The sequence below is a fragment of the Sorex araneus genome, chromosome 2 (assembly GCF_027595985.1).
Source record: "Sorex araneus isolate mSorAra2 chromosome 2, mSorAra2.pri, whole genome shotgun sequence".
Taxonomy (NCBI): domain Eukaryota; kingdom Metazoa; phylum Chordata; class Mammalia; order Eulipotyphla; family Soricidae; genus Sorex; species Sorex araneus.
In genome coordinates this window covers 241,903,142-241,975,083 of record NC_073303.1, presented here as the reverse complement: position 1 = coordinate 241,975,083, position 71,942 = coordinate 241,903,142, and the positions used below count along the sequence as shown (strand labels likewise).

Sequence of the window (71,942 nt, the reverse complement as noted above, 5' to 3'; positions counted from 1 at the left end):
ACTACGTGACTACGTGACTATGTGACTGGCCCTGAGGACTCAAACCCTACAAAAAGCCTGCCCTAACTAGTGCAGACTGCTGCATTCACCTGAGGTGCAGCCCCAGCATGTTGGTCTGAATAAACTTTTTCTCTTGCAAGAGTCTTCTCGACTATCCCGTCTCTCTCTCTTGCGGCTCCGGTCCCAACAGAGTTTTAGGAATTAAGATCAATATTAGGACATTTGAAGATTAAGTTTAGCCAACAAGAGATCTGTCCAAGGTTCCATAAGATCCATCTGCCACATTTGTATTTGGGAGCGGGGGTCTGGAGCGATAGCACAGTGGTTGGGCATTCGCCTTTCACGCGGCAGACCCGAGTTGGATTCCTGCGCCCCTCTCGGAGAGCCCGGCAAGCTACCGAGAGTATCGAGCCTGCGCGGCAGAGCCTGGCAAGCTACCCGTGTGTATTGGATATGCCAAAAACAGTAACAATAAGTTCCTCAATGAGAGACGTTACTGGTGCCCGCTTGAACAAATCGATGAATAACAGGATGACAGTGACAGTGACCACTTCCTCATTGAGGAACTTTCTACAAAACTTTCCGTGCATGTGGCCAGCCCAGGACTTTGAAGTTGGCATCGGGCACAGTGAATTTTGAGGTACCCATTACAAACGTGGCTCCCCCAAACCCAGTGGTTGAGGCTCAAAAAATAAAGAATCTCAGACAACCCTGCCTTTCCTTAGCATTTCTGGTTCACCGATGCAGGCTAACAAAACAAAAGGTGACTGACAGTTACCGGAATTTTACATCCAAACTTATACACACAGTGCCTCCATCTTTGTTTACTTTGATCTTGAAATCTTTTTAAAATAATTTTTTAATTTTAATGAATCACCATGAGATACAGTTACAGATTTACAAACTTTCATAATTGGGTTTATTTTTCTTTTTGGGTCACACCTGGCGATGCTCAGGGGTTACTCCTGTCTCTGCACTCAGGAATCACCCCTGCCAGTGCTCAGGGGACCACATGGGATGCTGGGAGTTGAACCCGGGTCGGCCGCGTGCAAAGCAAATGCCCTACCCACTGTGCTATCGCTCCAGTCCCCATGATTGCGTTTGATCTTGAAATCTTTTTTTTTTTTGAAGTAAATAGATTTTATTTAGAAAGTCTTAGGGAAGGAGGAAGGGATAAGTGGAAAATAAAAACCAGTAGGAGTAACGCACTCAAGAAAGAACTCGGGCTCCTCCGAAGATGAAGAGAGCTCTACACACATCCTAGCACTGGACACGGAAACATGAAAAGTACACATCTCAAGGGGGGGAGATGCGGGCGACACATGCGCTCAGCCAAATGGCACAAGCAGCACATGGGCTCAGGCAGCATATGCGCCTGATCTTGAAATCTTTTGAGGCAAATAGAAAGTGGTTTGTAGGAAGCTCATAGTTCTGGGCATGTTGTATGGTAATAACCTCAATGTAATACTCAGGACGATTAAGATGTTTTACTGGAGGGGCTGGAGCAATAGCACAGCGGGTAGGGCGTTTGCCTTGCACTCGGCTGACCCGGGTTCGATTCCCAGCATCCCATATGGTCCCCTGAGCACCGCCAGGGGTGATTCCTGAGTGCAGAGCCAGGAGTAACCCCTGTGCATTGCTGGGTGTGACCCAAAAAGCAAAAATAAATTAATTAATTAATTAATTAATTAAATTAAAAAAAAATGATGTTTGGAGCGAGCGCCGGGGAGCCATGGCCTTGAGGCTGCTGAGGGTCGCGGCGGCGGCCGCCCCGCGCGCAAACGGAATTCACTCCAGTGCCCAGTGCGGGAGGCGCTACGGGCTGCTGGCCTTCGTGCTGGGGGAAGTGGATCAACATGGAAAGTATCATGCTAAGTGAAATGAGTCAGAAAGAGAGAGACAGACATAGAAAGATTGCACTCATCTGTGGAATATAGAATAATAGACTATAAGACTAACACCCAAGAATAGTAGAAATAAGTACCAGGAGATTGTTTCCATGGCTTGGAGGCTGGTCTCTCATTCTGGGTAACTCAGGGAAGGGACCACCAAGTAAAATGTGGTTGGAGGTCATGTGGGGGAAGGGTGAGGCGGGCGGAATACAGACTAGAGACTGAACACAATGGCCACTCAACACCTTTATTGCAAACCACAAAACCTAATCAGAGAGAGAGAACAAGGGGGAATACCCTGCCATAGTGGCAGGGTGGGGTGGGGGGAGACGGGACTGGGGAGGGGGGGAGGGATGTTGGGTTTACTGGTGGTGGAGAATGGGCACTGGTGAAGGGATGGGTTATCGAACTTTTTATGGGGGAAGCATGAGCACAAAGATGTATGGATCTGTAACTGTACCCTCACGATGACTCTCTAATTAAAAATAAACTAATAAAAAAAAGTCTAAAAAAAATTTTAAAAAATTTTAAAAAAAGATGTTTTACTGGAGATACAGAGAAGTTATGTATTTCTCGATATATATTGTGTGATTTTGTTCAGTTTAAATTGTTTGTCTCTTGGGCTGGAGTGATAGCACAGCAGGTAGGGTGTTTGCCTTGCACGCGGCCGACCCAGGTTCAATTCCCAGCATCCCATGTGGTTCCCTGAGCACTGGCAGGGGTGATTCCTGAGTGCAGAGTGAGGAGTGACCCCTGTTCATCGCCAGGTGTGACCCAAAAAGCAAAAAAAAAATTGTCTCTTGGTTAGGTAGTGTCTAGAAGGTCTTATAAACCTGTCCCTTTTTCCCTGGCAATGAGGCAAGCCAGTAGAGAAGTCCAGTCTTTGGTCCCAAAGCAGCCCCCAGAAGCCTGATGGCTGGATTTCCCTCTGTCAATGCACTAAGTACCAGGACTCAAACTCACTGCATGTTCTCAAGGATGTAGCTAATAATACTTTGGAGTTTTCTTTTGTTTTGAGTCCTCACCTGGCAGTGCTCAGGAATTACTCCTGGCAGGGCTCAGTAGATCATATGGGATGCTCGGGATTATGCTCAGATTAGTCGCATGTAAGGCAACCACCCTATGTGCTGTACTATCACTCCAACCCCTATTATGTAGGATTTTAACTGGAAACTTCATTAACCCTCCGTAAGACAATAATTTGGTTTTTTTTCCAAAGAGAAACCTGTCTCTGAGGGGCAATATGGTTTCCCTTCCACCTTTATGATTACAATCACAGATTGTCTTCAGTAAAAGTGGAAATGTCTTCGCATTGGTATGGTAAGAACTGGGGTCAAAATTTATAAATCATTAATTTTTTATTGAATTACTGTGTATTAGAGCATTACAAAATTGTTCATGATTGTGTTTCAGTCATACAATGTTCCAACACCCATCCCTCCTGCCAGTGTAATTTCCCAACACCAGTGTCCTCAGTTTCCCTCCCACTTCTTTAAGTCACCCCCGACTCCAGTCTGTCTCTATGCCACGCAACTCTCTTCTCTCTCTCTCTCTCTCTCTCTCTCTCTCTCTCTCTCTCTCTCTCTCTCTCTCTCTCTCTCTCTCTCATATTAGGCATTATGGTTCGCAATACAAATGTTGAAAAATTATCATGTGTATCCCTTTACTTGCTTTCAACACTCAGCTCTTGTCCAGAGTGATCATTTCCAACTACTGTTGTCATAATAGATCCTCCTCTTATCTTAACTACAATCCATTTCCCACACCACTGACCAATCATTGACCAGTGCTCTTGGCTTGAAATTTGTCGATTTAGATTCAATTAAATTAGAGAAAAAACACTTTACCCAGGAGGCATCTGGTCCTATTTTCCCAACTGCAGGCCTCAGGGCAGTTTAGCTTTTTTGATTTTTTTTCTGCCTGACCCGACGGGTCCTTCTAGATCTCAGAGACTGAAGCACTGTTTTCCTCTGATTAGAGGCTATCTCCTTAAGACATCGCCCTACTATCAATATGTGTGTGACTCCATGAAAAAAAACTACCAGTAGATGTTAGTGACAAAGGAATAAGAGAGAATGAAGAGAATGTACACAGAAGTTTCAGGTCGGTGATGTTCCTTTATGATTATAATGATGGATAAATAACATGAATTTCTCCAAACTTCTAGAAAGTATAGCATCAAGAGTGAATCCTGGGTCCAGACTGATATGGGTAGGGTGTTTGCCTTGTATCTGACCAACCTGGGTTAGATCCCCAGTATCCCATATGGTCCACCTGTGCACTTCCAGGAGTAATTCCTAAGTGGAGAGCCAGGAGTAACCCCTGAGCATCACCAAGTGTGACCTCAAAAGCCAATAATGATGATGATGATGATGATGATGATGATGATGATGATGATAATGATGTTCATCATATCAACTTTAGAAATGTCTTTGACGATTGTTAAATGAAGCAAGTCAGGAGAAGGATAAACACAGGATAATATCACTTTTTTTTTGCCTTTTGGGTCACACGCGGCGATGCGCAGGGGTTACTCTTGGCTCTGCACTCAGGAATTACTCCTGACGGTGCTCAGGGGGCCATATGAGATGCTGGGAATCAAACTTGGGTCTGCCGAGTGCAAGGCAAATGCCCTACCCGCTGTGCTATCGCTCCAGCCCCAGGATGATATCACTTGTATGTGATATTTAGAATAACTGGATGAGGAAATGCAATATTTTAAAGAGGAGGGTGCTCTAATCAACCTTAGCCCCAGGGTAGAGGGAGGAGAAGGAAAGAAAAGTGGAGGGGAGGGAGAGAAAAGACAGATGAGAAGCAATGGGGGCCAGGTCCAGGGATTCAGGTACAAAGTGTTATTAAGCAAAGATAGAGCCAAATATCCAAACCACAGTGTCAACAACAATGAAATCAAGAGACCCAAACTTTAACAGCCAAACTTAGAAAACTGCTTGTCCAGAGGGCAGGGCTGCAGAACATTGATGGGGGGACCTTGGCACTAGTGGTGGCTAAAGCTCAACTATGAATAACTTTGGGAATCATGGTGCTTTAATTATTTTAATGTGTTGGGCTGGAGAGATAGCACAGTGGGTAGGGCGTTTGCCTTGCACGTGGCCGACCCGGGTTCGATTCCCAGCATCCCATATGGTCCCCTGAGCACGGCCAGGGGTAATTCCTGAGTGCAGAGCCAGGAGTAACCCCTGTGCATCGCCAGGTGTGACACAAAAAAAGCAAAAAAAAAATTATTTTAATGTGTTGATTGGAAAATAAATTTTAAAAATAAAAGAAAAAACTGTCTTTGATGATTATATTTCATGGAGAAGAAAGTCAAAGCGGAGGAGTACATCAAACTTAAACGCTTCTGCACTGCCAAAGAAACAGTGGCCAAAATTAAAACACTCCCTCACTGAACAGGAGAAAATATCTGCACAGGAGAAAAATAGCATTCATGTGACAAAAACACAAATATCCAAGATGTGCAAACATTTGCAAAACTTAGCAACAAAATAATAAACTCAGAACTTACTCCTAACTCTGTACTAAGGGATCACTCCTGATGGGCTTCGGGGACCATAAGTGGTGCAGGGGATCAAACCCAGGCCAGCTGTGGCAGTGTGCAAAGCAAGCTCCCTTCCCACTGTCTAAGTAATCCAGCTCCTGTCCTCATAACTTTAATTGATGCCTTCAGGACCACTGAGCCTGCCTGGAGTGATCCCTGAGCAGAGTCAAGTGTGCCCTCCCCCAAAAAATATCAAAAACAAAAACAAAACAACAACAAAAAAGTATCTTCCCCTTTTCACCTTTCCTTTTTCCTAGATCTCCTGTTTCTTTTGATGTTGTCTCACAGATCTCTCAGGCTACCTACAGTCAGATGTATCCAATCAGCTTTGCTTAGCCTAGGGCAGACAAACCTCACTCAACTTTGGCACCTCATCCTACCAGGAGAGACCTCTGAGCATAGTCAAGTGTGGCCCACAAAACAAAATGGAACAGAACAAAAGAAAACAAAAGAAAAAAATAATTAAAAAAAACAACAACACAACATATACACAATGGAATACTATGCAGCTCTTAAGAAAGATGAAGTCACTAAATTTGCTTATAAGTGAATAGTCATGGAGAGTGTCATGCTAAGTGAAATGAGTCAGAAAGAGAGGGACAGACATAGAATGACTGCACTCATTTGTGGAATATAAAATAACATAATATGAGACTGATACCCAAGGACAGCAAAGACAAGGGCCAGGAATATTGCTCCATAGTTGGAAACCTGCCTCATGAGCTGGGGGAGGAAGGCAGCTGGAATAGAGAAGAGATCACTAAGTCAACGAGGGTTGGAGGGATAATTCAGAATGGGAGATGTGTGCTGAAAATAGGTAAAGGACCAAACGTGATAGCCTCTCAGTATCTATATTGCAAATCATAATGTCCAAAAGTAGAGAAAGAGAGTCATCATCATCATCATCATCATCATCATCATCATCATCATCATCCTGTTGATCGTTAAATTTCTCGAGCAGTCTCAGTAACGTCTCCATTTGTTCTTGCCCTGAGATTTTAGAAGCCTCTCTTTACTCGTCCTTCACAACGATGCCAGTTTGGAGGCTCTTTCAGGGTCAGGGGAATGAGATCCAGCATTGTTACTGGTTTTGGCATATGAATACACCATGGGGAGTTTGCGAGGCTCTCCCATGTAGGCAAGAAACTCTCGGTAGTTTGCCAGGTTCTCCCAGAGGGAGAACTAGGCTAAAAAAATGTCGCTTCTGGGAGCTTGGTTTTAAGTCTCTGGATGTTGGCCGTTGGTGGAATTACAGGATGCCGGGGGTAGTCCCTCAGTGTGACCGCCTAGCTACTGGAAATTGGGAAATCTGGGCGGAAGAGGCCCAGTCCCGATCCGAGCAGGCTTGGAGGTCTCAGCCCTGGGTCCCACACACCTGGGTTCCTCTGCTGGTACCTTCATGCATGAGGCTCGTCCAAATGTGTGGAGAGGAGCCTTGAGCATGACTAGGCTCCGGAGGTCTTCAGCCAAGGGAGCTCTGCTCAGGGCGGGGAGGGAAGCTGGAGTCCACCCCCTCCGAGGGGCCCCGGGGAAGACAGCCAGGTGCGCAGGCAATAGACTCTCTGCCAGAGAGAGAAAGAGTATGAGGGAAATTGTCTCCATAGAGCAGGGGTAGGGGTGGGATGATGTTGGGTGTGGTACTGGGGACACTGGTGGTGGAAAATGTGCACTGGTGGAGGGATGGGTGTTCGATCATGTATGACTGAAACTCAAATATGAAATCTTTGTAATTGGAGCTCACAGTGATTTCAATAAAAAATAATAAGAAGAAAGAAAGAAAGAAAAACCAACATACCTTACCCTTTTCACCTCTCCTCTTTCCTTGCTTAAAGACTGATAAGAGCCGGTCCCTTCCTACAAGCTTTCATAAGATGACTGAGGAGCAGCTAATCATAAGATGACTGAGGAGCAGCTAATCAGAGGTTCTGCTCTACTCAGTGTAGCCCCTTGCCACCAGTCAAGAACTTCAGGAGTGTAAGTACAGGGTTGGGGTTCTGGGTTTTTTTTTCTTGAACCCAAAGTTCCTTGAGCAAGGTTCAGCCCATTTTATTTTAGTTTCATTTTTAGTTAGGGAGTCACACCGAATGATGCTCAGGGCTCACTCCTGGCTCTGCACTCAAGAATTCCTCCTGGAATTTCTTGGGATGTTGAGAATCAAACCCAGGTCAGTCACAGGCCAGGCAAGTGTCTTACTCACTGCACTATCTCTCTGGCCCCTGAAAGGCTAGTTTTTAAATCTAGAATGAACTGGAATGAAGAAATCATTCAGACGGACACACCAACTAACATCCCTTCTCAGTTGAAAGGTCACTTTCTGAATGCACTTACTTCATGCCCTCAACCCCTCCGAGTCTTTGTTCAAACCTCAGCTATTTATTTATTTATAGGTTTTGGGGAGATCACAACCAGCGGTGTTCAGGGCTTACTACTGGTTCTGTGCTTACTCTTGGCAGTGCTCAGGGGACCTCATGGAGTGCCAGGGATCTGGGTATTCACAATAGGGCAGTGGCGCTCTATCTCTTCTGCTGCCTGCATTCAGTAGTCTCACACCGCTTCCCCCACCCTGGGGAGGCCAATGGCGATAGGAAGGAACGAGGGCCAGGCTGGTCAGTGACAATTGCCATTTATTCCAATCTCCACTCCCCTTCTGCTTCTCTCTCTCCAGCTCCCTCAGATCTTAGTCTTAGTTTGTATAGCAATCACGTAGGGTGGTGGTACAAAGGTGGGTCGGAACATTAACAAATCAACAAAGAGTGGTAAAACCACTCTTTCAGGAGATTAACTCAAGAACAAAATCTCGTCTAAGTAGATTACTCCAGATTACTAGGAGATCTGCTCAAGAGTGGGATTCAAACAAGGGTGTGTCACTTTCTTCTTTCCTCAGCTAGTAATTCACTTAAATAGTTATAGCAAATCTACTTCTAATATTTCTAGCAATGTCATTCTGTATGAGCACAGTAAGAGATATAAACTTAAAGTTTGGTTCTTCCTGAGGACAGCTCACCATATGTTCCAGACCACAGTCCTCAGGCCAGATTAGTCTTCCTAAACTCAACAGGGTCCTAATATCGTCGTTACTTTTGGATCATGACAGCATTTGTTCATGATCATGCCCTCAACTTATAGTTGAGTATTGTGGTGCTTTGCCCTGGCCCATTTCAATGCCAGGGTAACTCACAGCTTTCCCTGGGTCCTTTCTGTCCCTCGTCAGAATCCTGCTTTGGGGGTGCTAGGAACTAAGGGCATCTGAGTTGAGAAAGCAGATGTCCAGGAGTAAATATTATTCGAAGTCAATCAAATCCCAAGTTACAAGAGCATAACATAAACTGTCTACCTGTGTTCATGCAGAAAGGACATTGTTTTAAAATAAACTATGCAAAGACAGAGAAAAGCAATATTAAACTTACAATACAAGTTCAATGTCCTAGAAGGATCTGATCTTACAAGTTAACAGAATCTGATTAGGGGAAAGGGTTATTAACTAGTTGGGGAGGAAAGCAAAGAGAAGAGTTTACAGATGAACAGAGGAATGGGAGTGTCTCCAAGGCACTTAAACCTAAGCTCCCTGTGGCAAAGGAGGAAGGACAAACCAATGTTATCCTAAAATATTTAGGATATCCTAAAATATCCTAAAATATCCAACAGGATCAAACACAGGTCAGCTGCCAAATGCCCTACCCACAGTTCAATTGCTCCCATAAGGTCCCAAAAATCTCACCTTTGAAACATGACACTTCCAATTTCCTATTTAAAATAAACATTTTGTCACTAGGTCACAAACCTTTTGACAGTGCACTTAATTTCTAAAATGCTACCTAACATAGCCTTTTCACTTAAAATGTGAACTTAAAGGTTTGATTAATCTCTTTTGCACACATGTGTGGTCAAATTTTTCAGAGGGACCACACTTAATAACGATCAGATCTTACCACTGGCTCTGCACTCAGGAATTACTCCTGGCAATTCTTGTGGGACCATATGGGATGCCAGGAATAGAATCTGGGTCAACTGCATGCAAAGCAAGCACCCTACCCACTGTACTATATCTCTCCAGCCCCTACATGATAAATTAATTACACTGACAGCTCATCAATAATATTTAGCCTATGTATTATCAATAACTTCTGACAGTTGCACATTAAAAATCATTCACAAATATTTTGTCAAATGGTTAAGTATCACCAGATCCAAAAGAGGGCGGGAGCGGTAGTACAGCTGGGAGAGCACTTGCCTTGCTTGTGGCCAACCTAAGTTCAAACACCAGTACCCTCTATGGTCTCCAAAGCCTGCCAGGAGAGATCTATGAGTGCAGAGCCAGTGGTAAGCCCTGAGCACAACCAGGTGTGACCCCAAAATAAAACAAGACAAAACACCAACCAAGCAAAAATCTGTTTAAAAATGGATAAACAGGAAAGTGTCTGCTATACCCCTAAGAAGTCACAGTATTATACATGAAATTTGCCATAAAATAAAATACAGATAGGGCTGAAAGAAAATTTTATAAGAGAAGTATGAAGCCAGCGATTATCTCAAGCTTTATTCTACATGCTTTTCACTGCTTCAATCACTATAAAATAGAATCTTTTTTTTTTTTGCTTTTTGGGTCACACCTGGCGATGCTCAGGGGTTACTCCTGACTCTGCACTCAGGAATCACCCCTGGCAGTGCTCAGAGGACCATATGGGATGCTGGGAATCGAACCCGGGTCGGCTGCATGCAAGGCAAACGCCCTACCCGCTGGGTTATCGCTCCAGCCCCAAAATAGAATCATTTGTCCATTGCACTAAGTTCCCAAAGATAGAAGGTAGAGATTCAATTGTTTTCATTTTCAAAGGATGTTTCTTTTGATCCTTAGTATGGACTGGCCTTGGGAGAATGAGCGAGAGTACAGCGGGTAGGGTGTTTACACCTTGCAGGAGGCCAATGCAGGTTTGATCCACAGCATCCCATTTGGTCCCCTGAGCACAGCCATGAGTAATTCCTGAGTGCAGAGCCAGAAGAAACTCCTAAGCATCATCAGGTGTGACCCCAAAATAGCAAAATATATAAATTAAAAATTAAATTTATGTATATATATATGATCTAGTGATCCCATTAAAATTTGGGTTGATAGTTTTCATCCTTAAGAATTATCATTTATGTGTGCTGAAAGGTCCCACAGGCCTCCCAGGGACAAGGTGCAGACTGACTGAGGCCTGAGCAATGACTGGGTCAGTGACTCAGAGAACAGGGACAAGTGTGCCAGCGGCAGGAATAGACTCTGCAAAAGCTCAGAGTCGAGAGAGGCTCAGCTGGATTTTTAAAAATTGTGTGTGTGTGTTTGTGTGTGAAACAAGATAGTTTTCTTTTTTCTTTTTCATTTTGGGCTACACCACATGATACTCAGGGCTGACTGCTGGCTCTGCGTCCTGGAATTACTCCTGGCTGTGCTTAGGGGAATGCTATGGGATGCCAGGAATCGAACCCTGGTCTGCTGTGTGCAAGACTGTGTGCCCTCCCCACTGTACCATCACTCGAGCCCCGACAAGATAGTTTTTGTGTAAACTTACTTAGGAAGGTTTAGAGAGAAGCACGTGCTGGGGAGAAGGCACAGGCGTCTCCAGAGGGAAAGAGGCGAAGTGGGGCCACAGCGATGTCCAGCGGGGTTGCGCTGGCCTTGCACACGTCGACTGGGGTTTGATCCCGAACACCCCATCATGTCCCCTGAGCCCTGCCAGGAGTGATCCTTGAGCACCACCCGGTGTGCAAAAACAAAACCAAGTGCAAACAGGAGGAAGAGCCAGGGCAACCCGCTGGCCTCCGACTCCTTCCTGGGCACCCGCAGTTCTCCTATGTGGACGCAGATGGCGCCAGTGAGCAGCATGCAGTTGACCTTCCTGTCCCTGCTGAGCGCCGGCGCCTGTCAGGCCATCACTTTCCTGTGCCAGAACTCAGCCGCTGGCTGGACGCAGCCGGGGGATAGGGTCACTCGCTGCTCTTGCAGGGGGCCGCGGGCCAGGAGCTGGGCCTCGACCAGATGGCGGTGGCTGCGCTCTGGACCCCCCAGGACAGCTGCCGGGTCAGCGGCACAGCGCCCCTGACCCACCCTGCCCGCACCCCCACAGTTCCCTGCTGGAATTCAGCGCCGCCAGGGACGTGTCCAGCCACTGCTTGACGAGGCGGCCTCCGACTTTGGACAGCCCGACCAGAAGTTGACTTCCAGCAGGGATCTGTCTGCTTCAGTAGCTGAGAGTCTTGGTGGTCGAGGGAGAGGGGGGACAGATGGGACACTATTGGTGCTAAGCCCTAGAGCCGCCTTATTTATCTTCTCCTGCAACTGCCTCACAGTCAGACAAGAGGAATCTCCTTCATTCTTCAGCCCCCTGGGGGACCCCAAACCTCTCCCCTCCTTTTTTGCGTGGGGGGGTGCAGTGGAAGTTTAGCTGGAAGTTTAGCACCTCTGCACACATACGAAGGACTTCCAGCTCGGAGTTGATACAGGTCCCCCAAACCTGCCTCCCGCCCTGTCCCCCCAAAACTCTGGTGCTCTGGACCTCCTGTTGACCAGTGAATTCCCTCCTGTTTGACAGAGACTGCTCGTTGGCTTCCCCTGACATTCGGGGGAGCAGGGCGGGTGGGGGATCCCCGAATGTAGGAACCAAAGTCTGACTTCAAAAGAAAGTTGGGTCCTTTGGCAGAGCTGTGTGCCCCCCCCCAACCAAACTCCAGACATTGCCTCACCCCTGCCTTCAACCTCCCTCCCCATCAGGCCAGATCAGGAGGTCTGGACAGGGTAGGATGGAGTGGGGGCTGGGGGTGACCCCGGATCCCAGTGATGCTGCCTGTAGTCTCGAGGAATCTGTGTGCCAAGAGGAGGTCGCCTCTGGTGGATTCGACTCGCTTACACCCGCCCAGGGTTGGAGGGAATGAGAGAGTCCAGCATCTTCCAGCCCTGCCTGTGCTCTGCTGGGTCTCGGGTCAGAGAATAAACTGGTGAACTGTGTCCGGGTGTGCATGCTACCTGGGGCTCGCCCCACTCACTCTCTACGTGTAGGAACACCCAGTGAGCAGTGCTCCAGAGCCAGCTGCCTGAGAGAGAAAAAGGTGACCCAGGAGAGGCTGTGCCTTCCCGCAGTGCGATGTCTCCAACCAACTCAGTTCTAAAGGTCTCCAGACCCCACATCCCCACACCACAGCACCCCACACTGCTGAGGAGGCCATCTTCCGTCCTGAGAGAGTTTTGGGGGTCCCATATACATGAGAAGTCCTATGTCTTCTCTTCTCCATGGAGGAGGGTGGCAGAGGCCAGATTTAAATCCGGGATCTCCAGATGTCTGGGGTGAAGGTAACAGCCATCAGAGGAACTGGGGATGGGTTAAGAAGAATTTTAATTAACACAGGAATAATGAGCCTAAGACCAGGCAATCTCCTTCCCTGGAAATTCGAAATACACCACTTCTGCTGAGGAATTTTTTTTTGGGGGGGTTGGTGTGGGCCCGCAGGGTTCTGGGGACCATTGAGTACCTGGGATTGAACCTGGTTGGCTATGAGAAGGGTGAGATTATTTTGTTGTTGTTCTCTTCACTCTGAACAAGAAAAGTTCTTTTTTTTTTTTTTGCTTTTTTTTTGGGTCACACCTGGCGATGCACAGGGGTCACTCCTGGCTCATGCACTCAGGAATCACCCCTGGCGGTGCTCAGGGGACCATATGGGATGCTGGGATTCGAACCCGGGTCGGCCGCGTGCAAGGCAAACACCCTACCCGCTGTGCTAATGCTCCAGCCCCTGAACAAGAAAAGTTCTGAACCCACTTTCCTCTGTCTGTGATCCAGCTCTTTGGAAAGGTTTCCAGTCATAGTCAACCCCACCCGACGTTGTGAGGGTGCCCCAACCCTCTTCTACAAAGAAGATACAGGGATACAGCAAGATACAGCTCAGGGCCTACCAACTTGGGGTGAGAAATCCGCCATCAAGGGACTGAGGCTATTTTGATTTTATTTCGTTTGTTCATGGTTTGTGGGCCACGAACCCATCTACGCTCCGAGGTTCTCCTGGCTCTGCACTCAGGAATCACTCCGGCATGATGGTGGGGCTGTATGGAGAGCCAAAGAAAGAACCAGGGGCCTGTGACAGCAAGCCAAGAGTACTAACTGCTCTGGTACTAACCAAGCACCTTGCTTGATCCTTAATGACCCTATACCTAACATTGAAGCAAAGAAAAGGGCTGGAAATCTTAAGCGTGGGAAAAGTCAGACCGCGGTAGTTTTGCTGAAATGCCACGAGATGGCGCTGTAGGCATTCCGCTCCCTCCCCAGGCCCATTCTCTTAAGAATTTTCCACCCTTGGGTTTGCTTCAGTGTTAAGTATGGGGTAATTAAGGATCAAGCAAGCCACTTCCACAGGTGCAGCGGGGAAAGCCTGTGATGCTTGTCTTTCACTTGAGTAACCTGGGTTCGATTCCAGCCTTCAGATCTTTGTGAAGTACATAGCTGAATCTCCTCAGGGGGTCGAGTGGGTTGCCCCAGCTTTGTCTCTGGACCTCAAGGGGTGCAGAGGATTAAACCTGGCCTGGAACGAGCAAGGCTAGGTTATTTTCTTACAGTTGTTCTCTATACTCTGAACAAGAGAAGTTCTGACCGCACCTTGCGATGCCTGTGATCGAACCCTTTGAATGCTTCCTGGGCAACCCACACTCCATAACCCCACATTTTGAGGGTACATCAACCCTCTTCTAGAATGACCTGGGGAACGGAAGAGTATACAGTTCTGACACCCTCAAGTTGGGGTGAAGGAATTCGCCATCAAGGAACTGAAGCTCTGTGTTTTACTTTTCTTCTTCTTTGTTCCTTTATGGTTGTGGCCACACACGGATATGCTCAGGGCCTTCTCCTGGCTCTGCACTCAGTAATCACTACGAACATGAGTGAAGAACCATATGGGGAGCTACGAATACACCCAGGTCCTAATGATGCAAGGCAAGAGCCCTATCCTCTCTACTCCCGTTGCAGCGGCCCAAGCTGCATGCTGGATCCTTAATGACCCCCTACTTAACATTTAAACAAAGAGAAGGGCTGAAAAATCTTAAACGTGGGAAAATTAGGACCACTGTAGTTCTGCCAAAACGCCACAAGATGGCGGTGTGGGCATTTCCGTCCCTCCCCAGGGTAGAATTTTCTACCCGTGGGTTTGCTTCAATGTTAAGCATGGGGTAATTAAGGATTAAGCACGGAGCTTCGACAGTTGCAGTGGTAGGAGAGCCTTGCGGGTGCTAGTCTTTCACACGGGTGACCAGTGTTCGATTCTCGACTTCAGATCTTGTGGGGCATATAGCTGAATCACCTCGAGTGTCTAGTGGGTTGCTCCAGCTCTGTCTCTGGACCACGAGGGGTGCAGAGGATTGAACCTGACGTGGAACAGCAAGGCAAAGTCATTTCTTTTATGTTTTGTTCTCTTCCCTCTGAGCTAGAAAACTTCTGAAGCCACTTTGCTATGCCTGTGAACGAGCCATTTAGAAATATTTCCTGTTATGAGCAACCCACACCCCATCACCCCACGTTCTGCAAGTGCCCAACCCTCTTCTACAAGGAATAGGCAGCATGGATACAGAAAGATACAGCTCAGAAAACCCCACATTGGGGTGAGAGAATCCTCCAATAAGGGACTCACGCTGTTTTGTTTTTATTTCGTTTGTTCATGGTTTTAGGGCCACAAACCCAGCAACACTCAGAGGTTTCTCCTGGCTCTGCACTCAAGAATCACTCCGGCATGATGGTGGGGCTGTATGGAGAGCCAAAGAAAGAACCAGGGGCCTGTGACAGCAAGCCAAGAGCACTAACTGCTCTGCTCCCGCTGCAGCGACCCAAGCGGCTTGCTTGATGATCCTCAATGACCCTATACCTAACACTGAAGCAAAGAAAAGGGCTGGAAATCTTAAGCGTGGGAAAAGTCAGACCGCGGTAGTTTTGCTGAAATGCCACGAGATGGTGCTGTGGGCATTCCGCTCCCTCCCCAGGCCCATTTCTCTTAAGAATTTTCCACCCTTGGGTTTGCTTCAGTGTTAAGTATGGGGTAATTAAGGATCAAGCAAGCCGCTTCCACAGGTGCATCGGTAGGAGAGCCTGTGGGTGCTTGTCTTTCATTTGAGTGACCTGGGTTCGATTCCAGCCTTCAGATCTTTGTGGGGTATATAGCTGAATCTCTTCAGGGTGTCGAGTGGGTTGCCCCAGCTTTGTCTCTGGACCTCGAGGGGTGCAGAGGATTGAACCTGGCCTGGAATGAGCAAGGCAAGGTTATTTTCTTACATTATTTGTTCTCTTCGCTCTGAGCAAGAAAAGTTCTGAACCCACCTTGTGATATCTGTGATATAGCCCTTTGAAAGTTTCCTCTTATGGGCAATCCAAAGAATCCAAACCCAAATTTGGTTCGTTATGGGCAACCCAAATTTTCTAAGAATGGAAAATTGTTAGAGAAACGGGCCTGGGAAGGGACGGAAACTCCCCACGGCGCCATCTCGTGGCGATTCAGTGGAACTGCCGCGGCGCAACTTTCCCACGCTTTTCTTTTCCAGCCCTTTTCTTTGCTTCAATGTTGAGTATGGGATCATTAAGGATCAAGCACAGAGCGTAGGGCCATGGATCAAAAAGTGAGCCGGGACGGCTCTTGCCTTGTATGGGGCGATCCTGGTTCTATCCCTACACCCCATACATTCTCCCGAGCATCGTCAGGAGTGATTCCTGAATGCAGGGGCAGGGGTAACCCTCGAATATCGCCGGGTGCGGTCCCCGAAACAAAAAAACAAAAGCCTTTCACGGCGGATTCTTTCAGGCCAAACTTGGAGATGCTGAGCTGAGTCTTGCTTCCACCACCTTCCTCCATGGAATACCGCGAAGGTGTGGGGACGATTGGGAGAGGAACTGTTTGCGAAAGGGGGCTTAGAGGAAGAGATTCTACTGAGGGCAAAGCACATGCTATGCTGCTGGGTTCAATCCTGACACCCGGGTCGCCCCATGCGAGGCAAGCACTCTCGATGCTCAGCTACCATTGCGTGGCCTAAGGCGGCCTGCTTGATCCTAGTGACCTGCGCGTTAACATGGAAGCAAACCCAAGGACCGGCATTCTTTAGGCAGGTGTATTGTGTATTGTATTGTGCCAATACACCGCTAGAGGGCGCTGTGGGGCGTCTCCATCCCTCCCCTGGGACGTTTCTCTAAAAAATGTTCATCTTTGGTCCTGACCTGCCTTGAGAACCCGCTCTAGCTTCCCAGGACCCTCAGAATTTCTGCAGGAAAAAAAAAAATATTTCTCTACAGAGAAGACCCATCTTTGACCCACTCTATAGCCCACAGAGCTGACTGGCCAAGCTAGTGGCTCTGGCTTCTTTATTTTGGAGTGTAGGTTGTGGATGGCTGTAACATTTTTTAGGGCAGCTCAGGTGACCCTATATTGTGCCTGAGATAGAGCCCACGGAGAGCACAGAAGATGATTGTGCCTTCCCGCAGTACAATCTCTTCAAACCAACCTGTTCTTACAGGTCTCCAGCCCGTCATCCCACCCCACCCCCCCGCACCCCACATTTATGACAGTGTATCTTCCTCCCTCCCTAAGAGAACTTTGGGGTTCCTATACAAATGAAAAGTCCCAAGTCCTCTGTTCTCTGTAAGGAGGATGGTAAAGGCCAGATTCAACTCCAACAACTCCAGAAGTTTGGGGTGAAGGTACCTGCCGTCAGAGGAACTTGGGGTGGGTTGGGAAGAACTTATTTAAAATGGTAATAATGCACCTCAGCAGCCAATATCCTTCTCTGGAAATTCTAAATACATCAATTCTGCTGAGGTGTTTTTGTTTGTTTGTTTGTTTGTTTTTTCTCTTTGGATCACACCCAGCGATGTACAGGGGTTACTCCTGGCTCTGCACTCAGGAATTACTTCTGGTGGTACTCAGAGGACCATATGGGATGCTGGGAACCCAGGTTGGCCGAGTGCAAGGCAAATGCCCTAACCACTGTGCTCCAGCCCTACTGCTGAGGATTTTAAATTTTATATGGGGGTTTTGTGTGGGCCCGCGGGGTTCAGAGGACCAGTATAAATGCCTGGGATTGAACCTCATCTGCCACATGGAAGGCAAGTTTTCATTTTTTTTTTAAAGAAATATTTTATTGAACCACCGTGAAAACAAAAAAAATACAAAGCTTTCAGGTTTAAGTCACAGTCAAATACTGATTAAACCACCATCCCTTCACCAGTGCACCCGTTCCACCACCAAGAACCCCGATACACCCCCCTCCCACCCCTCCCCCATCTAAGTAGCTGATGATATTCCCATTATTCTCTCTATATATTGAGTACATTTCATATTTCCATACAGAACTCACTATTGTTGATTGGAAATTTTCCCCCAACAATCAGGCCTGCTGAATAAGCATCATCTAATAATTTCTCTTCCTTGGTAAAGGTGAAGACTTTGAGTCCGCGCGGATTGCGGCCGCGCGGTTTTGGGTTTCTAATATTTAGGCTCAGTTCGCAGTCAAAATGCATGGCTGCAAGAATCTGCTCTGGTGCCAAAATGGGTTAGGAGACCTCAGGATCACAGTCAGTAGGCGGGAGGCTCTGCTTCTCGTGCCGCGGCTCTTGGTTCATCTCTGGGCGGAAGGCGCGCCGGGAACACCTCCCCTCCCAGGATCACCTACAGGCTACGTCACTAAAGAAAGAGCAAGTTTTCATTTTTAAAAAATGTAATTAAGGCTTTCCGGCCCTGCGCGAGATCGACCCCGGAGGCAACTGAACCACTTTGGACACGAGCGGCGCCACCAAAATGCCTCCAAACTGTGTGCTCGGAGCTTCTGGCCCAGGCGCTGCCAGCGAGTGATGCAATTACCAAAAGAATTTTCCCCGGACTTCATATAGAAATCTAACCTAATATCTTTTGATTGTCAGCAACGTGTAAATGTTCCTTTTTGTCAGGGCTTACCGTGGGGGGATACTCCAAACAATAGTACTGAGTTTTTTGTTGAAGGGGAAAAGATTGTAACGATAGAATTTTAGGCAGAATTTTCCCTGGACTTTATATAGAAACCCAAAACCGTGCGGCCTCGGCAGCCTAATGTCATCTAATCATCAGCAATATGAAATGGTTCCTTTGTAATGGGTTGGACTTTGGGGGGACCATAATAGGGTTAAAGTTTGTGGCGACATGTAATTTCTGGCTGTACTTTCCCTGGACTTTATACAGAAATTCAAAGCCGCGAGGCCGCTGCCATGGCCGCGCAACCTATTGTCATTTAATCATCACCAATATGAAATGGTTCCTTCTTAACGGGTCGGACTTTGGTGGGAAATCCTAACAAGAATAGTAAGTCTTTTGCTGAAATATTGAAGGCTACCAAAGTGGTAGCCATCTCTATAGACTAAACTAAGCCATATCCCCACGCCGGCTGAGAAGAAATATCCTTCTTTCTCGGGAAGAAACTCGGCGTGGCGTTAACCATAGTATGATGTCCATTAAGCTGACACGGACCTGGTGGCGTGGGAATGGGATACAAGGGAATAAATTATTAAGTACTTGGAACAGCGGGACACTGGTGGAATCTCGAGCCGGGGCCGATACCAGCGTATTACCTTTGATTCCAGAAACTGCTTGCAGACATTCTACCAGGCTATCAACTAAGCCAGAGCCCCACGCCGGCTGATGACGGGAAATAACCATCTTTTTTGGTTTGTTTTCCCTTTGTCAGGCAGCGTGGTGATTACTAAACAGGCATGATCTCGGTGGCGCGGGACAAGGGGAGAAAAAAATAGAAAAGTTATGTAACAAACAGCGGGACTTAATTTCTCTACATTCTCAGCAATGGAGAGCCATCAAATGCTTCCTTGACAGTGGGACTGTCTTTTCTTTTTTGGGGGAAACCCTAGCAACAATAGTGAGTTATGTGTTGAAACATGGACTGTAACCAAGATAAAGCGTAAACGAAGTGAAACTTATCATTTACAAGGGCGGGGACTGGGGGGGCGGGAGAGGGCGGGAGGTTTAATGGGGTGGTTGGTGATGGAATATGGGCATGGGTGAAGGGAAGGATGTTTGAGTATTGTATAACTGACATAATCCTGAGAACTATGTAACCCTCCACATGGTGATTCAATAAAATTTAAATTTAAAAAAAATGTAATTAAGGGGCTGGAGCAATAGCACGGCGAGTAGGGCATTTGCCTTGCGCGCGGCTGACCCGGGTTCAATTCCCAGCATCCCATATGTTCCCCAAGCACCGCCAGGAGGAATTCCTGAGTGCATAACCAGGAGTAACCCTGGAAATTGCCATGTGTGACCCAAAAAGCTAAAAATAATTTAAATAAAAATGTTATATTCTCTCTCTCTCTCTGATCAAGGCAAGTTATAAACTCGCTCTGCTAATCTCTGGCTGAACTGCTTCATAAAAGTTTACTGTAATCGTTCACCCCACAACCTGACACCCAATATTTCTGAGGGAGTTCTTCTTCTGTTCTGTGAGAATGAGGGGTGTGGAAGCAAGATTCATCTCGGTACCCCACTAAGGGTACATCCAAAGGAATCTGCAGGCATCGGATTGAGGTTACTCTGGTTTCTTTTCTTTTTTATGCGTTGGGAGTCACAATTGAAGATGCTAAGGGGTGACTACCGGCACTGTACTCAGGAATCAATCTTGGCATAATTGGGGTACCATACGGGGTACCAGCGAAGGTACTCAAGTCTGCAGAATGCAAGGCAAGAGCCCTGAGGGCTCTGTTACTGCTGCACACCAACGGCTTCATGCTTAATCTTTAATTACGTCATACCTAACATTGAAGCAAACCCAAGGGTGGAAATTTCTTAGAGAAACGGGCCTAGGGAGGGACAGAAACGCCCACAGCGCCATCTCGTGGCGGTTAGGCAGAACTGCCGTTGCCCGAGTTTCCCACCCTTAAGATTTCCAGCCCTCAGGTTTGCGTCAATTCTGGGGGTCATTAAAGATCAAGCACGCAGCCTGGGACGATAGTGGGATAACAGTGGGTAAGGCGCTTGGAACTCTTGAACCCCATATAGTTCCCTGCGCACTGACAGGAATATTTAACAATTGGCGGGACCAACCCCTGAGCATTGATCTATGTGGGCCCTCTGACCAGATGCTTGCCGCCACACTGACTGACCCCACAAGTGTCTCTGGCTTCTTATTTGTGTGTTGAGGATTTGCTATTCCTAATGGGGTTTGGGTAACATAAAGAAACATGATCGGGCTGGAGCAATAGGACAGTGGGTACGGTGTTTGCCTTGCACACAGCCAACCCGGGTTCGATTCCCGAATCCCATATGGCCCCCCGAGCACCGCCAGGGGTAATTCCTGAGTGCATAGGCAGGACTAACCCCTGTGCATCGCTGGGTGTGACCCCTCCCCCCAATAAAGAAACGTGATTCTCGTCCCCTCCCCACCTACCATACTGACTCACTGGGCAAGTGACACTGGGTTCTTTATTGGGGGGGGGGGGGTCGGTGGCCACAGCAGAACTTCTGTGGGCGCTCAGGGACCCTACATAGTGCAGGGAATTGATCTTTGTTGACCACAAAGCATTGCCTCCCCTGTATTCCATCTCGAAGAACCCCATCTGAAAGGTTTCCTGTCTTGGTCACCCCCATATCTCATCACCCTACATTTCAATAAATGCCCTTTCCCTGTTCTGTGTGTAGGTGGTAAGGTCGAAGCAAGATTCATCTCGGTACCCCGGGCCTGAGGTGAAGGAATCAGCTGACAAAGAAACTGAGGTTATGGTTTTTGTTTGCTAGTTTCTGGTTGGGGACCACATCCGGCAATGTTCCAGGGTGACTCCTAGCTATTCTTTCATTAATTACTCCTGTAGGTGCTTGGGGAACTATATGGAGTGCCTGGGTTCACACCTGGTTTAACTGCTGCAAGGGGAGCACTTTTCTACCCACTTTTCTCCTGCTCTATTGCCTGAGGCTTGATTCTTGATCATTGAAGCAAAACCCAGCGCTGAAAATCTTCCCTGTAAACCCAGAACACGCCACTTCCTCTCTGTCGCCACAAGATGGCTCTGTGGAGTGTTTTCTTCCCTGTCCAGGGTCGATTCTCTCAGGAACGAACGTCTACCCCGATCCTAGCCTCCTTCCAGAACCTACTGAGGCACCTCAGGACTCTCTGAGCTCTCTGCAAAGAGACCCCTGATTCTAGCCCATCTCTGCAGCCCCCCACACTGCTACACCAGTACCCTAGCTTTATTTGGGGGTGGTCACAGCAGAATTAAAGTTGTGGGGAGTACAAGGCTTTCTATGGTGCGGGGGATCGAACCCAGGTTAGCCAAGGCAAGGCAAAAGCCTTCCCAGAGTGCTGTCTCCTTTTCCTGACCCTTTTTTTAAAAAGGTTTCCCATCACGGTCATCCTCACGCCCCTCCCCCTCCGTACATTTTTTTTTTGCTTTTTGGGGTCACACCAGATGTTTCATAGGGGTTACCCCTGGATCTGCATTCAGGAATTACTCCTGCGGTGCTCAGGGGACCATATGGGATGCTGGGTATAGAACCTGTGTCGACAAGGCAAACCTGTGTCGGCAAGACAAACCTGTGTTGGCAAGGCAAACACCCTACCCGCTGTACTATAGCTCCAGGCCTCCCCCTGTACATTTTGAAGGACCCCAAACACTCTCTTACTTCCTGCCAGAGTTTTGGGGATTCCCATAGATTTGAGATGTTCAAAACATTGTGCTTGTAGCACTTTTGTAGAAGCCACAAAGTACACTTTACACACTTCCCACTCCCTTGTCCAAACAAAATAGGTTCTACTGAGAGGTCCTGTTCTGACATTGTAAATTTTTATTAGTCATTCGATATGAATTTTACAAGGTTTCCAAAGATCAGAGAGAAACAGAAAGGTCTTCCCACATTCTTTACATACACAAAATTTTGTTGCAGTAAGCCTTTTGATATGAGCAGTAAGGCCTGAGGATGTAGTAAAGGTCTTCCCACACCCTTTACATACATAAGGCTTCTCTCTAGTGTGAATTCTCATATGTGCAGTAAGGACTGAAGGCAGAATGAAGGCCTTTCCCTATGTCTGACATTGATGAGGTTTCTCTCCACTATGAATCTTCCTGTGATTAGGAAGGGACCCAGATTCAGAGAAGGCCTCCCCACATTCATTACACACAAAAGGTTTCTCTCCAGTATGCCTTTTCATATGGCTAGTGAGGACTGTGTAACGAATAAAGGTCTTCCCACATTCCTTACACATATAAGGCTTCTCTCCACTATGAATTTTCACATGCACAGTAAGGGGTGAGGGCAGAGCGAAAGCCTTCCCACATGTCTGAAATTCATGAGGTTTCTCTCCACTGAGAATTTTCCTGTGCTTAAAAAGGTACCTGGATTGAGAGAAAGCCTCCCCACATTTTTTTTTTGCTTTTTGGGTCACACCCAGTGATGCACAGGGGTTACACCTGACTCATGCACTCAGGAATTACTCCTAGCAGTGCTCAGGGGACCATATGGGGTACTGGGATTCAAACCTGGGTCTGCCACATGCAAGGCAAACGCCCTACCCTGCTGTGCTATCACTCCAGCTCCCTTTCCCTCATTCTTAACACATCTACAGTGTCTCTCCTGTGTGGATATTTGGATGATCACACTTGTGTGATGGCTGACTCAAATTTTGTCCTTGCTGCTAACATCCCTGGACTTTTACCCTCTGTAGACTTTCCACCTGTCTCAGCATTCCCTCAGCAATGCAGGTACCACTACTCACTAGCGACTTTGTCACAGTGCACAGGATCAGAGACATTCCATCAAGGTTGCTTGCTTCCGTGGAGAACAGCAGAAGATTCCAATTATTTCTCGATTTCTTGAGCATCTCCATGTTAAAAAAAATGTCGAGCCCTGCAGGTGTGGTGCCTAACATTTCCACCGTGCTAATACAATTCCTAGCACATGTATGGCATTTCCAAGGAATGACCAAATGTTTCTGCAAGAAGGACTTGCAAAATTGACAGAAGTGAGGGTCATTGACATGTGTCAATTTTTTTCTCAACTCAATGAAGAGGCATATCAAGTTGAAATAATTCCTATACAGAACACAGAAGCACCAGTTTCAAGCAAAATAAAATACATCTGAGTTTGGGTTCAGTTGTTGCTCAATGTGGAGATCGGGATGCATGTATGAAGTCAAGGCTGCGTCCCCCTACAGCCGAGACTGCAGGGGCTAGTGAAAACATCTAATGGGGCAAATTACTGTCAGTATTAATGAAGTTTTTGTTCTTTTTTTTTCTTGTTTGTATTTATTTGTTGGGGCTGAGTCACAGCAAGTAGTGTACACAGATAAGTCCAAGTGGGGCTGTAGGACCATATAGCGTGCTGGGGATCGAACCCAGTTTCCATCCCTGGACAAAGCAGTGTGCTTCCTACTGCACTATCACTAGGGCCAACAAACCAGTTCTTTTCAACAGTGACCACCTGTGCTTACATTCTGTATCACTGTATCACTGTCATCTCGTTGCTCATCAATTTGCTTGAGTGGGCACCAGTAACATCTCCATTGTGAGACTTGTTACTGTTTTTGGCATTTCAAATACGCCACAGGTAGCTTGCCAGGCTTGCCATGCAGGTGAGACACTCTCGGTAGCTTGCCAGGCTCTCCAAGAGGGACGGAGGAATATAACCCAGATCAGCCGTGTGCAAAGCAAATGCCCTTCTTGCTGTGCTATTGCTCCATCTTACATTCTATAAAAGAAAAGATCACAGTATTATTTTGATATTTAAAATAATAGAACTTCTTCAATTCCTCCGCCCCTCTCGGAGAGCCCGGCAAGCTATCGAGAGTATTGAGCCCGCACGGCAGAGCCTGGCAAGCTACCCGTGCGTATTGGATATGCCAAAAACAGTAACAATAAGGCTCTCAATGAGAGACGTTACTGGTGCCCGCTCAAACAAATCGATGAGCAACGGGATGACAGTGACAGTGATAGAACCTCTTTCAATCTTAGAACTACAGATTTTATCACCCACTGGTGCTAAGAGCCTATTATTCCTGGCATTATGCTCTGGATTTCCTCCCTGCTGTGTCCAGAGTCTATAGATGTGCTGACAGGGACAGACGCCAAGTGCCCACCATTTAAGCCACATGCTTGATCCGAGAATCCCACCGGCATAATAATATTTATTCTGAACAAGCAAATCCTTCCAGCTCTCTTTTAATCAATGATCCTGTTGCACTATCAGAATGTGATAATACCAAATCCCAAAGCTGGGGTTTGAGTTTTGAAATCAAACAGAAGAGAATGTAAGAATTATTCAATGGAACATAGTAGAACGAGGCCCAGCAGGACGACTTCTCAATAGCTCTCACAATCCAAACAGGTCCATAGAAAAGGGTAGACCTTTTGGGGGGTGGGGGATCGCTGTCAGGAGGTTGGCATTACCCAAACTAATTTTTGGGTTTTGTATTTTGACCAGACCATGTAATGCTCCAGGGGACCGTATTGGATGCCGGGGATCGAAAATGGGTCAATGGCCTGAAACATGAGTGCCCTCCCTGCTGTACACGTCCTGGCCCAAATTAGCTTTGTTATGGGCTCATTCACTATTTAAAAACAAAGGCAAAAAAAATATTACTAAGAGGATCACGAGAGAATGGTAGATGCCATGTACTTTGCGTGAGGCAGAATTGCTGATTCCTGAGCACCGCCGGGACAATTCCTGAGCGCAGGGCAAGGAGTTATACCTGAGACCCATGAGGAGTCATGGGTGAGTATTGCTGGGCCCATAAACTAAACAATAAACTTCTTAGTATACTCAAAAACATACTAATGATCCGAGAGCAAAGATAAGCATGGTGACAGAGAGGGAAGAGGGGTCCAGCTGCTCCAGAAAAGGGCATCCCAACGTGGCAGGCTGTATCCCCACCCTGGTGAGACACAGATGGGAATACCAAGGGCTGAGATTCCCATGAATTATTCTACACACCTGACAGATAAGGAAGAATAATGACAAAGCCAAGAAAGTAAAACGCAGCGCCATTCCTGGATTCAATCCTCAGCATTCCATACGCTCCCCTGAGCACTACCAGAATGTTATTCCTGGATGCAGCTCAGAAGGAACCCCTGAGAAATGCTGTGTGACCCAAAAAGCTTTAAAAAAAAAGAAAAGAGAAGCTTTGCATCTCCTGGAGTCCAGAACCTACTGGATGAGCTTAACTGGGAACAAATAAAAATCAAAAGACACTGCCAAATGCTTTCCAGCCCAAGCACAGGAAGAATGTGCCCAGCCCCCCACACTAGGTGGGAATGACAGTTCAGCAGGGAGGGTGTTTGCCTTGCATGCTGCTGACTTGGGTATTGGGTACCCTCAACACCACCAGGGGTGATTCCTGAGTCAGGAGTGACCCCTGAGCATCTCTGGGTGGAGCTCAAACCTTCTCCAGCTAGAGGAAAAGGAATGCACCCCAAGATCCCTTTGATGAGAGAAACCCACCCTTTAGCTTTGATTCCTTTGGAATCAGCCTATGAAAGGAGGCCAGCAAAGGGCCTGCCTGGGGACATTCCCAGTAGGATCCCCCCCTCCCAACTCCTCCCAATGCAGTCCTTGGCAACCCTCTTAGCAACGGACTATTACCTAGGTAGAAGCCTTGTGTGAGAGCAGGTTGGAAAAAAGGGAAAAAGGAAGGACACGCATATGCTGCTCAAGCCCTGCTCTGCTTGTTCCCACAAGGCTGAGCTCATGTGTTGGCCGCATCTTCCCTCTTGAGTTGTGTACTTTCATATCCAATGCTGGGATGTGAGTAGGGGGTCTCTCTGCCCTTGGAAAAGCCCAGGTTCTCGCTTGAGCACTTTACTCTCCACTCTCTCCCACTTTTCTCTCTCCTTCCCTTCAAAAACCTCCAAATAAAATCTGTTTTACTTCACTGCTTGTCTACTCCTGAAATTCTTTTCTACAAGGCAACACAAGAGCCCAGTAATTCTGGGTCCCGGGTGGCAGAGGCAGATGCGAAGAAAGTGACAGTCGTTCTCCTCCCTGCTTCACATAAGCCGCTCATGGGGTCCACCCCCTCCACTTTGAAATTCCTTTCTTGGCCTTTTGTTACTTCAGCTGGAGGTGGGTCCAGCCTACTTTGGGTCTGTTGCCGACCCCGGAGATAGTCTTAATGGGGTCTTATTTCCAGTTTACTGAAAAGTTGTTTGTTGGTGTACAACATCTCACAATCTCAGGCCTAGCTAGGAGTGGATGTAAAAATTGTTTTTCTGTTACTGTTACTTTAAGTGACTATGCTTCCGATTATGTAACTGACTTTGAGACTGTTTCTGTTGACTAAGTTAATTTGCATATTCTGCCTATGTGGCTGAATATCATTGGTTAGAACATTAAGCTAGTTAATAAAAGGGGCTGAACAGGCTGCTCTGGGCACAGCACAACACCAGAGACAGTTTGTGATCCTCCATAAAGTATTTCTTTCGAGTGCATATCTCAATGCCTCAGACTGTCTAATCAAACCTTACTGCAATAGTTGTTTTTTGCAATTTCAGGCTATAGATATTTCCCAGGAAACTGACTGCCATTGGCTAAGGAAGGGAGCCTTCCCTAACAACTTGCCTGCCTACATCAAAAGTAGACCATCCACTATTCCCAATCCTACCTCCCCACCCCCCCATCATGAAGTTTTACCTAGGTAGAATCTCCAAGTGAGGCAGGTTGGAAAAACCCGGTAAAAGCCACCTTGAACAAAGGAAGGGCCACATATGGTGCCCAAGCCCATGTGTTGCTTGTGCCCACTTGGCCCAGCACATGTGGCACCCGCATCTCCCCTGTTGAGACTTTCATGTTCCCATCCGTAATGCTAGGGTGTGTGTGCAAGGGCTTCTCCACCTTTGGGGAAGCCTGCGCTCAAGAGCGCCTAACTCTGGACTTTCTCCCACTTTCTCTCCTTCCTCCCTTTCAAAGTCCTCCAAATAAAATGTTTTTACTTCACTGCTCGTCTACTTCTGAAATTCTTTGTGAGGAGAAACAAGAACCCAGTAGCCCTGGGACCCGGAGATGGTCAGAGGCGGATTGAGAGAAAGTGACTGTCTCCTCAGTGCCCGCCCACGGGACTAAGGGCCCCCACTTACGCATCTTTCTCAATAACTTCTCAGGAAAAAACTCCCTTTTTTCCTAAAAATCAATTAATGAGATAAATCTTTCCGCAAGAGCACTTGGTGTTGGGGCTGGAGCGATAGCACAGCGGGTAGGGCATTTGCCTTGCACGCAGCCGACTCTGGTCTGATTCTCATTTGGTCCCCTGAGTACAGAGTAATTCCTGAGTACAGAGTAACTGAGTAATTCCTGAGTAATTCCTGAGTACAGAGCCAGGAGTAACCCCTGAGCATCGCCAAGTGTGACCCAAAAAGAGAAGAAAAAAAAGAACAAGCTATTATTGGGGCTGGAGCGATAGCATGGCATGTAGGGTGTTTGCCTTGTATGCGACCGACCGGGGTTCCATTCCCACCATCCCTTATGGTCCCCTGAGCACCACCGGGGGTAATTCCTGAGTAGAGAGGAGTAACCCCTGATCATCACTGGGTGTGACCCCCAAAAAAGCAAAAAGCAAAAATAAAAAAGAGCGCTCGGTGTGTCCCAGGTGAGGGGCTGCCACCCCTGGCCACCTTCACGGAGTGACCTGGCCGCTCACAAGGCAGAGACCTCGGAGGTTCAGGGCGCTCAGAGCGATCACTCGGCGGACAGGCTTCCGGGACCCCTCTATTTCCCCTGGTTCCCCCTTCCCCGCTCCTCACTGGGGACAGCAAAGGCAGCTGAAGTTCACTTCCACACCCACCTCCAATGCAAGACTCCAGGGGGAAAGACCCGGATTACGGATTACGTGATGTCACCTACATTCCAGCCAGAGTTTTAAAGGGTCAGGTTTCAAATATTCCAGACCAAGTACTTTCTGGTTCATGTTTTTTTCCTTTTTTTCCCCCTTTTCTGAGATAGGATCAGGTGATCCGGGGGTCACCAGTTCCAGGATAGATGGAAAGTGAGAGACTGATGCCTGTCGAGCAGAAAGTCTTTGTTTTTATTAAGGGAATAAAAAATCAGGACCTTGGCCTAGCCCTGCCCCACCAGCCTCCCTATCACCCCCCTCCCCCACAAAAATTGCTTAGAAATCACTCAGCGTTAATACTTAGATACACATAATGTTTTGCGTTTATTCATTTGTTTGGGGGGGATGTAATACAGCAGTGCTGAGGACTTATTTCTCTGTGCTCAGGAATCACTCAAGACTGGACTGAGGAACCCTCTGGGGTGACAAGCATGAAACCTGGGTGACCTACTTCCCTGTGGACTATTTCTCTGGGCCCTGATATTAATTTGTATAGCGGTTGGGCATTCGCCTTTCACGCGGCCGACCCAAGTTCGATTCCTCTGCCCCTCTCGGAGAGCCCGGCAAGCTACCGAGAGTATCGAGCCTGTGCAGCAGAGCCTGGCAAGCTACCCGTGTGTATTGGATATGCCAAAAACAGTAACAATAAGTCTCTCAATGAGAGACATTACTGGTGCCCGCTCAAACAATTGATATAATTTGATCTGAACTTATATAACTGAACTTCCAGTTCTTGAGTATCTTCCCCTGTTCATGTTCATGGTTACAGATGTGAGGTAGAAACTAAATGAATCACGTGGACCAGAGTGGGGTCAAGAGTGGTCCAGAAGGGGACTCAGGGATTGGTGATGACTGGAAAAATATACGTGTAAGCAGAATTCCTCTGTGTGTGTGCGTGTGTGTGTGTGTGTGTGTGTGTGTGTGTGTGTGTGTTCAGAGCCATTGATACTCTCCATTTACTCCTTGACAGTTGTGTTTGGCCAACACTTCAAACAGTGCTCAAGTTTGACAATACAGTGAATTCAACAGGGTTCTAAATGGATCAGCCACATGAACAGTCCCTTCACCACTGTGCAGCTGAGTAGTCTTTTAGTAGTTTAGTACTAGAAGGATTTTAACCAGCTAGAATTAAATTCTTCAAAATTTGAATCAGTGGGCAAGAACAATTGTATGGCAGGTGTGCAGGAGAAAGTCTCTTTTTCAGACATGTTGACCTATTATTTGACTATGACAATTTGTTTTTTGTTATAGTAAGAATATGAAGTTTAGAAATTTACTTTTCAGTTAATGGAGTTATTCCGTAAATATGCTGATTTTCTTGTAACCACTCCACTAGAGCGGCAGCTTGTGATGGAGCACAAATAGGAACAATGGGTTAGGGTCCCCAAAAGTGAGTTGGTTAAAGGTCAATATTTGATTGCTTTATTAGCTTTTTCTTGCTTGTGTAACAATGTTTGGTTCACCGTGCTTACATAAACTTACCAGGAGCCAGGAGATGGGCCTAGTGAGTTAAACTAATTTTGTGGGTGCTTATGAAAATGACAGGTGTGCCAGGGTGTGGTTTTTCCTAACGAATGGCCTGTGCTTCTGCTGGGAGGCTGCTGCTATGCCTAGCAGGAAAGCCCCCAACTGGTGTGAATACACTCCTCCGAATTGTATTTTCTTCATGTCTCGGGTACTCTTTTGATCATGAATCCTCAACATTTTGGGGCTCATCTGGTATTTGATGCTGTGGGGACCCCCCATATCCTAGATTCCTGAGATGGTCACAGATCCTTCAATGATCTGCTAGTCTGCTAAGGATCTTCTCTCTAGTCCTGTAAGTCAACTCTCTGGGATGGTGTGGAAGGTTGGACACAGTGCAAACTCTCCCATCAACTACTTCCTCTATCATACCGCTAGTACATTACCATGCATTGTCGTCCAGTTGTTCATCGATTTGCTCGAGCGGGTACCAGTAACATCTTCATTGTGAGACTTGTTGTTACTGTTTTTGGCATGTCGAATACACCACAGGTAGCTTGCCAGGCTCTGCCATACAGGCGGGATACCCTCAGTAGTTTGCCAGGCTCTCTAAGAGGGATGGAGGAATCAAACCCAGGTCAGCCGTGTGCAAGGCAAACACCCTACACGCTGTGCTATCACTCCAGTGCCACACTATCATGAAAACTGGCAAACCAGTTCTTTGAAACAATTACCATTTGCTCTTGCTTTCTGTAGAAGGAAAAAAGTCAAAGTATTTCACCGATATGAAAAATAAGAGTTTCCTTAAGCTTCAGGACCTATGAGACCAAGGGTCTTCTACTCCCTATATTAGGCTCTGAATTTCCTGCCTGTGGTGCCTAGAGACCACAGATGTGGTGGCAGAGATCAAGCCCCATCCCCACCTTCCGAGTCAGATGCTCGAACCATTGAGCTATCCCCATCGGCAGGCATAATAATATTTATTTTGAATATGCGGATCTTATCAGCTCACTCAGATTCAGTCACCCCCATTCCCATGTCAAATGGCAACAATCCTGAATCTGTGGCTTGAGTTCTAAAATTAATCACAAAAGCAAGGTAAGAATTAGTCAACAGGTACCTAATTGAACAGGAATAGCAGGTGGAGGACATCTCTAAGGTTCTCACATCCAAACAGGCCCACAGTTAAGAAAGGATCACTGTGAGGAACTTGGCAATCCCCAGACTGGCTCTATTGATTGTTTCTTGAGTAGTCCCGGTGATATTTGGGCAATTGTATGAAATGCTGGGGATCAAACCTGGTTTGGTCACATGCAAGGCAAGAGTCCTCCCAGTTGTACTACCATTGTATAGGCTCACTCATTCACTATTTTGACATAAATGAACAGAATATTTCTTTTTTTTTCTTTTTAAGTCACACCCAGCAATGCACATGGGTCACTCCTGACTCTGCACTCAGGAATGACCCCTGGCAGTGCTCAGGGGACCATGTGGGATGCTGGGAATCAAACTCGGGTTGGCCACGTGCAAGGCAAATGCCCTACCTGCTGTGCTATCACTCCAGCCCCGAACAGAATATTTCTTAGTAGGTTAGAGAGAGAAGAGTTAGTAGGGCATCTGCCTTGCATGAGGCTGATAGTGGTGGATCCCTAAGCACCACCAATAGCAACCCCTGAGAACTGAGCCAGGTGGACCCTTAGGCCAATCCAGGCAGATTCCTAACAACCTATAGGGCCCCTAAAAAAGCCAGAAGTGATCCCTGAGTGCAGAACCCAGGAGCAAATCCTGAGTCCTGCTGGTCTGGCCCCAAATAAAACAAACTAAAAAAGAATTGAGGCCAGGAAGACAATGCAAAGGACTGGCGAACATGTGCTGCATGAAGGAACCTTTGGGCCTGAAGCCAGGAGACACTTGATCTCCTAAGATCCTCTTGAAGGAACTCCAAGCACAGACACAAAACATCCTCTGATGGGGTGAGAAATAAACAAACATAGCAGTCAGAGCGATAGTACAGTAGGGAGGATGTTTACCTTGCGTGCAGGGCACCTTGGTTTGATCCCCAGCATCCCATATGGTATCAGTAGGAGTAAGAATCAGTAGGAGTAATCTCTAAGTGCAGAGCAAGGAGTATCCTTGAACATCAGTGGGTGTGGCCCCCCAAAAAAGAAAAAGAAAAATATTTTAAACCACCACACTCCAGGTCGCTTTCCGGACACTCAGGCTGAACCTCACATTTGAGTGAAGCCCCAAAGAATCAGATAAAGCAGAACTTTGTGACTTTGGACTCCAGGCTCAATGAGACCCGGAAACAAGATCCTCTGTCTGCCTCCTCCAATCTCTGCCACGCCAGGGATCTAACCCAGAAGACCCACCCTATCCACGCCAAATAAATACCTCATCGGCCGACCTCCACTACCTCCACTACCCAGCCACCGCCACGCTCCAGGCCGCTTTCCGGACACATCATAGGACACTTACTACCCATTTTCCAAATTTTCCGCACCACATGTGATGGGGTTCAAATATAGTGTGAACCATGGGAACACCTGTAAGGGTAATTGGAGGTTTCCCTAAAGGCCTCCATCCCTCTCGGAAAGCCCGGCAAGCTACTGAGAGTACCCCGTCCACACGGCAGAACCTGGCAAGCTACCAGGTATATATTTGATATACCAAAAACAGTAACAACAATGGGTCTCATTTGCCTGGCACCAAAAGAGCCCCCGATACCGTAGGGTTAAGAAGGATGAGCAAGGAGAGGCTGATAAAATCTCAGGGACAAACTAGACTGCCAAAACAAAGAAGGACTAAAATGACTGTCTGTACTTTCAGTGCACGTACGCTGGCATCAGAAGCATCCATCGAGGACCTGATGATGCAAGCGCAGAAGATCAAGTACGACATCATTAATCTGACTGAAATGAGAAGGCATTGATCACATCATGCCATTTTCAGCATTGGAGAAGAACTGTTCATTGGAACATGCAACAACAGAGGCGTCGGTGGTGTCGGTGTCCTTGTCAACATGAACTTGGCCATGAGCATTGATTCATTCGAATGTCTAACAACCCAAATCAGATGATTATGCTTGAATAGATGTGGCTCACTGCCGGCAGTTTCTATCTTCATTGTCTACGCACCAACATCCAACTACAATGAAGAAGAAATTGTGAAGTTCTACATGGAGCTGGAGAAGTTCTATAAAGAAGACCACACTTCTATAAGATCATTGTCAGTGATTTTAATGTCAAGATAGGACCAAGAAGGTCTCCTGAAGAACTCTACATTGGGATCCATGGCCTAGAATGGAACAAACAGGGTGAGAGACTGTCTGAGTTCATCATGTCAACCAAAACCATCCCTGGTAACTCACAGTTCTACAAGGCCGAATCTAAACATTGGACATGGGAGTCACCCAGGGACAGTTCCACAATGAAATTGACTACATCATATTCAATCGACGGTTTTGCCTAACCGATGTTGCTGTTGTCCCCAAATTCCAAGAGGGATCAGATTACCATCTCTTTCGTGCAAAATTCTACGTCATAGAGTGGGAAGAAAGGACTGAAAAGTTTAAGTTTAAAAAGAGAACTCCCAGAATAACCACCAACTGGGAGCTCTTTGGCACTATTGCATTAACATGAGAAGATGCCATCGTTGACAACATCGACAAGGAATATGATTGACTGGTTCAGCACCTCCATGACTGCATGAAGAATGCCGAGAGTGGGAAAGCCACAAACAGATGCTTGTCTTCGGAAACTCTCAAGCTCATTCACCAACATGGTTTGGCATGAACCTCAGGCAATCGCAAGCTAACATCTGAGCTTGCAAAGCTGTGCAGAAAAGTGGTAAAGGAAGACCTCAAAGAGAGAAGAGCATCCATGTTGGCCTATGCAGCAGAAGCCAAGAAAAGTATTCGCAATGCTCGCCTGTCCTTAGCCAACTATAAGACCAAGATGCCTGCCCTCCGACGTCTTGATGGATCTATCACATCTTCCAGAAGGGCAATGGAGAGGATTATTCACAACTTCTACTCAGATCTCTTCAACAGCCACATCCACCGCCCACATACCAAATTCTGCAGGATGGATGTGTCATTCCCAATGTCCTCCCTTCTGAAATCCAACATGCCATTCCGTCGGTAAAGATGTGTACAGCACCCGGTCCAGACAAGGTCAGAACTGAACACCTGAAGAATCTGCCACCAGTACTCATCAATACACTGGCTCGGCTCTTCACATGCTACCTGTCCAAATGCAAGGTTCTATTCCAATAGAAAACCAGCAGGACCATTCTGTTGTACAAGAAGGAAGAGATCCATGACATCAGCAACTATCACCCAATCTGCCTGTTGTCCATCGTCTACAAGTGGTCCACTTGAGTCATCCTGAATAGAATAGGCAGAACACTAGATGAAGGACAACCATGCGAGCAATCCAGGTTCCGAAAAGGATTCAGCATGATTGACCATATCCACACAGTAACCAAGCTCACTGAAGTTTCGAGAGAGTCAAGATGCTGCTCTGTCTAAAGTTCATCAATTTAAAGAAGACCTTTGATTCTGTTGAGACTGAAGTGGTCATAAAAGCCCTAGCCAAAAGGGCGTTCAAACTCAGTACATCAAGATCCTCCACGAGCGGTATTACGGATTCGCCATCAGGATCTCACCATTCTACAAGGAAGTGATCATTGACATAAAGAGAGGGGTTCAGCAGGGTGATACCATTTCCCGAACTCTTCAGTGCCACCCTCAAGAACGTCATGTGACGACTGGAATGAGAAGGAATGGGAGTGAAGGTAGACGGTCAGCAACTACACCACCTCTGCTTCGCTGGTGACATTGTTCTAATAACACCAAACATTAGCCAAGTGGCACAAATGCTGGCCAACTTTGACCGAGAGTGTGGAAATGTTGGACTCAACATGAGGAATGACTTGACACCAGAACTGCGCAGGAGGAAGAAAGCAGCGTGGAGCACCTTCAAGAGCATCAAAGAAGTGGTTAAGACAACAAAGAACCTCTGCTCTGGACACATCTTTTAGACTCCACCATTCTTCCTGCACCAACATATGCCTTAGAGACCCGGGCTCTACGAAAAGAGGATGAGAACACAATTCAGGTATACCAAAGAGGAATCAAAAGAGCTATGCTTGGAGTATCACGTCTCACTCAAGTGAGAGAAGGAATCCGGAGTTCCGACCTCTGTTGATGATCAAGAATCATGGACACTGTCTTATTTGCCAAGGTGTCAAAAATCCGATGGGCCAGACACATAATGCAATTTAGAGACGACCACTGGACTAGACCTGTTATTGACTGGATTGCACTGGATGTCAAAAGACCACGTGGTCGCCCACCTATGAGATGGTCAGACTTCTTCGTCAAAACCCTGAACAGTTTGAGGCTTTTCTTGGTCCTGGAGTGAGCAGATACCATTGGGCTAGCAGATACACTAGCACGAGACAGGGACGAATGGAGACATTACTGGCGCCAGCTCGAGCAAATCAAAGATCAATGAGATGACAAAGTGATGACAAGTGACAAGTGATTTTAAACCATATGAAATCAAGAAACTATGACAAATTTACAAAGTAGATTAAATTTGGACTCATTGGGGATGGTGAGGCGGTTGGTGGTACCTATGGGAGAGCTTTAGCTTTCAACCTACTGAGAGGGGTGCAAACCATGTTACCCCCATGATATCCCAAGCACTGCAGGGACTAACCCAGCTGCATAGAGACAGCTGCATGTGGACTCTGGCCCCCAAACAAAACCAAAAGCAAAACTCACGACAAACCCACAAATTATGTGTGGTCCAAGAGGTTGTTGATTTATCAATGGAAGGAAATATTTAGAGAACCTGAGTGGTAGCACAGCATGTAGGGCACGTGCCTGGCATGTGGCTTACCTGGGTGGATCCCCTGGGTGGATCCCCTGGGTGGATCCCCTGGGTGGATCCCCTGTATTCCATATGCATCCCAGAGCTCACCAAGAATGACTGAGTAGAGAGCTGGGAGTAAGCCCTGAGCATCGCCAGGTGTGCACCAAAAACAAAAACAACAACAACAAAAAAGAGTTAAACTAGAGAAACAGCTATCAGAACAACTTTCAAATATTCAACCATCAGAATTATAGGCACTGTTGAACTCAGAGCCCCCACCTGACCCCCAGGAGCACACATGGATCCGTCCGGCACATTCAGCCCCACATGACTTTCACCGACGCCTATGGCTTGCAGGTGCTGGTAGGTCTCCAGAATCACGTCCCTTTAGAGCTTCCTCTGGGAGGTGTCCAGGCACATCCACTCCTCCGGGGTGAAGCTCAAGGCCACTTTGGGGAAAGTCACTGTGTACTGAGCCAGCGCACACAGGAGGTGGGAGTGAGGAACCTTCCCCACTTGGTTCCCTGGTCTGGGAGGACATGACCCTCAAAACCCTAGAGGGGCTCAGGCCATCCCCCTCTCATTCTCTCCCCCAGAGGAACCAGCCACACTCCTGACTGATAGTCCCCAGTGATCCCTCCAAGACAGATCTGCTAAAATGTGCGGACGCTATGGAAGGTTTCTGGAGGTGCTGGCCTACACACAGTCACCTCAGGTCCAATCCCAGCACGGCTACTCTAGTGAGCACTGCGAAAATAACACCCAAACAAGACCCAGCAGGACACAAAAGAGCAACCCTGGGTGCGGCCCCAAACACTAAACACCACCCACCTCTCATCTCACATCCCCACAGCCATGGTCACTAGGGATGAGTACTGGACGATGTCCAGTGAGTGACTCAAAACTGTGCATGGACATAAGTACCTGTAGGACTCACAACTTATGGTTCAGGGCCACCCCAATTCCTTCTAGAAGTAGGTAAAAGTTACTTGATCCCCAATAACTGTCAGCCTCCGAGATCCTTCGATCCATCTCCCTGGGACCCACATGCCTGGAACTGCGCATGGAGCAACGTGTGAATGAGAGACTGTGTGACTGAGCAGGGAGGACAAAATAGGGGAAATGCATGTACTGGGGCCCAGTGATAGTAGCTGCCAGGGCGCATACATAGCCAGTACACCTTGGGGCTTCTCTTGACCGTCAGGTGTGAATCTAGAGTGAGGAGCAAGAGGAAACCCTGAGCACCTCCACTGTGGCACAAAAATAAATATGAAAGAAAACAAAACAGAAGATGGAGTAGCAGGAATTCCTGAGAGCAGAACCAGGAGTAAGCTCTGAGCATCTCCAGATATGGTACAAAAATAGAAACTAATATTAGTTTCCTTTCCATCCACACACCAGAACCAAGTCACAGGATGGCACTGCCGGTAGTCAATGAAAGGACAACTAGGTCTCTTGCTTTAGTGGGGCTGGGACCCTGCCTCTCAAAGTGACTCTGAGGTTGTACACTAAGGATGCCGGGGCAAAGGCTCCAGAACAGGGACCAGTGTAATGCCGGGTTGGGAGGGTCTGGCAAGCCCCCTAACTGCAGGTCTCAGAAACCCAGGACCTGTAGCTTCATGTGCTCAGCCCTGCGCCCACCCACAGGTGCCTAATTGCAGAGCTGGAGGCGATCGTGGCCGCAGGGGTCCCCCAGGATCACGCACTCACACCCACAACCCCTGCACCCTGGTACAGCCCGCACTGCACCCCCCAAAGCTCCGTGTCCCCCTAAATCCTCTGATGCATCTTAGTCCCCAGGAACCTACAGGATATCAGGAAACAAGTGAAAAACAAGCACGAAAGAACCAGGCAAGCTGGTGTGGACCCACAGCACACAATGTGGAGACTGGGAGGTGCAGGGCACTCATGGGAGGCCGCTGGCATCTGATAGTGCCTTCAGAGTTCTCCTTCCAACACTGCCCATCACTTCATCCATTACCCACGTGACCAATGGAGGTCTGAGCCACCTGACTGTGGCAAGGAAGGAAAATATATCCCAAAGCCCAGGGCTGTGAATTTCATTTTGACAAGGCCAGACTACAGGTGCGGAGACAATCTTTTTCATACCCAGGTGAGTCTGTCTGTGCTGGATGCGGGGATAGGTCAAATAAAGGAGTGTAAAGGCAGCTGCTGGAGTGCTCAGTCACTCAAAGTGGGGCTGGGTGTCAGGAGAAGTCCCCTAATCCTATACTGGGAAGTCAAACATTGAACCACTGTTTTCCACAAAAGTCCATCAGGAAAAATGTAGGCGGGATGATTCAAGGTAAAACAGGCAGGTAGGGAGCAAGTGGGGCAGGGAACAATGAGTTTCTCCAGGAAGTCATCAATTGAGATGGGGTGAAAGCAGTGATTCTGAAGTCAGCCCTGGAGATGCAGAGAGGAACTGGCCTAGCAGCAGCCCAGATTGCTGGAGAAACACTGGAACAGGAGCAAAGGCTGGTAAGAACATCAGAGAGCACTGTCTGGCCAACGCTCTACCCCCTGACAACACGCAAGCAGTGGACTCTCACCTACAAGGAAAATCTAGGAGGCAGTTTCAGAAATAAACCTAAGAACTGCCAGGTATGCCCCCTGCTGCCCAAAAACATAGTTCAATAAATCAATCCCAGGGTATGGACCAAAACTAAGAATGGAGGCATACATTTATCAAAAAGGGCAGACAACCATACTGGTCGTTTTGCAGCTTTATGTGTTTTTTTTTTTGGACATATCTAAATCATTTTTATTATCCTGGTGACTACTAGATGGTTGGGATTTAGCTGCTTCCAAATGCAAAAGCTGTCTCCTAATACAACTGAAGTTGGGGGGTGGGATCCAGGAAGGTAACCGCCCTTTATTGTTAAAAATCACAGCTGAATGGAATTGCGTGCTGACAATGGGGAGCTTGGGGGCTCTCCCATGTTCCCACCATCTGGAAAACATTTGATTCAAAGGGCCCCTTCCATAGTTTCAAAGCAGCAGCAAACGTTATTTCTGTGCACAGTAAAGCCCATTTCAACATTCTCCAATTCAACCTATAAAAAGCCTTGCTAGGGCCATTTTCATAACATACTTTTTGTATCTTTGACCTCCACTACCCAACCGCCAACACCTCCAGGCTGCTTTCCATATGCTCAGGCCAAGCCTCACGCATGAGCGACCATGTTCTTGGACTGCGTGGCCACTCCCTACCCATTTTCCATAAAATCATAGAGGGAAATATATATATGCCTCTCTTGAGAGTCCATCAAGCTACCGAGAGTATCCCACCCGCACGGCAGAGCCTGGCAAGCTCCCCGTGGTGTATTTGATATGCCAAAAACAGTAATATGAACAGGTCCTATTCCCCTGACCTTGAAAGAGCCTCCAATTGTTGGGAAAGACAAGTAAGGAGAGGCTGATAAAATCTCAGGGCTGGGACAAATGGAGACATTACTGGCACCTGCTTGAGTAAACTGATGAACAATGGGATGACAGTGATACTTTTTGCAAATATTAATCTTCAGTGCATATGTATATTTAACAAAAATATGAATACAAGGAGTGTAGAAATGATACAGCAGATAAAGTGCTTGCTTGCACAGGGCTGACCTGCATTCGAGCCCCCATAAGAATACCTGTGCCTGCCCAGGTATGAATCCCTGAGCTCAGAGCCAGGGTAACGCCTAACCCCAGTGGGGCGTGGTTCCCCAAAGCCTAACACAGGAAATTCTGAAAGTATCCATTTTATAAAGGTTCACTGCAGCATCATGGTAGATTTCTGCCATAATTTCCACAACCTAGGGACTCTGGGCCAAGCCAGAGTGAGAGCAAATAATGACACAGTGGTGAGCCGTGACAGCTCCAAGCAAGGGGTGTTTTTGTACCTGTTTATTTAGTCACCTTCCTCCTGCTTCCATCATCAAAACTCGTAACTTACAAGTTAAAATACACGGAAGTCCAAGCTCGAGGATACTGGCATAGCTGCAGCCTGGATGATAATCACTTTCCCTTACAGTACTGACGTTAGGAGAAACCTGTCCAAGCAGGCAGCATTATGTCCTTCTTGGCTCCACTTTTGTAGCACCCCTGACCCCCTTGTCCAAAAGAAACTTGCTATACTGACAGGGCCTGTTCCGACCTTAGGAATTGTTGAGGGGATCGAATCATCCCATATTAGTTTGTTTTTGTTTTCTTTTTGGGTCACACCTGGCAATGCACAGGGGCTACTTCTGGCTTTGCACTCAGGAATTATTCCTGGCGGTGCTCGGGGGACTATATGGGATTGTGGGAATCGAACCCGGGTTGGCCACATTCAAGGCAAATGCCCTACCCGCTGTACTATCGCTCCAGCCCCCAGTATGAATTTTTATATGTTTATAAAGGCTTGAGGGGAACAATAAGCTCTTCCCAAATTCCTTACATATATCAGAGTCCTCTACAGTGTGCATTTTCATATGCCTAGTAAGGTCTGAGAGCAGAGTGAAGGCCTTCCCACATTCTTTACATATATATGGTTTGTCTTCGGTGTGAATTCTTCTATGTACTTTAAGTCTTGAGGATCTAGTAAAGGCCTTCCCACACTCCGGACATATATAAGGCTTCTCTCCAGTATGAACTCTCATATGTCTAGTGAGGGCACAGGGCAGACTGAAGGCCTTCCCACATGTCTGACACTGATGAGGTTTCTCTCCACTATGAGTTTTCCTGTGCTTAGTAAGGTTCCAGGATTGAGAGAAAGCCTTCCCACATTCTTTACATATATACGGTTTCTCTCCCGTGTGAATTCTCCTATGTATATTAAGTCTTGAGGATTTCGCAAAGGCCTTACCACACTCCTGACAAATATAGGGCTTCTCTCCAGTATGAATTTTCATGTGTGCAGTAAGGCTTGACGGCAGAGTGAAGGCCTTGCCACATGTCTGACATTGATGAGGTTTCTCTCCACTATGAATTTTCTTATGTGCAGTAAGGCCTGAGGACAAAGTGAAAGCCTTCCCACATGTTTGACACTGATGAGGTTTCTCTCCACTATGAAAACTCCTGTGCTTAGTAAGGCACCCAGAATCAGAGAAGGCCTTCCCACATTCCTCACAAACATAAGGTTTCTCTCCAGTGTGAATTCTCCTATGTACGGTAAGTTGTGAGGATCTAGTAAAGGCCTTCCCACACTCCTGACATATAAAGGGCTTCTCTCCAGTGTGAATTCTCCTGTGCACCTTAAGTTTTGAGGATGTAGTAAAGACCTTCCCACACTCTGGACATATATAAGGCTTTTCTCTAGTATGCATACTCATATGCATATGAAAGCCTGTTAGCCTATTGAAGACCTTCCCACATGTCTGACATTGATGAAGTTTCCGTCCACTATGAATTTTCATATGCCTAGCAAGGCCTGAGGGCAGAGTGAAGGCTTTCCCACATGTCTGACATGTATGAGGTTTCTCTCCAGTATGAATTTTCCTGTGTTTAGTAAGGGATCCAGATTGAGAGAAGGCCTTTCCACATTCTTTACAAACATAAGGTTTCTCTCCAGTATGTACTGTCCTATGTTTAAGAAGGCTTACAGAAAGACCATATGCCTTCCCACATTCCTTACATACAAAAGGTTTCTCTCCAGTATGAAGATTCCTGTGCTCAGAAAGACGTGAGAGGAAAACAAAGGCCTTCCCACATTCCTCACACACATAAGGTTTCTTACCAGCATGAATTTTCTTGTGATAATTAAGGCTTGAGGATTGAATAAAGACCTTTCCACATTCTTCACATGTATAAAGTTTCTCTCCAGTATGGATTCTCCTATGTGTAATAAGATATGAGGATCGATCGAAGGCCTTCCCACATTCTTCACAAGCATAGGGTTTCTCTCCTGCAATTACATTTACATCCATATGGTCACGACGCAGTAAACCTTGACTCAAAGTTTGTCCTCGGTGCTGAATTTTCCGGGGATTCTGTCCACTGTGGGTTGCTAAGGGAACACCACGGTGCTGAGAACATGGGGAGGCTCCCCCACATTCCTTACACTTAGATGGGTTCTGCTCATGCTGACTTTGCTTGCGGGTCCATTGGCGTGAGGGACTCGCTATAAACAGTGCTCCTCTCCCACAGTCCAGGGGCTGCCTCACTGAAGGGGGTTGTGTCCGTGGACTAAGAACAGACTCCAAGGACCTTTTCCCAGGGGAGGGCTTCTTCAGAGTGAGGTCACTCTCGCCATGCTGATCACCCTCAAAAGACATCCCGCCTGTCACAGCATCCTCATGGTGATGAGACCATGATTGCTCACTTGAGACTTTGTTACAAAGCACAAGATCAGAGACATTCCACTGGGACTGGCTGCTTCCCTGTGAAACAGCAGAGGATTCCAATTATTGACATATTCACTGAGAGTCTTGTCAAAAACACTGAGCCTTTCAGGTGTGGTCTCTAACATTTGCACCACACAAATGCAACTGCCAATATGTGGATTGTCTTCCTATGGAATAATGTAATGTTACTGTAAGTTGGACACTCAAAATTGATGGATGCAGGGTCATTAAATATGTGACATTTCCCACCTTTAACTTAATGAAGAGGCACATCTGGAAATAAATCCCTCTGTAGAAAACTGATGCATCCGTTTCAAGAGAAAATAAAATACATCCACATGTGTTTGGTTAAAGCTCAGTGTGGAACCTGTGATGCAGGGGTGAAGGCAACACTGCATTGTTACACAGCTGAGACAGACGATGGGGCCATTGCAAATATCTCACCACAAGTGATCTCTCAGGATCAACGACCTTTTTTTCGTTCTTTTTGTTTTGTAGTTTCTATTTATTTTGGGTTGGGTGGGAGGAGAGGCACACCAAGCAGTGCTTTGGGATCACTTCTGGTGGGTCTCTGGTAGCCATAAGGAGTGCTGGGCATGAACCAACCATCCATCCCTGTGCAAAGCAAGTATCTTTCTTACTGCACTATCTCTAGGGCCCACAAACTAGTTTTTTTTAAAAAAAAACAATCACCACAGTCAAGCAAATGAAAACTCACAGTAATTTTATATATGATTGATTTCAGCACCTAGTGAAGTTAAGGGCCCCCTACTCCAAGCATCAGGCTTAGGAATTCCTCCCTGACATGCCCAGTCCTCCACCTTTAACAATCACATGCTTGGTCCACTGAGCTACCCCGCTATAAAATTTATTCCGAATTAGCAAATCTTACCAACTCACTCGTACTTGACGACCCCAATCCCAAATCAAATTGCTGTAATGCCAAATCCTGAAGCCACGCTTTCTGTGCTGAAACTGAACACAAATGCAATTTAAGAATTTGTCAAAAGAAACGTAGCAAAATGAAGCAGTGCAGTTAGAGGACATCTCTGTGGTTCTCAAAGTCTAAACAGTCCCACAGATAAGAGAAGATCTGGTTAGAGGATCACTGTGAGGATCTTTGCAGTCCTACACTAGCTTTTGATTTTGCTTTTTGAGCAGACCTAAAGATGTTCGGGGAACCATATGTGATGCTGGTTATTGAACAAGGTCACCCACAGGCATTGCAAGGCACTTCCCACTGTACTACCACTTAGGCCCATACTAGCTCTGTTATGGGCTCACTTATTCAGTATTTAAACAAATAGGCAAAAAATATTTTGCAGGTATAGTGACACTGCGGTTGTGCAGCCAAACTGGTAAGGCACAGACGGGCAGACCAGGGGCTGTGAATCTCATGGACTGACAGATTAGCAAAAATAACAACGAAGCCTAGAAAGCTAAAGTGGGGTAATTTCATGATGCACAGTCCAGGAAATGATGGGCAGCTTGAGCGTGGCACAGACACTTGGATTCAGGAGCCTGGGGCCTCCGGGGTCAGCAGCTTGTTTCAAACACACTCAGGGCACCCACACACTGCACAGGGCCCGAGCCAGGGAGGATGCTCAGACACTCACCTGCACACAGGCCTCTCCTACCCGGCCTTAGGGCTTTTCCTTCCAGCCAGGAGATCACTGCAGGCTTCACCCCAGAATGCCCTGCTCCCAGAGACAGAGGGACAGATTAGTGGCAAGGAAAAGGTGACAAGTAAACCCCAGTTTCCCTGACATAACCAGGGAAATTACTGAAAAAGCACGAACAGAATGTCAGTTTGCAAAATGCCACATATTTGTGGTTATCGAGAGGTAAGACCAAGTTCCAATTTATGAGTGAAACAGGTGGGCCCTTCCTATTTATGTACCTTTATATACCACAAATATACCTTTATATACCACAAATACTACAAAAAAATAGTATAGCCCCGGTCTTGCATATGGCTGACAGGGGGTTGATCAGCACAATATGTAGTTTGTTTTTGTTTAGTTTGGGGTCTCACCGGGCTATGCTCAGGGATTATTCCTGACTCTGTATTCAGGAATCACTGCTGGTGGTGCTCGGGGCCCACATGGGATGCTGGGGATTGAACCCACACACGCTGCTTGCAAGACAATCACTTTCCTCCTGTACTGTCTCTCGAGGCCTGCCACCACATGGAGTTTCCTGAATCCCTCATGAAGTCATCACTGATTTCAGAAAAACCAACCGCTTAATAAATCCAAAAATGGCCAAAGGTGCCAAAAGACCCCAATTTTTCTTTAAGCTAAAGAAGAAAAAAAATAAACAGCAGATGGCGCACTTGAGTTTCTCACGGCCAATCCAGGTTTGATTCCCAACATTCTCTACTCTCCCTCAGGCCAGCCAGGAGTGATCCCTGAGTGGTGAGCCCAGGAGCAAACCCTGAGTCCTGCTGAAGTTTCCCAAGAACAGTTAGAAGTGACTCCGATCACATAAATACAGCAGCATCTGATGGGGTGAGTCCCAAGATATCAAAGCCCCTGTGGTGGGAGAGATGGTACAGCACACAGGATACAAGCGCTGCACACACTTAATCCCAGGCCACCCATATGGTCCCAGAGCTCGGCCAGGAGTGATTCCTGAATACACAGCCAGGAATAAACCCTAATCCCTGAAGGGGAAGAAAAAAAAAGCTTTGACTTGAGGACCTGGTGCAAGAGTAGTTGGGGGTGAGGCACCAACCTTTTAAGCTGCCAAGCGGGTTCAATCCTCGGCACCCCCATGGTCCCTGAGCACTCTTAGGAGTCATCCTTTAGCACAGAGCCAGGAGGATTGTGGACTGTGCCCCCAAAACAAAGAAAATAGCATAACCAATTAAACAGACTGAAGTTATGTGTAGTACACAAAGTAAATAAATTTATCATTGGAAGGAACTATTTAAAGGGACCTGAGCGATAGCACGGTGCACAGGGAGCTTCTCATGCACAAATTTGACCCAGGTCAATCCCAATCACCCCACAAGAGTGATTACTGAGAATAGAGCTGAGAGTAAACCCTGAGTATCCTCAGGTGAGGCCTAAAAAGAAAACCAGGGAAGGAACTAGAGGAACAGTTACCACACGGCTGTCAAATATCCCGGCCCATCACGGTCACAGCTACTGTTGGACACACAGCCGTGGCCTGGCCCAAGGAGCCCACGCGGGTCTGTCCAGACACAGTCAACCCCACACTCCTCTCACCGACGGCCCGCAGGTGCTGGTAGGTCTCCAGCATCACGTCCCTGTAGAGCTTCCGCTGAGAGGTGTTGAGGCATGTCCACTCCTCCGGGCTGAAGTTCACAGCCACGTCATGAAAGGTCACCGCATCCTGAGCCGGCACACACAGGGGGTGGGAGTTAGGGCCTATTCCCACCCTATTCCCACTGCTGTGAGGCCAAGACCCCAGGGCCCTAGATGTCTCTGGGCCTCTCCCCTTAGGACGAACCAGCCTCCATATGCACTCCCTTCTGACTGATGGGCACCAGAAGTCACACTAAGGCAGTGGAACTGCTCAAGTGGGAGGATGCTATACTAGAAGGTTCTTGGAGGTATCTGCCTTTCATAGTGACCCCAAGGCCAATTCTAACACCACTGGTCCAGTGAGCTCTGCAGGGAGGAACACCTGAGTGCAGACCTGGCAGGACCAAAAAGCGGGTCCCTGGGTATAGGAAAAACCACTGAACACACGCCCCTGTGCCCCCACAGCCCGTGATCACTAGGGAAGAGAATGGGACAGTCCATGTTCAAAGAGCAACTCAAAGCTGTGCGTGGACATGTGTGCTTGTAGGAACTCAAGGTTCAGGGGCGCTCAAACCCCTCTTAAAGAAGGTAAAGTATCTTGATTCCAACATCTCTACTGACTTCAGAGATCCTTGGATCTCTCTCCCTGAAATCGGTGCATGTCCAGAACTCCACACACAACATAGTGTGAACATGAGACTGTGTGACTGAACATGAGACTGTGTGACAAACCCTAATCCTAACCCTAACCCTAACCCTGGAGGCTCTCCAGAGTGGGAAGGACAAAATAGGGGAAACGCATGTCTTGGGGCCCGAGTCACTGTAGCTGTTAGGGCACATATGGGTGGAGCCAGCACACCCAGGGGACTCTGATTCCTGTCAGTTATGAATCCAGAGCACAGAGCCAAGAGGATGGCTGAGCACTTCCACTGGAGCACAAAAATAAATACAAAAGAAAACAAAGAAGCAGGACGGAGTACAGGACAGCAGTTCCAGGGAGAGCGGGTAGGACTGGGAATCCCTGCCTTCCCATATGGTCCCACAAGCACTGCCAGTTACAAGGCCAGAGTGCAGAGCAAGGAATAATTCTGAGATTCATTTGTTGTGCTCCCCACCCCCAACAAAACAGAAAAGCCAAGAGGCCAGCCTTGGACCCCAAGTGCCCCGTATGGTCACAAAACCTGGCAGGAGTGATCCTTGAGCACTGAGCTGTGAGTACTCTTCATGCACCACTGGGTTGGTCCCAAAGACAAACATAACAAAACAAACAGACAAAAAAGTGGCTGCAAACAGCAGAGTGGACCGCTCTGATCTGAAGTCTCATCCCAGGAATCCTTCCTAATGAAACCTGAGACAGATGGCCCAGGAAGCCCGTGCACGCCTGTCACTGCCTCGTGTTATTCTGTCCCTCTCCTCCTACCTGGGGATGGTTTATCAGAAGTCGTGTCACCATCTTCTCCCACCTCTGTTGTTCTGAGGATCAGCAGGAGGCTCCGTGCAAAGACCTGGAGGAGTCAGAACGGTGAGCACCAGAGAGGAGCACCTTCTCCCACCACCCAGCTCGAACCAGTCACACCCTTGGGCACAGGATCAGGGAGACACTGGTAGAAGCTCCTGTCTCCTCTGGGGATGCAAAATGTGTTGGCACCTGTGCTGCCCTTCAGGATAGGAGCTTGGGCCCAAGCTACAGGGGAGGAAACAGTAGCCCTTCCTGAGCCCCGTTTCCTCCATGGACCCACAGGAAAGTCCCTACAGTCCCAGCCAGTGGCTGACTCTGAGCCCAGGAGATCCCGAGTACCAGCGCCTCCTGCAGGCTGGCAGCAGTGCTGCTCCCCAGGAACTAGAGCCTGGAATGTGGCTCTGCCATGGGGAAAGCCACAGGGACTTACAGTGGACAAACCTTCAGCTGCTCTCTTGCAGGGTGGACAACATGCGCCTGGGCACTCTGTCCCGGGGATCAAGATCACTTCTGGGTACAGTTGGGTCAGAGGCACAGCCCTCCTCTGTCCCGCCAGACCTGAGCCCATCTGGGTCCTGATTTACTCTAACCCCGAAACGGCACATTTGCATGAGCCTCATCCAGCACTGGCTCCTATTGTGCAGGGATATATCAGGAAACTGCGCAAACAGTCGGCTGTATAGCAAAATAATCCAAATAACCACGGAGTTTTACTAAGGACCATAATATGAGCTGTCAGGAGTTAAGACCTGAGCACTGTAGACTGTGACCAAAAATACAGCAACAATAGATTGCACTCATATGTGGAATATAATGTAACTGAGAAGTACAAGTTGGCAACGATGCAACTTCTGGCAGATATCTCTCTGGACTTAGTTACTTAAATACTAAAATACAGAAACCCAAAACCGAGAGGCCGCTAAGTGTGGTCACTCGACCTCATACCTCTTCATCCTCAGCAATGGAAAACAAATTATCTAATGCTTCCTTTTCAGCAGGTCTGACTTTAGGGGAGAGACTCTCCAAACAATAATAGTGAGTTTTGTTGAAATATTGCATGCAATCAAAGTGAAAGTAAAGTAAAATTTATTAGTTACACAGGCGGCGGGGGGGCTAAGGGTGGGGGGCTAGGGGCGTGGGAGGGTTAGGGGTGTGGGGGTGCGGGGTGGAGCTATACTGGGATTCTTGGTGGTGGAATATGTGCACTGGTGAAGGGATGGGTATTCGAGCATTGTATAACTGAGATTTAAACCTGAAAACTTTGTAATTCTCCACATGGTGACTCAATAAAAAATTAAAAAAAAAATACAGCAACACTCATCTATGACATATAGAATAACAGAGTGGGAGACTAACACCCAAGAATTGTAGAAACAACTACCAGGAGGTTGACTCCATGGCTAGGAGGCTGGCCTCACATTCTGGGGAAAGGGCAACTCAGAGAAGGGATCACCAACTATAATGTAGTCGAAGGCCATGTGGGAGAAGGGAGTTGCGGGCTGAATGAGGGCTAGAGACTGAGCACAGTGGCCACTCAACACCTTTATTGCAAACCACAACAGCTAATTAGAGGGAGAGAACAGAAGGGAATGCCCTGTCACAGTGACAGGGTGGGGTGGGGGGAGATGGGATTGGGGAGGATGGGAGGGATGCTGGGTTTACTGGTGGTGGAGTATGGGCACTGGTGAAGGGATGGGTTCCCGAACTTTGTATGGGGGAAGCATAAGCACAGATGTGTCTAAATCCGTAACTGTACCCTCACGGTGATTCATTAATTAAAAATAAATAAATTTATTATTAAAAAAAAATACAGCAACAACGAAAAGGCAAAAATGAAGCACAACAAACAAACAGAACTCATGCGCAAAATAGGAGTGAGGAACTTTTAAATCGTCAAACAGCAGTCTTTCTGCTTCATGAGTGGAGGGGAGAAGGCAGATGGAATAGAGAAGGGATCACTAAGAAAATGATGGTTGAAGGAACCAGTTGGGATGGGAGATGCATGCCGAAAGTAGATCATGGACCAAACATGATGACCTCTCAGTGTCTGTGTTGCAAGCTATAATGCCCAAGAGTAGAGAGAGAGTATGGGGAATATTGTCTGCCATAGAGGCAGGAGGAGGGTGGGAAAAGGGGGGCACACCTGGGATATTGGTGGTGAGGAATGTGCACTGGTGGAGGGGTGGGTGTTGGATCATTGTGAGATTGTAACCCAAACATGAAAGCTTGTAACTATCTCACAGTGATTCAATAAAATTTAAAAAATTTAAAAAACAAAAAACAGTGGGTCTTTAAAATTTTGTTTTTTGGGCATTTCCGTGGTTTTCCATGAATCCTTATTATTCTTTTTCTATGATCACACGTTTTCTCTGTGTGTGTGTGTGTGTGTGTGTGTGTGTGTGTGTGTGCGCGTGCGCGCTTTTCTTCTCTGAGCCAGAACCAGAAGTGCTCAGGGGGTATTCCTAGCTCTGCACTTGGGTTTCACTCCCAGCAGGTTTGGGGACCACTGGGATGCAAGACACAGAACTTGGGTTGGTTGTGTGCAAGGCACACACCCTACTCGCTGTACTCCACCACCCTTCCTAGGTAAATTTCTTCCAAAAATACCAAGAGTAAGTCCTGAACACAGCTCTCCCTCCTCCCCCCCCCCGCCACACACACAAAATCTTCCTTCAGAAAAATAAATAACCATTAAAAAAACCTTTACCTTCAGTATTTACCCCAATGCCAGGGTTCTCCAGCTCAGGGAGAGATGAAGAATCAGGGGTGCTTTGCAACTTGACGTGAGGGAGCTGAAATTCCTGATCTGAAAAATAAAAACCACCAGTATTGTGGTTGGACAGGCAGTAACGTGAGCTGGGCACTTGACTAGATGACCCGATCAATCCTCTGCATCCCATATGGCCCCCAGCAGCGCCAGGGATAATATCTGAGCTTAGAGGCTAGAGTAAGCCCTGAGCATCAACGGGTATGTGTCCCCTCCCCCCCAAAAAAAAGAACCAAAAATAGCTCCCAATATAAATTATCATTGGCAAAACCCAGCCACCTGCAGGTCCCCTTCCCCACGGATGACTCTGGTCATCACAGCAAGCAATGAAGATGACCAGCAACAGGTCTCTTCCCATCAGGTGGAGGGGCTGCAGCTCTGCCCCTCAAATATGGAGATGCTACAGAAGCGAGGTTAGGGCCAATGGTTCAAACACAGGACTGCTGGGAAAGTCGGGACAGCCAAGTCCCCCACCCAGCCCTGCATCCACCCACTGTTGCCCCATCCCGGAGCTGGAGGCAATCGTGACCAAAGGGGCCCCCCAGGATCATGCACTCACACCTGCAACCTCCACACCCTGATACAGCCCCCCACTGCACTCCCCTAAATCTTCATGTCTCCCTAAAACCTCCATGGCAGCTCAGGAACTGCCTGGATATCGGGGAACAAGTGAAGAAGAAGTGCGAATGTGCCCCCCAAGCTAAGCTAGCCTGGTCCCTCTGCTCACAGTGCGAAGACTGGGATGCGCAGGCGCTCACGGGAAGCTGCTCGTCTGCCACAAAATCCACCTTCAGAGTCCCTCTTCCTAAAGGGCGCAAATTTACTTATCCTTTGCCAAGGAAGGAATAGTGCCCTGAGCCCAGTGTCTGTGTCAGGGATGGAAAATGAACCAGGAATACCGGCTTTATGACATCACTTCCATGTCCATAATTCCATCATGTGCCTTAAAGGGCCAGAGTCTAGGCACTGAGAATCGGTTTGCCACCCAGATGAATCTATGCTGCAAAGGGGATGGACTCGAATAAAGGAGTGGAGAGGCACTGCTGGAGTAGTCAGTCACATAGTGGGAGTCTGGGGGTAAGGAGAAGTCCCCTGATCCTCCAGTCGTCACCAAACATTGAACCAATGATATCTAGACACCCAATGTTACCCTGACTCTTGCCAAGTGATCCCTGAGCTCAGAGTCAAGAGTAAACCCTGAATACTGTTGGCTGTGATGAAAAAATATAACAACAAAGGCAAAGTCTAGCAAAGGGGGTAAAAATGATATGTAGACAAATTCTAGAGTGAAACATTTAAAGGGTCAAGGAGCTTAGGCTTACTGAGTAACAGCCAGCTCAATGCTCCTGAATCACTCCCATTTCCTTTGACTTCTTTTTGCTCTGCTTCCCCATATGCGTTCATCACCCATTTCCCCTAATCAGAACCTGTAAATTGTAAAGTTAGATACTTCGGAGATCTCTGGATTTTGCAAGTGAAATATTGACTTTCTCTTTCCTTTATGTCCTCTGCAGTTTACTTCATGCAGTTTACTTTAGAAAAATATCCTTTTTGCTCCAGGACAGGGACCAGTTCAATCCCATGTTGGGATCGAACTTGGGTGGGCCACAGGCAAAGCAAATGCCCTAACCGCTATGCTATTGCTATGGCCCTCTAAGTGAATCTGGAGGTTCTACAATAACCGATGTTGGGGTCAAAGGATCCAGGACAGGGCCCAGTGCAGTCCCGTGTTGGGAGGGTTGGGACACTCCCCCTCCATCCCCGACCTTTGTAACCACTGCACTCATCCCCACGCCCACCCACCGCTGCCCATTTGCAGAGCTGGAGGCAACTGTGGCTGCAGGGGACCCCCAGGATCATGCACTCACACCCTCGACCCCTGCGCCCCGGTACAGCCCCCACTGCACTCACCAAAGCTCCGAGTCCCCAAAAAGCCTCCACTGTGCCTCAGGAATGACTGGAAAACAAGCACAAAAGCACCCCCCAAGCTGACGTGGCCCTTCCACTCACAGTGTAGAGATGGGGAGGCACAGAGCGCTAATGGGGGGCCGCTTTGTGTCCTGCTACAAAATCAACCCTCAAAGACCCCCTTCCACGCAGGACAGCCGCTGATCCCTTCACCCGCGTGACAAATGGAGGCCTGATCCAGTGTCTTGGATGCAAGCACCCTAAAAGCCCTGCTGTGATGTCACTTCTGCCTCCCCAAGCAGCCTCAAGAAGAGCCAGACACCAAGTGCTCAGGAAATCATTAGAACAATGCAGGTAAATGTGTACTACTGGCTGGGCTGGAGCGATAGTAGAGTGGACAGGATGTTTGCCTTGCACACGGCTGACCCAAGTTCAACACCCAGCATCCGATATGGTCCCCAAGCACCGCCAGGAGTAATTCCTGAGTGCAGAGCCAGGAGTAACCCCTGAGCATCGCTGGGTGTGACCCAAAAAGAAAAAAAAAAGTGTACTGCAAGTGGAATGGGCTCACATCAAGGAGTGGAGAGGTGGCAGCTAGAGTGGTTGGTCACAAAGTAGGGGACTGGAGGAAGAAGATCCTGTATTAGCAGTGCCTCTGAAGCCAGCCCTGAAGATGCAGGAAGGAACTGATCTAGTAACAGCCCTGAGAGCTGGAGAGACATTGAAACAGGAACAAAGGCTTCTACCCCTTAACAGCACGAGAGGGGCTGGAGCGATAGTATAACGGGTAGGGCGTTTGCCTTGCACAGGGCCGACACGAGTTCGATTCCCAGCATCCCATATGGTCCCCTGAGCATCACCAGGAGTAATTCCTGAGTGCAGAGCCAGGAGTAACCCCTGTGCATCGCCAGGTGTGACCCAAAAAGCAAAAAAGAAAAAAAAACAACACAGCATATAGACCAACCCCCAGAATGGAGGCAGGCATAGGGCCAACAGGCAGCAAACCACACTGGTCACTTTGCAGCCTGGCTTGGCCTTTTGCACAGATCTACATGGTGTTTACCATTCTGGTGAATATTAGAGTGTTAGGATTTTACTGCTTCCAAAGTAAGTCTCAAAACACTTATCCTCAATGTTTGTGTAAATTGAATGGAAACCTGAATACAAGGAGTGCAGATATGCTACAGCAAATAAAGTGCTTCCTCGCATGTGGCTGACCTGGACACCAATTATGGACAGCACAATGGGATATGGCTCCCCAGAAAATATCACAGAAGGGCCTGAAGAATAGAGGTTTGGCTGTCTATCCGAGGTCAAAAAGGTTCACCTCAGCATCGTGGTTGATCTCTGCCATGATCCCCCACAAACCAGGGCCTCAGAGACAAGCAAGAGTCACAGCAACGAATGAAACTGTGGCGAGCCTTGACAGTATCCAGCAAAATGCAATTTCTGGGGCTGGAGCAATAGCACAGCGGGTAGGGCGTTTGCCTTGCATGCAGCCAACCCGGGTTCCATTCCCAGCAGCCCATATGGTCCCCTGAGCACTGCCAGGAGTAATTCCTTAGTGTACAGCCAGGAGTAACCCCTGTTCATTGCCGGGTATGACACAAAAAGAAAAAAAAAAAGCAATTTCTGTACCTACTAACTTTTTTTTTTTTCTTTTTTGGGTCACACCTGGCGATGCACAGGGGTTACTCCTGGCTCAGGGTATCATATGCGATGCTGGGAATTGAACCAAGGTCGGCCGCGTGCAAGGCAAACGCCCTACCCGCTGTGCTATTGCTCCAGCCCCCACCTATTTACTTTCTATTTAATTCCTTCCACCTTGCTTTATCACTAAGACTCATTATTTACCAGTTAGCATAATGTGAAGTCCAAATGCCAGGACAGTGTCATAGCCATGGTCCAGATGATAATCAGCAAGTACCTTTCCCTGATGGTACTAATGTCACAGGAAGCTTTCACACACACCAAGATTATTTCCTTCTAGACTGTACTTTTGTAGCAATCCCCACCCACTTGTCAAGACTAAAACTGTTTTACCTAAGCGCCCAAACTAAAATTGTTTTACCTAAGGGCCCTGTTCTGACCGCGGCGATTGTTATTAGGGAAATGATTGATCCAGCATGACTTTTATATTTACTAAGGTTTGAGGGGAACACGAAGACCTTCCTATATTCCTTACCTACAGGATTTTCTCCAGTATTCTCTTACCCCTTTAAAGGCTGCAGGCGCGAATGATGGACTTCCCACGTTCTTAACATATATACTTTCTCTCCAGTGTGGATTCTCCTATGCACAGTAAGGCCTGAGGATCCAGTAAAGACCTTCCCACATTCCTGACATATATAAGGTTTCACTCCAAAATGATTTTTTATATGCATAGCAAGGGCTGAAGACAAATTGAAGACCTTCCTACATTCCTTACACTTATGAGGTTTCTCTCCACTGTGAATTTTCCTGTTCAGAGAGGAATGCTAATTGCATGAAAATCTTCCTGCAGTCCTTAAACATGTAAGGCCTCAATCCTGGATAAATTTTTTTTTTTTTTTTTTTTTTTGCTTTTGGGGTCACACCTGGCGATGCACAAGGGTCACTCCTGGCTCTGCACTCAGGAATTACCCCTGGCGGTGCTCAGGGGACCATATGGGATGCTGGGAATCGAACCCGGGTCGGCCGCATGCAAGGCAAACGCCCTACCCGCTGTGCTATCACTCCAGCCCCAATCCTGGATAAATTTTTATACACACAGCAAAGCTTGAGGATTGAGTCAAGATCTTCCCACACCCTTACAGATGTTTTTTTCGAGTATGAATTTTCCTATATTTAATAAGGAGTTAAGGGGAAGTGAAGGCCTTGCCAAAGTTTTTACAAACATAAGGTTTGTGTCTCCAGTGTGAAATTTTCTGTGCCTCAAAAGACTTGCGGAATAAGCAAAGGCCTTGCCACACTCCTAAAATATATATAGATTCACTGCAGTGTGCGGTTTTTTTTTTTTCTTTTTGGGTCACACCTGGTGATGCACAGTTTACTCCTGGCTCTGCACTCAGGAATTACTTCTGGCGGTGCTCAGGGGACCATAAGGGATGCTGGGAATCGAACCTGGGCCAGCCACGTGCAAGGCAAATGCCCTACCCACTGTGCTATCACTTCAGCCCCAGTGTGGGTTTTCTTGTGGACAAAAAGTTTGAGTAGAAAGTGAAGCCCCAGAGGCTGGAGTGGTAACACAGTGGGTAGGGCGATTGTCTTGCATGTGGCCGACCTGGGTTCGATTCCCAGCACCTCATATGGTCCCCTGAGCACCGCCAGGGGTAATTCCTGAGCACAGAGTCAGGAGTAACCCCTGTGCATTGCCGGTGTGACCCCCCCCAAATTAAAGCAAAATTTAAAAAAAGAGAGTGGAGACCTTCCCACAGTCTTGACATGAATGTTTCATTCCTGTATGAACTTTCCTACGCTCAGGAAGACCTGAGAAGAAATAAAAGGCCTTCCCACCTACCTCACATGTATAATGGTTTTCTCCAGTATGACTTTTGTGAAAACTAAGACTTCAGGGATAAGCAAAGGCCTTCCCACATTGCTCACATGTATAGGTTATCTCTCCAGTGTAAGTTTTCCTGTGCACTATGGCTTGTGGAATAAGCAAAGACTTCCCACTCTGTACATGCATATGGTTTCTCTCCAGTGTGACCTTTTTTTTTTTTTTTTTTGCTTTTTGGGTTACACTCGGCAATGCTCAGGGGCTACTCCTGGCTTTGCAGTCAGGAATTACTTCTGGCGGTGCTCAGCAGACCATATGGGATGCTGGGAATCGAACCCGAGTCGGCTGTGTGCAAGGCATATGCCCTACCCACTGTGCTATTGCTCCAGCCGCTCCAGTGTGACTTTTCCTGTGCATAATAATATGTAAGAGTCAGATAAAAGCCTCGACACATTCCTTACATGCATACGGAATCTCCAGTATGAAATCTCCTGTGTAGAAGATAGAAGGCCTTCCCACAATCCTTAAATGGTTTCTCTCCTGTGTGGATGTTCACATAGTTCTGCCGGGGTGACACCAAGGACTCAAGAGTTTGTCCTTGGTGCTGACATTTCTGAAGATTCTGTTCATTGTGGGCTTCTAAGGGAACGTAATGGTGCTGAGAACACAGGAAGGTTCCCCCACATTCCTTACATGTGGACGGATTCAGTCCACAATGACTGCTTGTGGGCCTGTCAGTGTGAGAGACACACTATAAACAGTGTTCCTCTCCCACAAACAAGGGGCTGCCCCACACTGGCGGGGTTGTGTTCTTGACTGAGCTGAACAAACCCAAGGATCTTTTCCCAGGGGAAGGCTTGTCAGAGCAAGCATACTCTCGCCATTTTGATCACCCTCAGAAGACATCCCAACTGTCTTGGCATTCCCAGGGGGATAAGGGCAACATTGCTCACTTGAGCCTTTATCACAGTGTGCAGAAAGAGACATTCCACCAGGGCTGGCTGCTTCCATGTAGAACGGCAGAGAAGGATTCCAATTATTGCTCTATGCCATGAGAGTTTTCATGGCAAAAGAAATCAAGCTCTGCAGGTAGGGAGCTGGTTCGGTACGGGACAGTGAGTTTCTTAGGGAAGAAATAAATCAAGCTGGGGTTGAAAGCAGTGACTCCGAAGCCAGCCCTAAGGGATTCAGAGAGGAAATGACCTAGTAGAAACCCAGATTGCTACAGAGACACTGGAACAGTAGCAAAGGCTGGTAAGAACACCAGAAAGCCCTATCCAGCCAACACTCTACCCCTTAACAACACGCAAGCAGTGGACTCTCAGCTACAAGGAAAGCCCCAGGAGGCTGTTTCAGAAACACGATTTAAAACTGAGAGTATCATGCTAGTACAGTGGGTTGGATGCTTGCCTTGCATGTAGTCAATCTGGGTTCAGATTGTCCAGAATCCCAAATGGTCCCCTGAGCATCATCTGACTAATAGATGGATGGAATTTTGCTCTATCCAAACATAAACATTTCCTTTTTTTCTTCTAATATTAGTAGAGTGACATGGGTGGGATCCAGGAATGTGACCAACCTTGTGAGTAATCACAAGTAAATGGAACAGTCTGCTGGGATGTGGGGAGCTTGGGAGCTGACCCAAATTCTCAGTTGTAAAATATTTCACTAAGTGGCCCCTTCCATCCTTTCAAACGACATTCTATGCACAGCAAAGTTTATCTAAACTGTCTCCAATTGAGACCAGAGCAATTGTACACCAGGGCATGGTGTTGCTGGCACACAGCCGACCTGGGTTCAATCCCCAGGATCCTGTAGAGTCTCCTGGAGCACCAACAGAAATAATACCTGAGTGCAGAGCCAGGAGCAACCCCTGAGCATCACCAGGTATGACCCAAATAGACAAAAAAAAAAATTAATTAAAAAATAAATTAACCCCATTCCACCCCATTAAAGAACCTTGCCAGGGCCACTTTCCTAAGATAACACTTTGAAAAATATTTCTCCTTTATACACACACAAAACTAACAATAACAGAGATGATACAGGGTAAGGAGCTAGTCACACACGGCCGACCCAGATCCCAGATTCTTTTTTTTTTGGGGGGGGGTTGTGTCACACCCAGCAATGCACAGGGGTTACTCCTGGCTCTGCACTCAGGAATTCAGCTCACCACCTCCTGGTGGTGCTCAGAGGACCATATGGGATGCTGAGAATTGAACCTGGGTCGGCCGCGTGGAAGGCAAACGCCCTACCCACTGTGCTATTGCTCTAGTCCCCCGACCTGGATTCTAACCGCAGTACCCCCTAATAAGCCCGAGTGGGCCAAAGTACACCAGTTTCTCTCCAGTACGCTTTCTCGTACGACTACTAAGGTCTGAGAAATGAAGGCCTTCCCACATTCCTTACATATATATGGTTTCTCTCCAGGGTGAATTCTCCTACGGACATTCTGTTCTGAGAATCGACTAAAGGCCTTCCTGCGTGTAAGATATAAGGCTTCTCTTCACTGTGAATTTTCATATTGTGTGGTAAGGACTAAGAGTACAGGCCTTCCCACGTCTTATACTTATGAGGTTTCTCTCCACTAGTTTTCCTTTGCATTGTAAGGTGTCCAGATTAAGAGAAGGCCTTTCCACTTTCCTTACAAACATAAGGTTTCTCTCCAGCACGTATTTTCCTATGAATACAAGGGTTGCAGAAAGACCATACACCTTCTCACATTCCTCACATACAAAAGGATATTCTCCAGTATGAATATTATGCTCAGAAAAAAAAATAAGAAGAAAGGCCTTCCCACATTCTTCACATGCGTAAGATTTCTCTCCCACATTTATGTTCATATGGTCATGACAGGGTAACCCTTGACTCAAAATTTGTCCTCACTGCTGACATTCCTGGAATTTCTATCCGCTGTGGGTTTCAAAGGGATCAGGGTGCTGAGGACATGGGGAGGTCCTCCCACATTCCTTATTCTTGGATGGGATCAGTCCATGGTACACTGCTTATGAGTCTGTCAGCGTGAGGGACATGCTATAAACACTGCTCCTCTCCCACAGTCCAGGGACTGCCCCAGGCAAGGGTGATTTGTATCTGTGGACTGAGAAAAAAAAAAAAAGAGCTTTTCCCAGGGGAAGGTTTCTGCAGATGAGGTTGCTCTCTCCATTCTGATCACCCTCAGAGGAAATCCCACCTATCTCAGCGTCCTCAGAGAGATGAGAGAACAACTACTCATTCAAGACTTTTCACAGGGGTCAGAGAGATAGTAAAGCGGATAGAACGTTTGCCTTGCACCTGGCCGACCCCAGTTCGATCCGCAGCATCCCATATGGTCCCCAAAGCACTGCCAGGAGCAATTCCTGAGTACAGAACCAAGAGCATCGCTGGATGTGGCACAAAAAGCAAAAAAAAAAAAAAAAAAGACTGTCAAAGTGTACATGGTCAGAGATATTCCACCAAGGCTAGCTGCTTCCCTATAGAACAGGATTCCCATTATTTTCACTGAGAATCTCCCTGTCAAAAAAGTTGAGCCCTTCAGGTGTGGTTTCTAACATATGCACCACATGAAAGTAATTGCTGACATGTGGATTATTTTATCAAGGAATAACTTAATGTAAGATGGAAAGGAAAAATTAATGGATGCGAGGCCATAAGTTGTGATTTTTTTTTTCCAAGTTAATGAACAAGCACAAGTGGAAATAACTCCCTCTTTAGGAAATCTGACACACCAGTTTCAAGAAAAAATGAAATACATTCATGTCTGGGTTCGGTTCTAACACAGTGTGGAGACCATGAGGCATGTGCAACCCTACCACACCCCAGGGCAACTGAAAACATCTCACTACCAGTGGGTTCCTCTCAGGATCAATATTTTTGTTTTATACTTTCTATTTTATTTTTTTAGGGGGGCCACACCAAGCGGTGTTCAGGAATCACTGGTGGTGGGTTTCTGGACACCAAATGGGGTGCTAGGGATGGACCATCCATCCTTGTGCAAAGTAAGTGTCCTCCTCACTGCAATATCACTAGGGCCCCCAAACTAGTTATTTGAAACAATTACCACTTTTGATCAAATAAAAAATTACAGTATTTTTACGCAGGAAAAAAAAAAAAGGAATTTCTTTAGGTTTTGAGCAGTGATTTAGCACCCAGTAGAGCAACACCACATGGAGTTTCCTGAACCCCTCTCAGTCATCCCTGACTGCAGTAAAAACAAGTGCTTAATAAACTCAAAAATGGCCAAAGATATGAACTACTTTTATGAAAATAAATTTTTTTTTAAAAAAAAAGGTCAATGGGGCTGGAGCGATAGCACAGCGGGTAGGGCATTTGCCTTGCATGCGGCCAACCCAGGTTCAATTCCCAGCATCCCATATGGCCCCTTGAGCACCGCCAGGAGTGATTCCTGAGTGCAAAACCAGGAGTGACCCCTGAGCATCGCTGGGTGACTCAAAAAGGAAAAAAAAAGAAAAAAAAAAAGGTCAAAGTTGGCAAGAGACCCATTTTTTGTTGTTGTTGGCTTGGTTTTGGGTTTTTTTTTGTTTTGTTTTTTTTTTTTGCTCTTTGGGTCACACCTGGCGATGCACAGGGGTCACTCCTGGCTCATGCACTCAGGATTACTCCTGGAGGTGCTCGGGGGACCATATGAGATGCTGGGAATCGAACCCAGGTTGACCGAGTGCAAGGCAAACACCCTACCCGCTGTGCTATTATTGCTCCAGCCCCCCGTTTTTTTGGTTTTTTTTTTTGCTTTTTGGGTCACACCCGGCGATGCACAGGGATTACTCCTGGTTCTACACTCAGGAATTACTCCTGGCGGTGCTCAGGGGACCATATGGGATGCTGGGATTAGAACCCGGGTCGGCCGAGTGCAAGGCAAACGCCCTACCCGCTGTGCTATCTCTCCAGCCCCGACCCCCGTTATTTTTTTTTAAGAGAAAAAAAAAGTAGGGAATGAGAAGGGGACATTCAATATCCAGTGAAGGACTCAAAGCTGAGTTTTCTATGAAAGGCATCCAGGTACATTCACTCCTCTGAAGTGATGTTCACAACCATACTGAAGAAGGTCACTGTGTTCTGAACTGACACACACGGTGGGGCAGGAGTCAGGGCCCTTCCTCACCCAGGTCCCTGGGCTGGGAGGACGGATGCCTCAGGGCCCAAGAGGGGATCAGGGCCTCTCCCTTGGGAGGAACCAGCCTTGATGTCCTTTGCTGCATGCGCCCTCCTGGATGACAGGTCCCAGAAATCATTCTAAGGCAGCAGGTCTGGTAAAATGTGAAGATGCTAATACTAGAAGGTTCCTGGAAGTTCCAGCCTTGCACACAGCCACCCTGACCTTGTTTCCTTCCAGCACCACTGGTCCAGTGAACACTGCAGAAGTAACAACTGAATACAGACCCAGACGCAAAAAGGCAATGATCCCACCTCTGGCTGGCGCCAGATAATCTCATCAATGGCCACGATCCAGAGACTCATTGTCCTTCTCTCTCAGAAGAGAGTATTAAATGACACTGCCATAGCTATGCTGCCAGACCCTGCACCAGGCTGTTTCATTCAGGGCACCCCAGAGCAAGACGGGTGAGCCCTTCTCCACACCAAGGGACCCAGCACCAGCATCCCAAAACCTCCAGAACTCAACCTATGCCATGCTCATGGCCACTCTCCACATGCTTGGGCTGAGCCTCACCCACAAGTAAACCTATTCCTGGATCGTGCGGCCACAAACATGACATCTCATACCTCGCACGACATCTCATACCTCACACCACTCATACTCCAAGAGTGGCATACCACATTTGGTGGGATTTAAAGTAGAAGGCAACCAATCTTAGAGGGAAATATATTTTTACAGATAGACAGATATAGATATAAGCACACAAGGCTCAACCCTTAACAACATATTAGTAATTGCTTATAAAGGGGCTTAATGGCCCCTGGATGAAATACAACAATCTTCACACACTCTCCTCTGTTGGGGTCTCAGCAGCCAGCCTGAGACCCTGGCCAAATCCCCTGCCCTTAGAAGCAGGAGCAGGCTCTCTTCACAGTGGCCTAAGGCCCTGCGCCAGCACTCCACCCAGAAAGGCGCCCTGATTGAGGAGATAATGGGATGAAACCTGAAAGTCACCCCTTGTCTGAGCTAACATACCCGGCCTTGAGAAGCAGGAAACATAAATCATTAGCTAACATCTGTAAAGAGCCCAGCAAATTGTGTGTAAATATCCCCTGTGAGAGTTAATAAAATGAGAGCTGCTTGACCTCCAACTCTCCCCCCTTTGCGTAGTTCTTTCTTGGTGGCAGTGGTGGGGTGGCTGTGGTGCGCAGAAGGGCAGGGCAGAGGCTTCTCCCCTTCCCACTCCCTCTCCCATAGGGAGTAAGTCCGGCGACTTGGGGGATCATACTCCAGTTTCCTGGGGTCTACTGGCCAGGACCCTGACACTCCTCTGTCACTGTTACTCCTTTGCTCATCGATTTGCTCCAGCGTGCAACAGCGGGTTACTATTTTTGGCATATTGAATACGCCATGGGTAGCTTGCCAGGCTCTGCCATGCGGGCGAGATACTCTCAGTAGCTTGCCAGGCTCTCTGAGAGGGACGGAAGAAACGAACCCGGGTCAGTCACATGCAAGGCAAACACCCTGCCCGCTGCACTATCACTCCAGCCCACTTTCCTCTAAAGAAAGGTTTTTGGAGCATTTTCAGTGGTTTATTCATAAGAAACAATACAAAATAAATGATTTTGGTTCTGGTTTGGGGCAGGGGTTCAGGATGGAAACATCCAAAATATGGTGGTAGGAAGATGTAATGGTGGTAGGATTGGGACTTGAATATTAAATGTAATTAAATATTGTGAACTACTTTATAAAACCGTTTTAAAGTAGCTGCTGTGTGACAGAATCTTAGTCTAACTGTTTCAGACTGTTTCAGTGTTTTTCTGACCATGGACCCCTTCTGACCTTGTTTCCTTCCGGAGGCCCCTGGTTCTATACTTCAACCCTCCATTCTCACCATTTCCACCTGTGACTACCTTGAAGTGCCCTGGGGGCCCATGTGGGGCATATAAGTAACCCTGGCCTATAAGAAAGAACAAATTATTTGGGGTCTTTTTTCCTTTGGAGCTTAAGTATGTTCAATGCCAGGTATCAGAAAACAAGAAGCTACAGACCTAACTCATGCTTTTAGTATCTTCAAGTCTCTGGGAAAAGACGAAAAGAAAAAAAAAGTGAAGGTAAATAGGGGCCAGAGAGATAGTGCATTTGCTTTGCACGCAGTCAAACGGGGTTCATCCCGGGCATCCCATATTGTCCCCTGAGCACCTCCAGGAATAATCCCTGAACATTGCAAGGGTGACACAAAAACAACAACAACAAAAAAAGTGAAAGCCGACTCAAAAGTTAGGCAAAATCTAATTAAATATAAAACAGAGTAACTGTTACAAACTTAAAATGCGGGAATGTGTCACTGCTAATACATGGTTTACAAAGTGAGGAAAATGTAAACCTGATTGTGGTGATGACTGCACAATTTTGTGACTACACTAAAAGCCACTAAACTGGGCATTTTCAACGGGTCGATTGGATGGCATGTGAACTAGATTTCAAGAGAAATTAGAAGACTTAAAATAAAAAATGAGCCAAGAAGCTAGATTGTGGGCTCTGGGGTGAGTTTTCAAGGGAAGCACCTGGTCCAGGGCTGAATCAGGGGCTGAAACCAGACAAAACGGAAAGGAAGGGATGGGCACCTTCTGGGCACACACCAGGCAAGGGACCTTGGAGAGCAATCTGCAAAGTATGACAAAAGTTCATGGCGGAAAATGGCCCTGGGAACAGTGGCCCTTGGACAGTCACTCTGAGAACTTAGCAAGCAGGAAAGCTGCCGGGGAGTTTTTGTTATTTCTGAGGAAGACAAAGAACGGAGGTCACCTCTTGGCCTTCACAATGTAGATTCGTTCACTCCTCACCTCGGGAAGGGCCTTGGCTGAGTCATGGTTCTTCAGAACAGTGTCTGTACCGGTCCCATCACTTACCATAGGTGTATTCTAAAAGCCAGAGTGAGCCCCCGAGTCACTCCCAAAAAAAAAAAATTAAAGCCAATCCCCTGGGACGGCTGATTCCTGTGCCAAGTGGAACCCTGTCAAGGGACCGGACATGCATCAATAACCGTGCAGAATGACAGCTCAATGCTACTGCAATGAGGGGGAGGGGGGAGGGGGAAATAAAGCTAAGTGAGCTAAATGGAAGCAAAGATATCAAAGAGGTATCTTTGAGGTATCTTTAAAACATTTTCCCAAAGCTGGAACATAGCCGGGTTGATCCCTGTTATCCCATATAGTCTCCCCCTGGCCCGCCAGGAGCGATTCCCGAGTACAGAGCCAGGAGTAACCCCTGAGCACCTGTGGATGTGGCAGGAAAGAAAAAATCCATTATTTTTCCAGATTACAATTTGCTCAATGATGGGTGATCAGCAGAAGTGGTGCTGGACAGTGGTAAAGTGTTAAGCATGACACCCCAGCAGTAACAGTGTTATAAAACAATGCCTAAAATTGGGGGGAGGGGAGGGAAATGTGACTGCTACAGAGGCAGGTTGGTAGGTAGAAGGTAAACTGGGGACATTGGTGGAGGGAAGTAGATACTGGTGATGTGGTGTTGGACAAATCATAGCGCCTGAAGCTCAGGCATGAATAACCTTGTTAATCATGGTTTCTCAATAAAAGACTAAGAAGTTTTGACCTGGGAGATGACTCTAAGGAACTGGGGCCTGTACTTTGCATGGGGAGTCCTCTGTTCAACCCCTGGCACTACATGGACACCCACTATTAATAGGAGTGACCCCTAAGCAAGTTTAAAGACTCAAGAATGTGTATGCTTTCTCTACATTTTCCTGTTCTGATTTTGGGTCACAGCTGTCTGTGCTCAAGGCTTTCTCTTGGCTTCACGCTTAGGGATCACTCCTGGGGACTTACAGGACTCTATGGGGTGCTGGGGTTTAATTTGTACTGACTGCATACAAGGCAAGAGCACTGCCTGCTGTGCTATCTTGCAAGCTCCCTCACTTGGATATTTAGAACATTTGCAGGTCAAACAGTATAGGCAATGATAAGCCTTGTCATGTGCCAGGTCCAGACCACAGGAATCACGGGATGGCAGGAATTGAACTTCAGTCAGCCATGTGCAAGGCAGATGCCCTACCTGCTGTAATAATTGTTCCAGCTGTGTGTTTTGGATTTTGGTGGTGCTTGGGGATTACTCCTGGTAGAACTAGGGAAGATCATGGAAGAGCCTGGCAAGGTCCCTGTGGCCTATTCCATATGCCAAATACAGTAACAATAATAGGTCTCATTCCCCTGACCCTGAAAAGAGCCTCCAATCATTGGGAAAAACGAGTAAGGAGAGGCTGCTAAAAACTCAGGGCTGGGATGAATGGAGACGTTACTGGTGCCTGCTCGAGTAAATCGATGAACAACGGGATGACAGTGATACAGTGACACTTTATAAAAATAATATAAGATTTTAAAAAATATTTTTTAAAAAAAGCAATGATGGGGGGCCGGAGCGATAGCACAGCGGGTAGGGCGTTTGCCTTGCACGCGGCTGACCTGGGTTCGATCCCCGGCATCCCATATGGTCCCCCAAGCACTGCCAGGAGTAATCCTGAGTGCAAAGCCAGGAGTAACCCCTGAGCATCGCTGGGTGTGACCCAAAAAAAAAAGCAAAAAAAAAAAAAAAAAAAAAAAGCAATGATGGGCTTGGACCAAAACACTGAACACAAAAAAAGCCGACCTCCAGGGCCCACAATCACTACGGATGAGAAGGGGAAACTCAATGTCCAGCAAGTAACTCAAAGTTGTGTGTGGACATTTGTGCCCATAGGACTCTGAACTCACAGTTCAGGGCTGCCCCAAATTCTTCTCAAAGCAGGGAAAAGTGACCTGACACCCCACACCTCTGCCAGGCCAAGAAATCCTTTGCTCCACCTCCGTGGTACTGGTACATGACCAGAACTGCACACGCAGCAGTGAGTGAACATGAGACTGTGTGACTGAGCAGGTAAGGCTCTCCAGAGTGGGAAGGACAAAACAGAGGAAACTCATGTCCTGGGTCCCAAGTCACTGTAGCTGACAGGGCACATATGGGGCCATGTGGCCCAGGGGTGCTGATGCCCAATAGGGATGATTTTAGAACAGAGAGCAAGAGGAAGCCCTGTGCACCTCCACTGTGGCACAAAAATAAACCTGAAAGAAAAGCAGCAGGATGGAGTAAAAGGACAGCGGGTACAGAGACAGCAAATAGGGCGGGTGACCCTGGCATCCTATATGGTCCCCCAAACACTGCCAGGGGCAATACCGGAGTGCAGAGCAAGGAGGAAACCCCAAGAATCACTGGGTGTGGTCCCCAACCTCCCTAAACAAAACAAAGTCAAAGAAGTCAGTTTTGGATTCACGGCACCGCATAGGGTCCAAGACCTGGCAGGAGTGAATCTTGAGCACTGAGCCGGGAGTACTCCTCAAGAACCAGGGGGTATGATCCCAACCCAAATACAACAAAACAAATAAACAAGGACAAAAGTGGCCTCAAAAACAGTAGAGCCAGTGCTCCCTCATGAAACAACTCTGGATACAGGTAGCCCTGAAAGCCTGTGTGCTCCTGTCACTGCATCATATCATATTGTCACTCTCCTCCTTCCTGTGGACGGTGTGTCAGACAGCGTGACATCATCTCCTGTGACATCACACATCATCTTGCGTGACATCACAGCGTGACCAGCAGTTTCTGCTTTGGAGTCTGAAATTGCTCTCAGGGAGCACAGGGCAAGCTTGCCCTCCTAGCTCTGCTCTCCTATCTCTCAGGTCATAGATCCACTTGAACTGAAAATGTTATATCTAAACAGAAATCTAGTGGAAGAGAGAAGAATTAGGTCCCGGGCCAGAGCAACAGCACATTGGAATGGGGGCACTTGCCTTGAATGCAGCTGATTCTGGTTCAATCCCCCACATCCCATAGGGTCCCCGAGCCTATCTGGAGTGACTCCTGAGTGCAGAGTCAGGAGTAAGCCCAGAGCATTGCGGGCTGTGGCCCCCAAAATAAAAACACACAAGTAAAAAGTGAATTGTGTAGTTAATCGAAAAAAAGAGCACAACTTTCTGGACTTTACCCAGCATAAATGCATTTTTACGATGGCTACAGAGATAGCACAGATCATGAGGTGCTGGTCTGGCACACAGCTGACCAGGATTCAATCCTCATCACCCCACAGGATCCCCAAACCTAGCATGATCAGTGAGAACAGAGCCAGAGGTAAACTCTAATCTCCGCCAGGTGCAGCCAACCAAAAGTAAATCAATAAATTTAGGTGCCAGAACTATAGTCTGGTTGGGTATTAGCCTTGTACATGGCTGACCTGGGTTCAGTCCCCAGCACCACACTGGGTATCAAAAGCAACAATCACAGGGTATGACCAGGAAAAAAAAAAGTATTTGTTTAGGGCTGGAGCAATAGCACAGTAGGTAGGGCATTTGCCTTGCACGTGGCTGACCCAGGTTCGATTCCCAGCATCCCATATGGTCCCCTGAGCACCGCCAGGGGTCATTCCTAAGTGCAGAGCCAGGAGTAACCCCTGTGCATCACCGGGTGTGACCCATAAAGCAAAAAAAAAATATTTGTTCATAAGTCAATCTCCACCAGCCAGTTTTGCAGAATGCAAGTTTGAGTTTGGGGGCTACAGGTGGCAGAACTTTGGGCTTACCCGGTGGTACTTGGGGAATCCTGTGTGCTGCAGTAGATTGTACCGTGGCAGGCTGCTTGCAAGGCCAGGGCCTGCACTCCTGGCCTATCTCTGACCCTAGGAATTCAAATTCTATATAAATCCTGTGAGCCTTGTGAGAAGGACACAGACTGGCATGACAGGGGGCAGGGATGAGGCCCAGCTGGTAGAGGTCAGGGCAGGGCTGCTTGCACCTGGGACCTCCCGGTGCAAACCTGAGCCGGAAGTACAGGCTGCAATTTCAAAGGCTTGCGGGGGCCAGAAAGAGTGGAGAGTGAATGGCAGGGCACTTGCCTGCATGCAGCAGATTCAACTCCACATCCTGAATCACCAACGAGTGATCCCGGAGCACTGCTGGGTTTGGCAAAAGCTGCATGGCCAATCTCCCTCCTCCCAGATAAAGGCAACGAGGAACTTATCTCATCAGCAGCAGAGGTGTGAAATCTAGTAATATATTCTCAAGGGTCAGCCCTTTGAGTTTTTTGTTTTGTTTTGGGACCACATCCAGAAGTGCTCAGAGCTTACAGGCCAGGTTTTCAGACTATACCATTTTACTCTTATGGGTATGTGATTTTATAAAAGAAAAAAGGGGATAAAAAAATTACACTTGGGGCCGGAGTGATAGCACTTGGCAGGCAGGGTGTTTGCCTTGTACACGGCTGACCTGGGTTTGGTCCCTGGCATCCCATATGGTCCCCCGAGCACCGCCAGGAGTGATTCCTGAGTGCAGAGGCTGAGTGCAGAGCCAGGAATAACCCCTGAGCATTGTTGGTGTGACCAAAAAAGCTAAAAAAAAAAAAAGAAAAATTACACTTATCCCAAGTTAAATTTTAAGTCCATAATTTCACTCAGAGCCTCCACCTCCTTCCTTTCCTCCTAACAGCCTCTTGTTGAAAGGACTCAAGAATGTTCATATCTAAGAACTTCCAATTAAGGTATGAACAGAGGGGCAGGAGAGAGCACACCAGACTGAAGCAGATGCCAGCCAACTGAAAGCCCAAAGGGCCTTCCCTGGTACCCCGTATCCACTAGTCCCCTGAGCAGGGCACAGACCTCAAACACTGCCAGTTGTGGTCCCAAATCTCACCTCATCTGCTCCCCAAGTAGTGAGATAGACCCAGGGAGAGGAGCTCAGAGAGCTGAGCACCTGCTTTACCTCTGGGGGACATGGCATGGCTCCCCCTGCATCTCAGACACACGGACAGAGAGGGGGAAGAGTCTCTGACTATCTCCAAGTTCATAGCAAACAGGGGAGGAAATAGACAGGAGAAATATCCCAACCCTCCAAAACAAAATCTGGAGTGGGAGGGCTGGGTCCACACCTAGTGATGCTCGGGGATCCCATGGCGTGCCTGGTCAACGCAAGAAAGACAAACACCCTCCTGGTTATACTACTGCACCAGCCCCTAAGAGTGAGACATTTAAAACCTATTGCAGCTGGTCCCTGGAAAACCCCTTTCTGCAAGTACTCACTTCAACAGCAGGGCACACCCCTGGTCTGGGAGAGATGGACAGTGGGGGATGCTTGGAATCTTGGGATGCTTGGACAGGTGAGGCAAGAATTCTTTTTTCTGAGGAAATATAATCATATAGGGTTAGCAAAGATAATAAGTTGACAGGGAGCTTTTCTTTCAAGCAGCTAAGCCAGGGTCAATATGCAACAGTACATAGGTTCACCCATCCCAGCACTGCTAAAAATGATGCCTGAGCTCAGAATCAAGAGTAAGCCCCGGGGGCTGGAGCGATAGCACAGTGGGTAGGATGTTTGCCTTGCAGGCGGCCGACCCGGGTTCGAATCCCAGCATCCCATATAATCCCCTGAGCACGGCCAGGAATAATTCCTGAGTGTAGAACCAGTAGTATGTAGAACGATGCACCCGGATGTGACCCAAAAAGCAAAAAAAAAATAAAAGAGTAAGCCCTGAGTACTGAGTGGTGCTGTGGCCCCAAAAAAGTACAATAAAATAAATAATAAATGCATTTCTGTGTAAAGGGATTGGAGAGGTAGCATAGCAGGTCTTGCACTTGGCCAAACCAGATTTGAATCCTGGCATCCCATATGGTTCCCTGAGCCCAGCCAGGAGTGATCCCTGAGTGCAGAGGAAGAGTAAATAAGTAATTCATTTAAATGAATAAAGTTGTGGTAGCCAATAGGGATCCTAAATTGCATGATTAGAGGGTTTAGAGCACACTCTGGAAGTGCCCAAGCTACTTCCTGCTAAGATTTCACATTTGGTTTTAAGACCTTGTGGCATAGCACAGCCCTGATGCACCCCTTCCGACCCCCGCCCCTCCCAGCCCTGAGTTGTATTAAAGCTCTGCACCTTGGGGCCAGACAGCATAGACAAATGAGCATTTATTTTGAAGGTGGCCAACCTGGTTTAATTCTGGGCATCCCTTATGGTTCCTGGCACCATTGGGAGTGCTTGCTGAATGTAGAGCTGGAAGTAACCCACGTGCACCGCTGGGTGTGACCCCAAAAGCAAAAAGCAAAATTTTAAAAAAAGAAAGAAAAAGTAAAGAGAAGCTCCCCACCTCCCTGTACTCCCAGAACCCACTGAATGCACAAGGCACAAGTGAAAACCAAAGGCTCTGCCATATGCTTTTGAGACCCAGCATATGAAGAATGTACCCCAGATCCCCCCTCCCCCAAGAATGACAGGACAGAGGGGAGGGTGTTTTTTCCTTCATGCTGTTGACCCAGATATGGGGTATCCTGAGCAACCCCAGGGGTGACCCCTGAACACTTAAGCCCAGGAGGGGCTCAAATCCCTCCTTCTCAAGAGGAAAAAGAATGTGCCCCCAGGTCCTTTTGATCCACCCACCCCTGTGACTGACCCGGTGCTGCGAGTCACCCCGAAACTAAGTTAACGCTGAGGTGCCCTCACACATTCCATCAGCTCCCTCTAGCTCTGACACTTTCTGCTTTGTGAGGGGCCAGTGTGGGGAGGTCAGCAGGGAGGGTGCTGGCCTCGCATCCCGACACACCAAAGGGTCCTCAGATCCCCAGGGAGGGACTCCTGAATGCCACCGGGTAATGGCCTAAAGCACATTAAAAATTAAAAAAAAAAAAATTAAGGTGCTGGAGCAATAGCACAGCGGGTAGGGCGTTTGCCTTGTACGCAGCCAACCCGGGTTCGATTCCCAGCGTCCCATATAGTCCCCTGATCACTGCCAGGGGTAATTCCTGAGTGCAGAGCCAGGAGTAACCCCTGAGCACCGCCGGGTGTGACCCAAAAAGCTTTTTGCTTTAAATTAAAATTACTTTAAATTAAAATTTTTTTAATTTAAAAAATTTTTTTCTTTTGTTTGTTCGGTTATCGTCCTTGTTTCTGAAGCTTTCAGAACGACCTTAGAGCTTCAAATTCGTTTTTCTCCTCGACCACGTGCTTCCTCTACCTACCCCACCTTTCTTTTTTTAGGGGGGGTGCTATGCTCAGGGGTTACTCCGGGCTCTGGACTCACTCCAGGCTGTCATCAGAACGCGTCGGGGTGGCGGGGATCGAACCCGGTCGGCCGCGTTCCCCCTTATGCATCTTTCTAAATAATTTCTCCTCAGTAAAAATTACCTTGTTTCCCTCAAAATCAAGTAATAAATGATATAAACCTTTCGACAGCAGCGCTCGATGCGCTCGGGCTGAGGGGCCGCCACCCCCGGCCACCTTCACGGAGCGACTCCGCCGATCAGAAGGCAAAGCGTGGAGGTGCAGGGCGCTCAGAGCGACCACTAGGCAGCCGGCGAGGAAACCGGCCTACTGGGACCCCCCTGCTTCCCCTGGGTGCCCCCTCACCAGCTCCTCACCTTCCGCAGCAACGGCGGTCGACTGGCACTTCCGCCCAGAACGCCAAGACCCCAGGGAAAAAGGACCCGGATTCCGTGACGTCACCTGCACGTTCGGCCAGAGCCTTAAAGGGCCAGGCGTCAAATATTCCTGACAGGTACTTTTCTGGTCAAGAAGGTTCTTTTTTTTTTTTTTTTTTTTTTTTTCCCCGTTTCTGGGGTAGGATCAGGTGACCCGGACATCTGGGGGGTCGCCAAGTCTGGGGTAGATGGAGAGTGATGGACTGAACAGATAACACGTCGAGCAGAGAGTGTTTTTACGAAGGAAATAGAATTCACAAAGATACATTGCAAACAGCCACCAAGACCGTCTCTCTGAGGTCCGATGTTCGTTTATGTCGCATTAAACGTTCAGGTCTTGAGTAGTTTCAACTGTTTATTTTCACAATTATAGGAGAGAGCTAGAAACTAAGTGAATCACATGGCCCAGAATGGCATTAGGGGTGGCCCAGAAGGGGACTCAGGGATTGGTGGATGACTGGGAAAAAAATATTCGTGTAAGCAAAAATTCCTGTGTCTGTATATGTGTGTGTTCAGAGCAAATGGTGCTCTCCAGTTATTCCTTGAGAGCTGTGCTCAGCAACTCTTCACACAGTGCTCAAGGTCTACAGTGTCATGAATTCAACAGGGTTCTACATGGATCAGTCAAATGAACAGCTTAACTGCAGTGCAGCTGAATAGTCTTTTAATATTGTAGTACTAGATGAATTATTAAGCTAGAATCCTTCAAAATTTAAACCAGCGGGCAAGAATAACTGTAGAGCAGGTGTGCAGGAGAAAGCCTCTTTTTCAGACAAGTTGGTCTATTGTTCAGCTGTGATGATTTGATGTTTGTTACAGGAGGAATATGAAATTTAGTTTACAAGTTTACTTCTTAGTTAGCGGAGTTATTCCATGAACATACTGAATTTCTTGTAACCACTCCACGAGGGTGCCAGATCGTCACAGAGTGCAAATAGGAACAATAGGTTAGGGTCCCCCAAAAGTGAGGTGATAAAATATCAATAGCTGATTGCTTTGTGTGTTTGCTTTTCCTTTCTTCTGTAACTATGCTTGCCTCACTATGCTTACATAAATTCACGGGGTACCAGGATGTGGGCCTGGTGAGTTAAATTAATTTTGTGGGTGCCTATGAAAATGACAGGTGCACCAGGATGTGCTTTTTTCTTTCTTTTTTTTTCTTTTTTTGGATCACACCCAGCGATGCTCAGGTGTTACTCCTGGCTCAGCACTCAGGAATTACCCCTGGAAGTGCTCAGGAGACCGTATGGGATGCTGGGAATCGAACCCGGGTCAGCCTCGTGCAAGGCAAACACCCTACCCACTGTGCTATCACTCCAGCCCCATGGATGTGATTTTTTCTAACCAACAGACTGTGCTTCTGCTAGGAGGCTTCTGCTCTTGCTTTGCAGGACAGCCCGCCAGCTGGTGTGAATAAACACTCCAAATTTTGGAGTTCATCCGAGATTTGACGGCGTGCCCCCCCCCCCCCGACCTCCCAAGTCCCTGG

General features: G+C 47.5%; 1 protein-coding gene across 2 annotated transcripts; it reads right to left on the bottom strand.

The window, feature by feature from the left end:
• Positions 1-22,234: 22,234 nt before the first annotated feature.
• On the bottom strand, positions 22,235-70,457 carry LOC101544717 (zinc finger protein 345-like). Of its 2 annotated transcripts, XM_055129564.1 has the most exons (9): positions 70,394-70,457; positions 68,065-68,162; positions 49,381-49,479; positions 46,635-46,719; positions 45,176-45,302; positions 43,559-43,639; positions 42,835-42,917; positions 41,336-41,978; positions 22,235-24,156 (listed from the first exon to the last, which is right to left on the bottom strand). In XM_055129564.1, the coding sequence occupies exons 4-9, from the start codon at positions 46,665-46,667 to the stop codon at positions 24,137-24,139; spliced, it is 987 nt and encodes a 328-aa protein (XP_054985539.1). In that variant the 5' UTR covers positions 46,668-46,719; positions 49,381-49,479; positions 68,065-68,162; positions 70,394-70,457; the 3' UTR covers positions 22,235-24,136. The 2 variants fall into 2 exon arrangements, with proteins under 2 accessions (XP_054985539.1, XP_054985538.1); XM_055129563.1 differs by lacking the exon at positions 22,235-24,156 and having other exon boundaries at positions 39,511-41,978; positions 70,394-70,452.
• Positions 70,458-71,942: the final 1,485 nt, after the last annotated feature.

What these genes read in the sequence shown, in the direction of transcription:
- LOC101544717 (XM_055129563.1), bottom strand. Translation starts at nt 46,667, where the DNA reads ATGGTGACACGACTTCTGATAAACCATCCCCAG. An exon ending in TAGGAGAGGCCTGTGTGCAG is followed by an intron (nt 42,918 to 43,558) that starts GTGAGTGTCTGA and finishes ATTTGTGTTCAG; the next exon opens with TTTCAGCACAGAAAGCGTGG. An exon ending in CGTCAAGTACGAGTGAGTTG is followed by an intron (nt 41,979 to 42,834) that starts GTAAGATTTGCT and finishes GCTGTTTCACAG; the next exon opens with GGAAGCAGCCAGTCCCAGTG.